This window comes from Rattus norvegicus, chromosome 8 (genome assembly GCF_021556685.1).
Source record: "Rattus norvegicus strain SHRSP/BbbUtx chromosome 8, alternate assembly SHRSP_T2T, whole genome shotgun sequence".
Classification (NCBI taxonomy): Eukaryota; Metazoa; Chordata; class Mammalia; order Rodentia; family Muridae; genus Rattus; species Rattus norvegicus.
Window position 1 is genome coordinate 87119877 of NC_141541.1, and position 71895 is coordinate 87191771.

Here is a 71895-nt window from a genome sequence, read left to right on the forward strand (position 1 = left end):
AACAAGTTCAGCACAGGTTGAAAAACATGGTTTGTAGGATACATTAGGCTTAGGAAACAAATTTATTCTTGTAAGGTGTGGAGACTTGATAACAATGCGGCTCTTTAACAACAACAATGTGGCTCTTGGTTTAGTTTTAAAGTCACCGCACCGGGCCGGAATTGCAGTTAGGAGCTATCATTGCCTTTTAGAATGGAAATGGAGACGCAAGGGTCAAGAAAGTCTTTGCCTCGTGACACTGCTGCCTCCAGCGGCCAGAGGCGGGAGCGCGGGCGGGTGAGGTCGGGGGCTCCCCAGACCGCAGTGACTTTCCACTGAGACGTGCGGCTGAGCCCTTTTTAAATGCCTTTCTTTGCACGTGGTCGCTGTGAGTCATCCCCTTTCTCTAGACAAAGAAATCTAGGTTTTGCTAATCAGGTTCCCGGGAGTCCGCTAAGGCGTGAGTCAAACTCGTGCTTCCGGAGCGCTGTAAGCGCTTGCTCCTCCCCCCAGGGGAAACGCCCGCTGCCCCGGTGCAAATCCGAGTTTCTGTGGGTCCGGGGCCAAAAGATTCACGCGGAAAGGGAGTGCGGCAGGGAAATTGTCGTAGGCTTCAGAAGAGAAGAGCGTTTGTGCGCTTTAAAAATCGTTCTCTAAAAATCATAGCATTGCTTCACTGGACAGGCGTGATGGCTCCATGGCTCCGAGGGTCAAGGAGTTTGTATCAAGCCTCGGTTCAGTCCCTTGGGAAGGCAGAAACCGAAAACCGGTTTCAATAAGCTGTCCTCTGACCTTTCACACACGGATTTAAAACAATAAATTAAATTAAAATAAATAAATAAGCAAACGAATGAGTGGATGAGTGAATGAATGTCTGGGCGTGGTGTGGCGCGCTTGTAATCCCAGCACTTGCCGGGTGGAGGCAGAAGGATCAAGGCCAGCCGTTATTACATAGCCAGTTTGAGGCCAGTTTGAATTTCATGAGACTGTCTCAAAATAGAAAACCGCGGTTATTTAAGAAAACATATTAAAGAATAATGGGTTTATACTGAGGTAAGGGAGTGCAGGAAGAGGCCGAGCTGAGAGACAAACTCCAGGGAAGTAAATGTGGGCCATTTGGCAAGGCCCGTGGCTGATGTGAATATCAACAAGTGCCACTTTGTCCCACAGTGCCACTTTACAGCCCAGCCAAACCGGTGATGCCTGAGGGTGCAGGCACTTGAAGCCCAGCGCCAGAGAGGCCTGCTTTGGCGTTCTTAGCTGTTAGTCAGTTCCAGATTGATGCCGATTTTTTCCCCCCTGATTGATTTTTCTTTTTAATTTCCAAACATTTTAGTTAAATAAAGGACTCCTGGTGGCACAGGCCTGAGGTCTTGGCACGTGAGGTGGAAGCAGGAAGGTCAGAGACTGAAGGGCAGCCTTGGATGTAGGAGTCTCTGTCTCAACAAGATTAAATGAGGGGTTGGGGATTTAGCTCAGTGGTAGAGCGCTTGCCTAGCAAGCGCAAGGCCCTGGGTTTGGTCCCCAGCTCCGAAAAAAAGAAAAAGAAAAAAAAAAAAAAAGATTAAATGAAAATCCAGAAGAGAAAAACAAACAAAAAACCTAATCCCTCCCTCCCTCTCCACAGATGCTGTTAACGTTTTGTTTGCTCTGTGTCCATAGTTTTTGTTTTGGTAATACAGAATGTCTACACTTGAGTGTTCATACTAGCATTATTAAAAAAAAAAAAACCTTTTAAATTACATTGTGTGTGTGTCTGCGCATGCACGCGCCTTCATACTCGGAAGCACACCTCGGAAAGAGTCTGGAGGTCAGAGAACAATTTGTGAGACTCCCTCCTCTCATGGTGCCTGGGACGGAACGCAGGTTTTACAGCAAATATCTTTACTGAATTATCTCTTATCCCCTCCCACCAGCTTTGTTAACAACTTTCTCAAACTAGAGTAACCTGAGTATGTCCGTCAAGGTATATGTGGATAAAATTGGCATGACAGGCTGGGGTACTGGGACAGGCTGTGCCATTAAGATCCTGTGAGAAAGATGCCAGCCATGATGGATCTGGTCCTAAAGGATTCCATCACACCAGCTGTCCACCACAGCAAATCCGCAGACAGGGAAGATGAGTAGGCACCCGAGAAAGGAAAGGGAAGCCAGGGAGTGCTGGACAGGGTGGGGCTTCTGTCTGTAGCACTGAAGTGTGCCAGAATTAGAAATCTGATAGCTGTGTACCCTGGGACTGTAAGAAAAGCCACTGAATTCTGCACTGTGTGTGTGGTGCTGGGCTTGTACCAGACAGTGCTATCCCCATGCCAGACAGGCATTCTGCCCCGAGCCACACCCCCGATTTTAGCTATACACCTTTTTCAAATTTATTTATTTATTTTATGTATACGAGTACACTGTAGCTGTCTTCAGACACCAGAAGAGGGCATCGGATCCCATTACAGATGGTTGTGAGCTACCATGTGGTTGCTGGGAATTGAACTCATGACCTCTGGAAGAGCCCTCAGCGCTCTTAACTGCTGAGCCGTCTCTCCAACCCAGCTCTGCACTTTCAAAAGTTGAGTTGGTGGTATGTGAATTAAATCTCAGTAGTCGTTATAAAAAGTATCACTGTAATAGATCATGGCTAGTCCTTCAATATCCCTAATAGCTGTTCTTCTGTAACATTTTTATGTCTTTAATTACCAAAAATAATTCATATGCCTTGTAAAATATTAAGCAGAGGAAAGAAAATTAGGAAGCTTTTTCTCCCTGCCCAGCTGGAAGAAACACTGAAAATCCCAGAGACACAGCTCTTCCAACAAAGCCACACCTCCTACTATATCCAACAGTCCACTGAGAACCAAACATTCAGATCCGTGAGCCTGTGGGGAACATTCCCATTGAAAGTAACGCAGGATACGGCCACTTAGTCACACCCCACTCTCATTATTTATTTAGTTTTGTTCTGATGTAGGGTCTCACCAAATAGCTCTGGCTAGCCTGGGACCTGCTATGTGAACCAGACTGACTGGAAACTTACTGCAGTCCTCTTGCCCCCTTCCTTCCTGAGTGGGTCTCCTGCAGTGCCAGGGTTAAAGGCCTGTGCCACCCTGTCCCCTCCCTGTCCCACCAGCTCCTCCCTCAGTCTTTTTATTTTCCATTCCTCCCCCCTCACTCCCCTTCTGCCCCTCTAAAACATTTATTACTTCCTCTCATTTATGTGGGTGCCTTGGAAAGCTATCACATTTGTACAGCTTTAGAAACACTCAGTTGGGGTTGTACGCGCCTCTGATCCCCCACCTGACTGAGGTGGACTCAGGAGCTCACTATCAGGCTCTGTTACAGAGTGAAGTGGAGACAGACTTGGGCTACAGGAGACAGACCCTGTCTCAAAAACAAAGCAAAGCAAACAATCCAAAACCCAACAAAGTAAAACAAAACAAAACAAAACAAAAAACCCCAACAATTGGGGTTGGGGATTTAGCTCAGTGGTAGAGCGCTTGCCTAGGAAGCTCAAGGCCCTGGGTTCGGTCCCCAGCTCCGAAAAAAAAGAACCAAAAAAAAAAAACCCCCAACAATTATGACACCACCAAAGAGCTGTGCAATGGTTCAGCAAGTGAGGGTGCTCTCTGCCCACCCCTAAACCTGACAGTTGTATGGTTGAAGATCATCCACCACTGTATACCTGCTCTCACCTCATAAGTAAATATGATTTAAAAAAAAAAACTGGAGAGAATGTTCAGCCATTAAAGGCTAAGCTGACAACCAAAACATCAAAAAAAAAAAAAAAAAAAAAAAAAAGACAAAACAAAAAACTTCGCAGCCCTCAAACAAATAAAACTTTCCCAGCACTTGGAAGGTAGAGCTGGAGGACTGCTGTAAGTACAAGGGCATCCTGGTCTACATAGCAACTTCCAGGCCAACCAGAGCTATATGGGGAAATATTGTCACAAACAGACAGACAGACAGACAGACAGACAGACAAATGCAAAGCTGTTGTTGGATGCTGGTAAGCCCCCGGGAGTACGAGACAGGAGAAATGCTGCAAGTCACTGAAAATGAGTCTAGCCAGGGCTATCAAGTGAGTTTTAGGTTGGCCTGGGCTACAGAGTAAGACCTGTCTCAAAACATTCTTTTGAAAGTGATAGTTTATCATAACACTTTTTACTCAATATTTTTGAGGTCTTTGCATTTTCTTAATTTATGTTGTTTCTTAGTAAACATGGCATTCAACTTTCGTTGCCACGATGCTGAACCCCTGTGGGCTGCCTTTACCTCTGTCACAGTAAGCACGAACCAACGCAAGAATCACTCGGGGCATACAGTCAGGTTTGGGGCATCTTCAAGACTCCTTTAAATAGTTTAGACTGGGACCTCTCGCACTGATAAGAAGTGGCAAGCTCTCTTCTACTCTGTTATCCATTAACTCAGCGGTACCTTTGGGTGACCAGGAGTGTTAATGACCTATTGAACTTCGTTTTCCCTTAGCTCTCTGACCCTTGTGATCTGTGTTGAAAGAAATCACATGTAATTTACATGGAGCACAGTGTAAAAGGCAGTGCTTATTAGAAGAAATGAGACACTAGACAAATAACTCTGGTATGTGGTCAAAGGGGAACACTTGAATGGGGTGTAAGTGACCAGTGGCCAGAGAGACCAGTATGCTTAGGTGGGTTAAATACTGTTGATCAGATTCTCTAGAACGGACAAACTTCCTAAGGGGTTGTTCCCCAAGGACTCCCCCACCCCTCCATTTCTCCCGACTCACTATATAGCTATCAATAGCCTCGGACTCCTTATTAGCCCAGGCTAACTTCAAAGTTGCAGACTTTGAGATTATGGACCAGGTCTTTTTATGGACCAACTCCTTTGCTCACCCTAGGTTTTAAAAAGTGGTCTAATGTAGCCCAGAATGGCCTTGAACTCACGAAGTGGTCGAGAACGTTGTTTTTGAATGCATGATCCAATCCTCCTGGCTCTGTCCTGGGGTGACAGACTTGCACCACCACTGCCTGCTCTCCTAGATTAACTATTAAGGAAGTAAACAATGATATACACCACCACCCCACCCCACCCTGCCACACACACATACACACACACACACACACACACACACACACACACACACACACAAAGATTCGGGTTAAATAGTCACATAATAAGTTGTTAGGAAGTTTAGAATGTTAAGCTTCCATCACAGCTGCTACACAAACGCATTCTTTTTTTTTTTTTTTTTTTTTTTCGGAGCTGGGGACCGAACCCAGGGCCTTGCGCTTGCTAGGCATGCGCTCTACCACTGAGCTAAATCCCCAACCCTCACAAACGCATTCTTGAGCACTAAAAGGCACTGCTATCAATCTCAACGAAACTCAGACTGCCGAGGGAAAGTACAAAACGCTGTAGAGCAGGGTTGTTCGCAGTGAACTGAGAGAAAACGCGACCAATACACATGCATGTTGGAAAAAGCTAGGATGTTTCAGCTATTCAGCCTAAAAATACAATCCTGTGTCTGTATGTGGGTATTGATTAACCTGTTAGCCCCTAGGGCCAGAGGGTAGTTAGTCTCTGTGGGCTCTGGGCCTATTGCGCAAGGTCTGCTGCACGCGGGCTGGCAGTGGGGTGGAACCTGTTTCCTCCTCTCCAGCCTCCGGTTAAACCCAGGGCTAACGGACACCTGGAAAATCACTAGTGTTCTTCCTCAAGGAGGGAAAGTCGCGGCTCTTCACATCTTTCCATCTTGCCCTCTATGGCCGAACATCTGGAAATATTTCCTGTGATTTCCTTTAGAGGGAAAACCTACAACTAGCTGCCTGTACAGTCCACAGCCGCTCTGAGACAGAGAGGCATCTACATTTACCTGTCTACGAGCAAGTTTAATTCTTCGGCGGAAGTGACGCATTTGTACGACTTCCTTATACGAGGCTGGGACAAGCTTCTGCTGAGAGGAAGCAGACTACTTCCCAGCATTTGTCCTGCATTCAGATTTATTTAGCTTTTATTTTCTGGAACAGGGTCTCATGTAGCCCAGGCTGGCCTCAAACTGAATGTGTAGCTAAGGATGCTATTGAACTGACCATCTTGCCCCCACCTCCTGATCGTTGGGCCTGGATTACAGGTTCAGGCCACCGCCAGTACTCACACCTGGCTCACTTAAATTTGTCATCAGTTTTGTTTTGTTTTGTTTTCTCTCTCTCTATTTGAGAGAGTTTTATTTGTAATAGTTTGATGTGGTCCTAAACAAGTCAGAAAGTCTGCTTTTGCAACAGGTGTTCAATTCAAGAGATGACCAAAGTCTGGAGAAAGAGAGACAAGGGCTAAAACAAACTACTGACTGTGGTGTTTGTCTAAGTTATTTTCATAGGCCTGGTTGTCAAGGTCATGTGGCAACTCGTTGCCATGCGGTTTCATTGCTGGGTGCATGACAAAGTTTTGTACGGAAGTTTTCAAAGGTTGGAATTTATGAAGAGTTTGGAAGCCAGGCATGGTGGTTCCTGCCTGTAAACACCAGCAACTGGGAGGCTGGAGTAGGAGGATTGCCTAGGGGTCAAGGCTAGCCTGGGCTACATAATGAGTTATAGGTCACTCTGAGACACAGACTAAGCTGCTGTAACAAAGAAATGAACATCCCTCCCCAAATGTTTAATAAATAAAAACATAAGCCCCATGGGGGGAAAAAGAAGTTGCATTTTTCCCCTCTTTTGGGTCCTTGTGCAAAGAACAACTGCTTGGTGCCTAATAAATGCTCAAAAAAATATAGCTAGGTCCTTTGTGAAACATTTTGACTATATAGAACTAAGCCATTCCGAAATATTTTCAAGCCCCTTTACCAATTGAACCCAATGGGAAAATTGGGTTCAGTATTTGGGGAAATCCCAGAACTTGGTAGGCAGGGGCAGGACGTCTGGAACTCAGTCATGCTTGACTACCCGGTGAGTTGGAAGCCAGCCTTAGCCATGTGAGCATCTCAAAAAACAAACCAAAGAAACATCCCTTCCCATGGGAAAAAACAAACAAAACAAACAACAAAACAGAAACCTAATATTTGTCACTTTCACGGGTTTCTGTTGCTTGAGACAAGGTCTCAGTCTCTTTTGTAGCTCGGCTGTCTTGCATCTTACGATGTTTCAGGCTAGCCTAAACCTCCCAGAGATAAACCTACCGAAGGCTGTGCTTCTCACACCGGGCTAGACCAATCCTTATCCATTCCAGTGGGAACCAAAGTCACAGCTTTTAGGCATTTATTTCTGTGTTGCTGGGGATGGAGGCAGGGTGTTGTACATGCGAGGCAAGTGATCCACCAGTGAGCTACGTCCAGCCCTGGCCACAGATTCGTAGGATTGGTGAAAAGGTAAAAACAAAACAAAACAAAACTTCAGACTTGCATTAGTGTTTTGCCTACATGTATGTCTGTGTGAGGGTGTCAGATCCTCTGGAAATGACGTTACAGATGGTTGTGAGCTGCCCTGTGGGTATGGGGAATTGAACATGGGCTCTCTGGAAGAGCAGCAAATGTTCTCAACTGCTAAGCCATCTCTCCAGTCCCACAGTTTGCTTTTTAAATGCAGTCTGTGAAGCCTAGTGGCCTATCCTCTCTCCACACAGGTAGCCATAATTTCTTCTTTCCTGTTATTTAGAGATATTCTGCAAATAGATTTCTTATGTTTCCAGGACATGTTATTTTTATTTCAAATCTAGAGAGGGCCTGTAATTATTTTTGAGGTAGAAAAGAGGAAGAATCAGTGATAGAGTCAGCAAATGAAAGAAGAATTATTAAAGTCGGTCCTTGGACAAGGTGGGGAAGGATCAGTTGGTGAGGAAGATATATATATATATATATATATATTTGGAGACAGGGCCTTAATATGTACTTAATATGTAGCATTGTCTGGCCTTGAACTCAAGATTCTTTTGCTTCAACCAACCTACAGAATACTGGGATCCCAGGTGTGTCACCCTGGTGCATGCTGTCTCCTCTCGCTCTCTCTCTCTCTTCCTTGAGACAGGGTTTCTGTCCTGCAACTCACTGCAACTCACTCTGTAGACCAGGCTGGTGTTGGGATTAAAACTGTGCACCACCAAGCCCGGTAGCTGGCAGGTTCTTCAGAGAGAAGGTTGGACTCATTTTTAGAACTAGGAAGGGAGGGCAGAAAGTTGGCAATAGAGACCCCCTCAACAGTTGTCTGGATAAACCTTGGTTCTCCGGAGCGTCCAGCTAGTGTCCCATGTGCTGCGTCTCCAGGGAGATTGGAGATTTCTGACGATGTCCCAGGTTGGAGCAGAGATGCGTTTGAAGCTGGAAGGATGGTTTCCAGAGGAAGCAGAAAAGATGTAAAACTGTCACTGTGGACAGAACAGTGGGATACAAAGATGACCGCAGAGGGATCTGATGGCTCAGACATTAGAGGCACTGGCTGGTCTAGTAGAGGGACTGGGTTTAATTCCCAGCACCCACATGGCAGCCCATACCTAACTATAACTGTGTTCTTGGGGAGCTGATGATCATTTCTGGCCTCCTTGGGAAGCAAAGAATGAAGATGTTGTACAAATGTACCTGTAGGCAAAACATCATACACATAAAATAAAATAAATTAGAAGCACAAAAATTTAATGCAAAAGGATTTATTTTGATGATTTATAAAAAAAAGTCACATGGCAACTTAATACTCTATTTACAAATTAAAAACAAATTTATATAAATGTATTTACATCATACATTAACATTCATTAGTTAAAATGCTACAGATAAGTGTTGAACACATACAACAAAACATCTGGCAGGTGTTCAATCCTTGGATTGTTTTTTTCTTTCTTCTTTTTTTTTTTTTGAGTAACAGCTCGGGCAGTCCTGGAACTCCCTTTATAGACCAGACTGGCCTTGAAGTTGCCCCTGCCTCCCAAGTTCTGGGATTAAAGGCATGAGCCACCACACAGACCAGGGACCTCTTACAGTATGCCTAACAACCAGGAAACTCTGGTCAGAGGAAGCTGCATGATTTACCAGCTTTGGGTGCCCAGTCATTTACCTCCATTTTGCTGTTGGACAGACCACAGTCCTATGTAAGTGTTCTACCACTGAGCCAATCCCCTGGCCCTGAAAGTCACTTTAAACTGTGACCAGAAGCATAAATCAAGACAGACTGAGGGAAAGACATTTAAATAAGTTCTTTTTTTTTTTTTTTGGTTCTTTTTTTCGGAGCTGGGGACCGAACCTAGGGCCTTGCGCTTCCTAGGCAAGCGCTCTACCACTGAGCTAAATCCCCAACCCCAATAAGTTCTAACGTAGCCAGAAAAACCTGCATGTGAACATTTATTCTGACTCACATAGCAGTCATTTTATCGAGGATGTTCTCTGTGATTGACTGGGTATCACGATTCTGCTTTGTAGATCACCTTCCAGTAGCAGGCCTGGGTGCTGCCAAGGCTGGCTGGCAGTGTCAAGACAGTAGCTGGGGATCCCACCGCTCCAGTCCACTTAGGGCTTTATCTACACATTAACAGCCACGGGGGAAGAGTGTCAGCCAAATGCTGTCACTGGCCCTGCACTTGGAAGCCACCCCATGAGTGCTGGGCATTCCAGCCCTGCGGTCAGGGAGGGGGTGCTTGGCAGCTGCCTGGGCACGGGGCCTTCAGTGCGGGTACCAGGCCAACTCTTACTGTGGCTGGCAGCTTTACGGAGATGTTATTGAGATCTATGTGTTAGGGAGAGTTGGCAACCATTTTTTATAAGGGAGGTAGACAAAAACAGGTATTTAGCAAGAGCTGAGACGATTTATCTAATTTAATTAAACAAGTGTGTGTGTGTGTGTGTGTGTGTGTGTGTGTGTGTGTGTTCCACTTCAGCTTCATTTCCTACGCCCTTACCTTTTTATTATGCTGCCTTACTTGCAGCCTGGTGTGTGAACCCAAGTGTAAGGTCTGGCAGATATATTAGTGATAATTAAAACCAGCTCATTTTAAATGATCTTGGAACCAGTAACATTTCATGATTACCTTACAAATATAAGTACTATTTTTTCCTCACATAGAATGCTTATTATGCAATCAAAGGCACTTTCAGTTTCCATGATAAATAAAAATATATTAATTATTGTCGTCTTCAGTTTCCGTGTCCGTGGTGGTCACTGAGAGCCCAGTTCTGCACCTCTCCTTTGGCAAACAGTGTGAAGAAAATGGCGCCGAACACGTTAATAGCAGCAGCGATACAGAAGACAGTCTGCCATTCCTTAATAGTGTTCTGGACAAGGAAAGAGGAGGCGAAGGGAAAAAATGTTTGTATAAAAAGGATGCAATTCCAAGGCTGTGAGAATAGAAATATTCACAAATGTCTGTGCTTGGAGCAAAGCAAAACCTGTCAGTGGAGGACTGGTGTGAAACGTTTCTTCAGTCCACTATCAACTGACCATGAGGGCGAGCCGGCTAATACAGACATGAGCAACAGAGTGCAGGCTGATGACGCTGTTTCTATAAAAAGCCCAGACAAAGCTAATGGCTGCTGCCCTCAGTGGTGAGGGATGGATGGACTCAGGCATTGGGGCAGGTGCCTCTACCCACTGAACCACCTTGATGAGCCAGCACTGTCTCCATAGCTGGCCTGGTCAATGTACTGAGCCCCAGGCTGAAGATTTTCATTTAATTCCACCCTTCTGCCTAACCCCCAAACAGTGTTCTCTGAAAGCAGTATGCTTTTTTTCTCTTGTGCTGAGATTACGGATATTATAACTGCTCCATTATGCCCAGTTTTATGCTGGGAATCAAACCCAGGGTTTCCTGCATTCCTCTAGGAACCTCCTCTAACGTGCACACAGTACACTTCTGTAGTCACTAAGGCACGTCCTTTTCCAATCACTGACTCACAGTCCCACCCAATAAAGCAGCAGCTTTCACCATCAACTTTATTTTACTTTATATTTTTGACACAAAAAATTTCATAAAAGTCAGGATGGTTGGCTCAGTGCTTAAGAACATTCACTCTTCCTGTGTAGCAAACCTGGGTTTGGTTTCTAGAACCTACACAATGGCTAACAAGCACTCACACGCTGCCTAACACCGATAGAGCCCGAGGCCCTCTTTAGGCTCTTTTGGGCACTGCAAACATTCAGTTTAGTCATAAACTGACATAACATTCAGACAAAACATCCAAATAAACATTAAAAAAAAAACTCATAATTTTATCATTACAGTAAACTCAATCTGACACAGATGTGAAACTTCCAAATATTTTTAGTTTAAAAGCCAAATTTCTACTTACATCAGGGGTCAGACTTTTAGCAATGATGGGCCCAATCATTCCGGGAATGGTGGCAAACGTGTTTGTGATGCCCAGGAGGATGCCGGCATACCTGGGGAGAGAGTTTCCCGGAGGGAGGCTTGTGTTAAAGGGTAGCTCCTTTTACAGACACTCCTCCATTCTCGGCCTGTGCTGAGACATTCTGTCTCTATGAAATGACTCACAGGATTTTATATTTGGAAAAACCTGGGGTTGGGGATTTAGCTCAGTGGTAGAGCGCTTGCCTAGGAAGCGCAAGGCCCTGGGTTCGGTCCCCAGTTCCGGAAAAAAAAAGAACCAAAAAAAAAAAAAAAAAAAAAAACCAAAAAACAAAACAAAACAAAAAAAAACAAAAACGAAAAACGAAAAACCTTGCATGTAGTTTTTCTTTTCTTTCCTTTCCTTCTTTCTTTCATGAGACAGGGTCTCTCTGTGTTCTGGGACTCATTACTGTAAACAAGGCTTGCCTAAGACTCACAGAGATCTGCCTGCCTCCGCCTTACGAGTGTTGGGATTAAAGGCAAGAACTACCAATGTCTGTCTGTAGTTAGATAAAGTCCAGGGGGACCTGTGCCTGAGCAAAGAAATCAACCTTAGAGGCAAGGTGGGTCAGTGGCAGAGCCTTTTGTAAGATTGGCTACACTGGGTTAGAAATAAAAATAAATGACCAGAAAGGCCCATAAAACAGCACTTGTGGTAACAGGTCTGCTAATATGATTCCTCTTATTAGAGAACTTTGTTAACCTCGTCTCTGGATCTATCAGGAGCTTAAAAGAGAAAACTTTGTATTGGGGCATGGTGGGGGCACAGTGGGACACAGTGTGGCATGGAGGGGCACACCTTTAACCCCAGCAATAGCGAGGTGAAGAGAGAGGAAGGTCGGGAGGATCAAGAGTGTAAGGCAAGCCTTGGCTACCTATCAAGTTTGAGGTTAGCCTGGGCTCCCTAATATCCTATTTTAAAGCAAGAAAGGAACAAATCATGTGTTGGGGGTGCGGCAGAGCCCTTGTGCAGTGTCCTGCATTCCAGTGTCCTGCATTCCTTCAGTCTCTAGCATCTAAAAAGCTACTTCCTGTGACAAAACTGAATTTAAAAAATTTAAAATTTATATTTGTGTGCGTGTGTGTGCGTGTGTGTGTGCATGCACATGTGTGTGTACGCCACATCATGCTAGCTTGGGTCAGAGGGCAACTTTTGGGACTTGGTTCTCTCTTTCTACCATGTGTGTTTCAGGGCTCAAATTCAGGTCACCATGCTTAGTGGCAAGCTTTTTACCCATGGAACCATTTCTTTTCTTCTTTCTCTCCTTCCTTCCTTCCTTCTTTATTTTCTTTCTTTTCTTTTTTTTTTTTTGAGACAGGGTTTCTCTGTAGCTCTGTAGCAAGCTGGCCTTATCCGCCCACTCTGCCTCTTGTGTGCTGGGATCAGAGACATGCGCCATCACCGCCCAGTGCTACAGAACAATTTCAACAGTTTTCTTAATTAAAAAATTTGAAAATTATATAGACAAGAAAAAAAATTAAGAAAGTAAAAGTCTATAATTCTTTCATTTAGAGATAACCATCTAATTAGCACCTTGGTAAATATACTCATTACTGGTGTGTGCTTATATTTCCAAGTATGTAATTAGACATGAGATCACATTAAATATACAATTTCGCAACTCACTTGTTTCACTAATTACATATTTGCTGACATGTAAATCTTCACACATTGTCCTAGTACTCATGTTAGGTCTACTCTATACATTGGCAGACAGACTTTTTAATAAGCTGGGGAAACTTTCTCAAATGCAGAGATTTATTTTAAGGGTAAATCTTAGGGAATCAGATATTCTTTTTGTTGTTGTTTTTCCTGTTTTAAAAATTTTCCATTTATTGATTATTGATTGATTCACTTTACACCCTGATTGTAGTCCTCCCTCTCACACAGCCCCTCCTCTGGAATCAGATATTTTCATCAATGCTTCGATACAAACCTTAATCCCAGCACTTGGAGGGCAGAGGCAGGAGGATCTCTGAGTTTAAGGCTAGCCTGGTCTACATAGAAAATCCCAGGATTCTGTCACAAAAAACCCCCCAAAACCTAAAACCCTAAACCAATTGTGTCCTGTTGTTCAATATGCTGTATTTAAGAAACGTAGACTAAAGAAGGCTGGACAAGGCCTTCCTGGATTTCTGTCCTATGAAGAACTAAGGATTCGTAGTGACTGAAGAGCCTACTATAAGTAGGAACACAAATACGCCTGCTAGCTCCACCATTCATGGTATGTGACCCTGGGCCAGTGGACAGCAGACTGTTTACTGTCTCATGTAGACAGCTGTTCCCATATATGGCACCAGATTTTTTTAAAAAAGGATTTATGGTTTTATGTATATAGTCTCTTTGTCCACATGTTTGTCTGCAGACCAGAAGGGGGCATCAGATTATGAACTGACATGTGGGTGCGGGAAATTTATTTAACTCAGAAGCTCTGGAAGAGTGGCCAGTGCTCTTTTTTTTTTTTTTAATTTTTAACGTGTTTTATGTATGTGAGTACATTGTACATTGTAGCTGTCAGACACACCAGAAGAGGGCATCGGATCCCATTACAGATGGCTGTGAGCCACCATGTGGTTGCTGGGAGTTGAACTCAGGACCTCTGGAAGAGCAGTCAGTGCTCTTAACCGCTGAGCCATCTCTCCAGCCCCCTGGCCAGTGCTCTTAACTGCTGAGCTCTCTACCTCTTACTCCACCAGATTTTACTTAAAAAAAAAAATTCCTTTCAAGTGACTCAGGGGACATAGCTTAGTTGGTACAAAGCTTAGCTAGCATGTCAAAGCACTGGGCTTGATTACTAGCACCTCATTAATCTGAGTTTGGGCTAACGAGATCAACCACCACCAGGACTAAGATGACCACCACATAATACACATATGAAAAACATAATCTATCAATATATAACTTGCTGAATTTTCCCAAAGTGAAACCATGTATCTAGTACTTCATCAATAAAGTTTACTGCTATAAACGTTTTCCTCTTATTATTTTGAGCAGAGCAAATGCATTTTATTATTTTAAAATATATATTTTAAATTTTGTGTGTGTGTGTGTGTGTGTGTGTGTGTGTGCTTGTATGAGTTTGTGTGTTCCACATGTGTACAGGTGCCTGATGTGGGACAGAATGTCTTGACTCCTCTGGAACTAATCTCAGCTGGTTGTGAACCTCCTGATGTGGGTGAAGGGAACTGATTCTGGGTCTGATGTAAGAGCAGTAAGTGTATATGAAAATGTGAGGGAGACTTCTGGATGGGAACAGTTCCAGGGATACCCTATTACTGTATTCTTTTTGAAAAGTTAATCTATATTTTATATGAATGTTTTGCCTGCATGTGTATCTACTATGTGTCCATGAGGTCAGAAGTGGGAGTCAGATCCCCAGGAACGGTAGTTATGGATGGTTCTTTGAACTGAATCCAGGTCCTTTGCAGAACAAGCATTCTTAACCACTGAGCCAGGCCTCAAGCCCTCTCATTATTAAATTCTGAGGCAGATGAGGCTGGCTGGGAACTCTCCATTTCTGTTTCTGCCTCCTGAGTGCTGGGGTTACAGGTGTATATCATCATACACAGCCATAAACATTTTTTTTGATTACATACCAGGGCTGCTGTCTTACTACCAACTGTTGTATGAAGCAGTTCATTCTATAAACGATTCTCTTTCTCTACTGAGGTTACATGTGTTTTTTTCTCTGGCTTTTACAGATTCCCCTGATGATGTATTATTTAATGTAATCCTGTGTCCCTCCCAGGTACATGATCTACAGTCTGGATTTTAGAGGGCTCCTTGAATTAAGTTCGATGCTTTGTTAAAGAAATAAAGGAAGGTGGAGGGTTTCAGCTAATTGTGGTTCCCCCAAGATGGCCTGTGAGCACATTTTCATGATGTTCACCTATACCGCTGCAAAGTCCTGCAGGAGCTCCAGTGATTTACATAGGTGACCACGAGGACTGGAGAGCAAATTCCTGGCCCAAATGAAAGAAATGTTTCAGTAGTTCATGCAGTCCTACTGTGAGAAGCTGCAACTTCTACTAGGACCCTTGGCATTTAGGCTGTCAGCTACTGATCTGAAATAGCTTTCTTATTTTAAATGGAAAGACTCCTTAATAGTAATAGTAATAGTAATAATAATAGCAATAATAATAAAAATTCTGCTGTGCCTTTTTTCAGACATCTACAAACATCCATATTTTTACACTTGCAGCCCATATACAAACCATATAATAACCAAGCCAAGATCTTTTTGGCTCGTTCCCCTCAGGGAGTACAGCTTAAATTAACCAAGCTTGGCAGGACCTCTCTCCTTCTCTTTTTTTAAACCATTAGCACCTTGGCAGGAGGAGGAACCAGCTGCAATGCTGCCAGGGCTTTCCACTGACAGATCGTAAGTACAGACGGACGCTGTGAAATCCTAAATGTCAGCACCAAGACGCCCATTCAAGTATTATACTCCCCTTGGCCAGGAAGTGCCATTGAAGACGGACGCCTACAGGTGAGAAAACACGCTGCACAGATTCAGTCAGTATTTTCTGGTACTAGAGTGTGAGATGCTTGTGGACATAGCAACTGAGAAATCTGTAAGTTCCCGGCACCATAACTAACCATAGGTAAATCGTGGTTTCATCCACAGCGGTGCATACCTGTCATCCCAGCAAGCAGGGTGTGGAGGTGGGGGACTGATACAAGTTTGAGGCTAGCCTGTTTTAAAATTGAAGGACTTGGAAAATACCATCATGCACACATTTCATGTTAACAGGAATACTGCCTGTCTATTGGGAAAACTATGAGTGGTTTATAAGCACTTTGCTGGGCTGCCGTGAGGATGAGAATTAGAATCTCAGTGTCCATGAGATAAGACACGCAAGGCATCCCTGAAAATGCCGATAACTCCAGCCTCACAGAGAATGGATAAAGCAAGACTGCTGGGGGTTTGCTGGCTTTGAGCCTAGCCAAGATCGGGGCTCAAGGCTCAAAAGATCCAGGGGAAGTGGAACAGTGTCCCCTGGTGCTCTCTGGCCTCTGGATGCCCTCGGGCTCACCCGTAGCACCTTTGTAGAGGAGGAGCACAGAAGAACTGGAGCCCATTACTTTCTTCTTCCTTCTCTATGGCTAAGGGATAGAGTGTGTGTAAAGTGCTAGGTTCAACTCTCTCTCTCTCTCTCTCTCTCTCTCTCTCTCTCTATATATATATATATATATATATATATATATATATATACATATATATATACATATATATATATAATTTCACTGGCTTTCTTTTGTGAGCATATCGACATGCTTGGGTTAGGTTTCTTTTATCTTAAAACAAAACAATACAATGTTTTTCTCATAATACATGTCCCAGAACTAGATGGAATATGAGGTTCATTTGCTTAAGCCTCTTTTGTTATATGACATTGACATAACAGGACACCTCTCCTATAAATTCCTGTTTAGAATACTAGCCCTTTGCGCTGTTTTGTGGCGCTGGGAACCAACAACCCTAGGATTCATTCTTTTTTTTTTTTTTTTTTTTTGGATCTTTTTTTCGGAGCTGGGGACCGAACCCAGGGCCTTGCGCTTCCTAGGTAAGCGCTCTACCACTGAGCTAAATCCCCAGCCCCCCTAGGATTCATTCTTAGTGAGGAAAATGTTCCACCACTTAATTATGTCCCCGACCTCTACATATACTCTTTCTTTTCTTCATTTCTTTTCCTTTTGCTTTTTCCCCCTTTGAGACAGGGCTTCTCTGTGTAGCGTTGGCTGTCCTGAAACTCATTCTGTAGAACAGGCTGACCTTGAACTCAAGGATCTACCTGCCTCTGCTTCTTGCCGGCTGTGACTAAAAGTGTGTGCCACCACACCCAGCTGATACACAATTCCTTTTGCTTGGCTAACTTCTTTGCACTGTTTCTTCAGACTTCTGTGTTATTTAAATGTCCCAGCCATGGTTTTTCTGCTTTTATGAAACAGGCTTACACTCTGTAGGCCAGGCTGGTTCCAACCTGTCATCCTTTTGAATACTAGGATTATGGACATGTTCCACTAAGCCCCGGAACATTGCAGGTGCAATGGCTGCAAACGGTAGTGTGTACACCGACCTGCACTTAACAACGGCTCAAGTGGCAAGTTTTACGTTATCTATGTCTTTTTTTTTTTTAAGATTTATTTATTTATTATATATGAGTACACTGTAGCTGTCTTCAGACATACCGGAAAAGGGCATCAGATCCCATTACAGATGGTTGTGAGCCACCATGTGGTTGCTGGGATTTGAACTCAGGACCTCTGGAAGAGCAGTCAGTGCTCTTAACCGCTGAGCCATCTCTCCAGCCCCGTTATCTATGTCTTACTATGACTATAAGAAAAGAGACTGTAGCCATTCCCAGCACACCTCTGGGCTTGTACTCACGAAGGGGCGATATCCAGATGGTTGATGCTAAATCCAGAAGAGGCGAAGCCTCCCAGCGTCGTGGATATGGTTAGGAATGCAACAGCCAAAGAATAGTCACAGCCTATAAATCCAGCCGCGACTAGGAAAACTGCAGGGCCAACCATTCCTGGAGTTATAGAGGTGTAAGAGAAAAAGAAGCGCCATTTATGGTAGTTGCTCAATTTAAAACCCCGAACTGGACAGTGCTGCCACCTACTGTACAAACACTGAACTGCCTGGAAGACTAAAGTGTCTTCTCACTAGAGAGCCTGGCAGGAAACGGGATATAACTCATGTAATCAGAAAAGGAAACCCTCCCAGTGCTGTGCTCTTCAATCTGCATGTGATAGGAACTCAGTCGGCATCTACAGAGCTCACCACCAAGGACACAAAGACTGAAATCAGAGTGGAAGGGAGAAGCAACAGATGATACAGACTGTGACTAAAGGGCCTATCATTAAAATAAATAAATTATACAATGAACTCGATTGGGGGCTGGAGATGCCTCAGTAGCTAAGAGTGCTTCCTGCTCTTCCAGAGGACTCATGGGTGGTTGGGTGGCTCACAACCATCTGTCATCCCAGCTCCAGGATGGTCCGTTGGCTTTTGCAATGGCCCTGCATGCATGCACGAGAGCACACAGACAGACAGACATACAAATCTTACAAAAATAATAAACTTTGTTGGATGTAGTTAGAAATCTGATCCATCTTGGTTCTAGGAGTTGATAACAAAATGCATATTATTACACACAGCAGGTCCATGGGAGAAAAAAGATCAGATTGAACCCAAAGGGAAATTATTTCCTTTACAGATGATCAAAGTCAGAGTAGTAGCAACTCCTGGTGTGGGCTCAGCAGGTGTCTGAAGAATTTCCCTAGAATGGGTCTTTTCACCATACAGTTTTAAAAAATGGGTGTCATGGTTTGCCCTGGAGTTATCTGTATTTTGATGCTAATTCCACTGCCCCAAGGACAGCTGCCTAGTCATGTACTCAGGACTCACCAGAACCTTCTCTCCATTGAATCTGTAAAATACAGGTGAAGGGCAGGTACAGAATAGAAGGAGGCCTGTCATTGGAGGAGAAGGAAGGATGGGCAGGAGAGAAGTTAGAAGGAAGAGGAGGAGACTGGAAAGGAAAGGAGGAAGAGACCGGAGGGAGAGAGAGAAGCCGTGGCAGGACAATATGGCGGGTGACATTAAGATTCTACGCTGTACCTTTACAGGTTGTCACGAATGTTCTTAAGGGATGGATATGTATTGGGCTTTGTATGTTTAGGTGGGCAAGTATATCTTACCAATTGGGTCAAAGGTTATTGTGTTGTGTGTTCTTTTATGTGTATATTTAAGTGTAAGGGAGTGTGGGGTGGCCGGTCTGGATCGCCACAGAATTGGAATGCATGCTTCTGGCAAGATAGCCAGCAGATATCTTGGGGCACTGGGCTGCTGGATCTAGAGCGCGATAAAAGACAGCATTTTATTTTTTATATTATTACAACAACACATGGGTGTTTTACTTGTGTGTGTATGTCTGTGCACCACATGTCTGTCCAGTGCCTGTGGAGCTAGAGGAGGGCCTCATATTCCATGGAACTGTAGTCACAGACAGTCGTAAACTGCTGTGTGGGTTCTGGGAACTGAAGCTGTGTTCTCTGTGAGAGCAGCCAGTTCTCTTAATGGCTGAGCCCCAAATTTACATTTATTTACTTAGACAGACTCTTACTATGTAGTTCTGGTGTACAACTTATTATATAGAGCAGGCTGGCCTGTCATAGAGGCCTGCCTGCCTCTGCCTCCCAAGAACTGGAATTAGGGGAATATACCGGCGTGCACTGATGAAATTTACTTAGAGCGTGTTTTTATCATGTCTGTTCGATGTACTCCCTGGCACCTGGAGAGGCCAGACAAAGGTGTCAGGCGCTCTGTAGGTGGGGTTCCAGGCAGTGGTGGTTGTGGGAAGCGAAGTCAGGGTCCATCTGTGAACAAGGTAAAGGTTTATTCTCTTTTGCTGCCTTCTTGCTCTCCACTCCGGTTTTTGGTACAGAGCCCTCATGCCTCTGGGATTTCTGGAGTGACTAGGATTGTCTTTTGTTTGCTAATAAGATGACTGGTGACACGGGGACCAGTGGCCTTAGAGAGTGCATTTGTCCCAGTATTTTGAGACATCATCTGAGGGGCCCAACCTGACCTCAAACTAGTTATGTACCAGAAGACCCTGAATCTCTGATGCTCCTGGCTCTACTCTCAAGTGCCGGGATCTTAGGGATGTGTCTGTCACCAGGCCTGGCTCTCAGTTTCTCTGTCTTTTTGAGATGGAGTCTCATTATGTTGCCCAGTCTGGCTGGAACTCCTGGCCTCAGGTTCCCCAGCATCGGGACTACAGTATGTGTGCACATTGTTAACTGGCTATCAAAAAGGTACCAGTCTCTGAGGGGGCGATGGTTGAATGGGCCTGAAGGTTGAGTGGACCGCAATGACCAATGATTTACTCAGTCCTGCTGGCATAATGAAGCCCCCTCAGAATCTCAAAAGGACAAGGTTTGGCTTGGGTGTGGTGGTCCAGGTCTGTAATCCCAGCTCTTGACAGTCGGAGTAGGGAGTGTGTGAGTTGAAGCCAAACCCAGGTAGCACAGCATGGAGAATCTGTCTTAGAAGCAAGCATCTATACTGCCAACTAACCAAGTAACCATGCTTGTACCTTCAGTACTCAGGGCAGTGATGAGATCTAGGTGAGCTTCCCAGCAGCAGAACTCCTGGTGGTGCCATTTTTCTATCTGGCTATTTATCCCCTTGTAACATCCTCTATAACAAGTGAGTAGTCAGAAATAAAGTGTGTGCCCTGACTTCTGTGAGTCAGTCTAGCAAATGAGTGGAGCTGGAGGACAGGCCATGGGAGCCTAATTAATAGTTAAGCCAGTTAAACGTGTAGGTCACAGCCTGGTTCATGTGACTAGACTCTAAGGTGGGAGAGGCTAGTCTTGTGAGACTTAGCTGTTTCACCCAGCTTGTGTGCTTCGAAACTGGTTGCGTGTGGGGAAAGCTCCCATTTTTGTGATCAGAGGCAAAGGATTTAGAGTGCTATGTGGATGACTGGGAAACAAAACAAAAGTTGGCTCATCTCACTTACCTATGAGGGAAAAAATTCTCCGAACGCTTATGGTTGAAAAATTCCACTTGACTCTTAAATAATCAGCGGCTTGACCACAGACAATCATGCATAACCAACAGCCAAAATAGGGCAATGCAGATAAAAACCCGTTCTGGAAGAGGGAAGGAGATTCGGGATTAAGTATGGTAGAACATATGGGCTGCAGCCAACCCTGACCACTTGAAAACAGCAGACATAGTGGAGCAACGTGCTGATGTCCATATGTCACACATATATGATTAGCATTTGCAGTGATCATGGGACAGCCTGACTCATCCCTGTAAGAGCCGGTCTCACGGGGAAACAGTGCAGCCTGCAGGTCTTCCTGAATGCTACCTTTTTTGTTTGTTTGTTTTGGCTTTTCAAGACAAGGTTTCTCTGTGTAGCCCTGACTGTCTTGGACCTCACTCTGCAGACCAGGCTGGCCTCAAACTCACAGAGATCCATGTATCCCCTGAGTGCTGGGATTAAAGGAATACGCCGCCACGCCTGCTACTTTAAAGGTTTTTTTGTTTGTTTTTACAAGTCAGTTTTACTTAATGCAGGACTATCCAACAAAAACATTGTTAGCCATCTGTGATCTGAATTTGGTGTATGAATTAAATTATGGTATACATTAAAAGCCATGAGACATTTGTTTTGTAATAAATAAGGCAGTAGAATTACTCATGAGTAGCCTTTTTTTTTTAAAAAAAAGATTTATTTATTTATTATATATAAGTTCACTGTAGCTGTATAGATGCCCACACACTAGAAGAGGGCATCCGATCTCTTTACAGATGGTTGTGAGCCACCAAGTGGTTGCTGGGAATTGAACTCAGGATCCCTGGAAGAGCAGTCGGGTGCTCTTAACCACTGAGCCATCTCTCCAGCCCCATGAGTAGCCTTTTTAAGATAAGCTATTAGGTCTGCCCTTTCTCCCTTCTTCTTAATTCCAGCGAAGATCATTTTTGTTCCAGGGATGTACTTTTTGGGATCCTCCAAATACTCCCTCAGGGTATTCTCTTCCCAGGTAATAACTTTGTTCTTGTTGGCGTCTGTATAACAGACTCCAGCAGCCTGACCTATTCTCTGCCCAAACGGACCATGGAGATTTGGTCCAGTCTCATGCTTGCCTCTCTTTTCACAGTGTGACACACTTCTGAACAAAAATCTTCTTGCCTTTCTCAACATCACCATTTTAAATTCGTTTCGGGCTGGTCAACACCACAAACATTCAGACTCTTAGATAGACGTCCTGCTCTCTAGTCCAAGGACACGCTGGCCAGCGCCTATGTACCCGTGTCAGTACTTTAAAGTTTTTTTTTTTTAAGATTTATTTATTTATTTAATGTATATGCACACTGTAGCTGTCTTCAGACACACCAGAAGAGGGCATCGGATTTCATTACAGATGGTTGTGAGCCACCATGTGGTTGCTGGGATTTGAATTCAGGACCTCTGGAAGAGTAGTCAGTGCTCTCAACTACTGAGCCATCACTCCAGCCCACTTTAAAGTTTTTTTGTTTTTTTTTTTAATTTTATTTATTTTTTTATTAACTTGAGTATTTCTTATATACATTTCGAGTGTTATTCCCTTTCCCGGTTTCCGGGCAAACATCCCCCTCCCCGCTTTAAAGTTTTAAAATACAATTTTGCACGTTTCTCAGCCCTATTCTCTAAGCCCTTCTCTAAGCCCTGTTGTGAGCAAAGGCCATCTCATGAGTTTCATGAATATGTTGATTTTAAGGAAAAGGTCGGTTTGAACTGTGTTTTTATGCAGCTACAGATTTATTTTCAAACCCTAGTCCCATAGAGTCTCAGGGTCTGTGTCTGTCTGTCTGTCTGTCTCTCTTTCTTGCACATGCGCGCGCGCACACACACACACACACACACACACACACACACACACACACACACACAACACATGTGTGGTAGGAGAAAACTTAGTATAGCAAGCTGGACCCTGCTGGGTCTCTGTGAGTTCAAGGCTAGCATGGTCTATGGAGTGAGTTCCTGGACAGCCAGAAAACCCAGTCTTAAAAAATAAACAATAAGGGGTTGGGGATTTAGCTCAGTGGTTTAGGCCCTGGGTTCGGTCCCCAGCTCCGAAAAAAAGAAAAGAAAAAAAAACAATAAACAACAACAACAAAACAAAGAGAAAAAACAAACAACAGAAAAACCGAAAAGATTAGCACAGCAGAACACGATCGACAGGTATCTCAGTGAGGGTCAGCATCGCTGTGACGCAGCACCATGACCAGAAGCAGCTTGGGGAGGAAAGGAGCTGATGCAGAGGCCATGGAGGGATGCTGTTCACTGGCTTCTTCCCATGGGTTGCTCAGCCTGCTTTCTTTCTTTCTTTCTTTTTTTTTTTTTATTAACTTGAGTATTTCTTATATACACTTCGAGTGTTATTCCCTTTCCCGGTTTCCGGGCAAACATCCCCCTCCCCCCTCCTCTTCCTCCCCCCATTGCCGCCCTCCCCCCAATAATCTAGTTCACTGGGGGTTCAGTCTTAGCAGGACCCAGGGCTTCCCCTTCCACTGGTGCTCTTACTAGGATATTCATTGCTACCTATGAGGTCAGAGTCCAGGGTCAGTCCATGTATAGTCTTTGGGTAGGGGCTTAGTCCCTGGAAGCTCTGGTTGCTTGGTATTGTTGTACATATGGGGTCTCGAGCCCCTTCAAGCTCTTCCAGTTCTTTCTCTGATTCCTTCAATGGGGGTCCCGTTCTCAGTTCAGTGGTTTGCTGCTGGCATTCGCCTCTGTATTTGCTGTATTCTGGCTGTGTCTCTCAGGAGCGATCTACACCCGGCTCCTGTCGGCCTGCACTTCTTTGCTTCATCTATCTTGTCTAATTGGGTGGCTGTATATGCATGGGTCACATGTGGGACAGGCTCTGAATGGGTGTTCGTTCTGCGTCTGTTTTAATCTTTGCCTCTCTATTCCCTGCCAAGGGTATTCTTGTTCCCCTTTTAAAGAATGAGTGAAACATTCACATTTTGATCATCTGTCTTGAGTTTCATGTGTTCTATGCATCTAGGGTAATTCAAGCATTTGGGCTAATAGCCACTTATCAATGAGTTCAGCCTGCTTTCTTATAGAACACAGGTCCACCATCCCCAGATGGCCCCAGTCATACTGGCTGGTCCCTGCCCGCATCAATCACTAAGAACACACACCACAGGCTCTCCTACCGCCTGCTCTTAGGGAGGCAGTTTCTCAGTGGAGGCTCTCGCCTCTCGAATGACTTAGCTTGTCACAAGCAGACCTAAAGCCAGCCAGCACAGAAGAAATGACAGAATTGATAAAGGAGAAAAGAAGTGTGTGTGTGTCTGAAATACAATCTATAGCAGACAGGTATTTTTCTCTTACCTCTTGAACATTGAACCTTAGGATTTCTTTCATATATGTAGGCAACAACGTCAGTAGAGTGTAAAAGGTCCAGTTGTAGGAAAAATGTGCTACTACAATTGCCCAAAGTGGCAGTGACTTCAAGATGGACACCCATGGCACTACCTTCTGTGAAGAAAGCTGAAGGAAACGGGCCAAATTAGGAGACACTACATATCTATCTGTTAACACTTAACCACACATCATCGGCTAAAACTCAGCCTAGCACACAACACCAAGTTTAGTTGTGCATTCTAGATCTGAAAACCAACTATGTGAAGTGTTAAGTAGCAAAACAATTAACTAGAGAATCTACAACTGATCAGAGGAGCATAAGTGTAGAAGAGACACGAATGTCACCAAGCTCCATGTGTCCCGGCCGCTTTAAACTTCAATGCCTCTGGAGAATGCTGTCATTATCACAGCTGGAGGCTGGCGTGAGGGGAAAGTGAAGAGACTGGAAGGTCTTACTAGGATCTGTTTCTCATGATCCAGTCTCCACTATATTAAAATGGTTTATAGGGGCTGGGCAAGCTGGGTGTGGTGCCACATCTGTAGCCTCAGCTGGAGGGTGATGTGAGCTCAGACTTTGAGGCTAGCCTGGGCAGTATCACGTCTCAGTGAAGGGAACAGGAACAGAGAGTGGAAACCCGGTGAGGGCTTTCTACGCAGCCACGTGACATGGCCTTCAGCGCAGGGGAACTGGAGAAGAACTGGGTCTAAGAAAGCCGTATGATGAGGTAGGAGAAAAGGTTTAGCCGATGAGAGCACACAATTCTCTTGCAGAGGACCAGAGTTTGGTCCCCAGAATGCACAATGGCTTATACCCTTCTGTAACTCCTGGGGACCTGACACCTATGGTCTTGGAGGGCAACTCCATTCTCATGCACATATTGACACACAAATATACATAATTTAGAAATATAAAAATAATTCTCAAACTAAAAAGACATGAGGATTTCTATTTATACTCATTTCAATTCTAAAACAGATGTTAAACTACTAATATTTACTATAGATGTGTTGGCCTGGAGTATGGTGGTTAGTCACATGCAGTAGATTTCCCCGATTCAAGGGGTTAATAGCAGCACCCTCCCTGCCTGTCTGTCCTCAGTTGCTATCTGACTACTCAGATGGACTCCTGGGTGCTCATGCTCTCACTGAACCACACCCCTAGCTCCTAGCATGACCTGGAGAAGAAATTAGTTTTAGTTCAGAAAGAACTGCACTTCCTCAGCCAGTATTTTAGATACTTCAATTGTTCATCCTAATTTGCTTAGACACAAACAACAGCAAGATCTATTTGGAAAACTGTTATGTCAACCTTTAATATGTGTCAAAGTCCATACCTGATTTTTTAATGATGAAACAATGTATTCCTTTTCATAGTGGGAGATTGTCTTGTGAGTTTCTGGTGTATCACTGACTATCCACATCCATAAAATAAACCAGACAATTCCAACTAAACCTTAAACCAGAAAGATAACAGTTAAGTACAGTTTGCATGTATCAGCAGCATTCTGTACACATCTTGAAAAGATTACGTATCTGTAAATGTGATATAAAATTAGACTTAATTTCAAGCTTCAGCCCTTCAGTGGAATAGTGACTAGTACTCTATGCATTTAGGGGAAGGATTTGAGACAGGGTTTGCTAGGTAGTTCTGGCTGACGAAGTATTCAGTATGAAGCGCAGGCTGAACCTGAGGCAATTCTGCTTCCCCTGCTGGGAATGTGGCATGTCTGTCCATGCATGGCCTCCAATACTCTCTAATGAAATGAACTGAAGACTTAGCCAGTCAGGGTCTGCAGACAGACAGACTTATCAGGGTCTATAGGTTTTTTATTGTTCTACGTCTTTCTGTCTTAGTATCTCAGTCTCCCAAGGGCCACCATGGCCATCTTGATCATCTTGGATCAGAACAAAATTTTTTTTTCTCCATCTTTATTAAATTGGGTATTTCTTATTCACATTTCAATTGTTATTCCCTTTCCTGGTTTCCAGGCCAACATCCCCCTAGCCCCTCCCCCTCCCTTTCTATCTGCATGTTCCCCTCCCCATCCTTCCCCCATTACCACTCTCCCCCCAACAATCCTGTTCACAGAACAAATTTTTAATACTCATTTCACTGTGCTAATATAATTAATTCCAGAACATATTTTATAACAACAAAAAAAGGAAATCTGTGACAATTAATAGCTAGTCCTAATTCCTATCTCTTCCCATGCTGTGAGATCCGAATTTTAAATTTACATTTTGTTCCCAATGGATTGTCTATTGTGGACAAGAAAGATCACTTAAGAACGAATTTATAGCTGGGAGGTGGTGGCATACTTCTTTAATCCTGGCACCCAGGGGACAGAGGTGGATCTCTGTTAGTCTGAGGCCAGCCTGGTCTACATAGCAAGTTTCAGAGCAGCCAGGGCTACAGAACAAAAACCCTGTCTCAAAACCAAACCAAACCACACCACGCCAAACCAAACCAACAAAACAAAGGAACCCATTTCTATAGCATCTATATTTATATATACATATTTCCAGATGTTTGTTTCTTTCATTTTGAAGGTCCATTTTCTGTAGAAAATACTTATGTAAAAATATAATTTATCAAGAATATGTATGATCCTGATAATCAACTTAAGAGATGAAATGCCTTCACACTAAAAGAACAGAAAAAGATTAATCTCCTCAGGGGAGAGAACATGGCCTATTTTGCTTAAGAGACAGTATTTTCAAAACCCACATTTTCATAACCCTCAGAGAGGAACTTGTCACAGTGTGACACTAAAGGCCAGGACTCAACAGCAATTTCTAGAGAAGCACGTTCCAGAGCTAACAGGTTAAACTACTGGGCTAGAGCCTGTCAGCTGTAAAAACCTGGGAAATGGGGTTGGGGATTTAGCTCAGTGGTAGAGCGCTTGCCTAGCAAGTGCAAGGCCCTGGGTTCGGTCCCCAGCTCTGAAAAAAAAAGAAGAAAAAAAAAAAAACCTGGGAAAGGAGTTTTCTGTGTTTTAGAACACTGTGGTTTAGCTATGATTCTTTCAGTGAGAGTAGGGTTTAGGGCTGTTTTTTTCCTGTTGTTTTTATTTAGTTTTTTTCTTAAAAAAGATTTATTCATTTAATGTATATGAGTACACTGTAGCTATCTTCAGACACACCGGAAGAGGGCATCAGATCTCATTACAGATGGTTGTGAGCCACCATGTGGCTGGCCTTCAGCGTCACACTGTGACAAGTTTCTCTCTGGAGGTTATGAAAATACTTTCTCTTAAGCAAAATAGGGCGTGCTCTCTCCCCTGAGGAGATTATATATATATATATGTATATATATATATATTTTAAATTATATATATATTTTATTTATTATATATATTTTAAATTTAGGACCATTTGGAAGAGCAGTCAGTTCAGTCCTAGTTTTTTCTTTTTTACCTTTGGTTGTCCTGCAACTTGATCTATAAACCAGGCTGGCCTTAGACTCACAGATCCATCTGCTTCTGCCTCCTGAGTTTAAAGGCATGGGCCACTGCTGCTCATTCTAGAGAAGCACTTCAGCACTTCTTTTTTTTTTTTTAAAGATTTATTTATTTATCATATTTATATATGTATACTGTTGCTGTCCTCAGACACACCAGAAGAGGGCATCAGATCTCATTACAGATGGTTGTGAGCCACCATGTGGATGCTGGGATTTGAAGCTTTATTTATTTTTTATGTGAGTACACGGTTGCTCTCTTCAGACACACCAGAGAGGGCATCAGATCCCACTGCTTTGGTTGTGAGTCACCATGTGGTTACTGAGAATTGAACTCAGGACCTCTGGAAGAGCAGTCTGTGCTCTTAACCACTGAGCCATCTCTCCAACCCCTACTATTACATCTTTAATTTATGGTATAATTTAGTTAAAGGTTAATACTTACCAAAAAGGTAGAAGACATAAGTCCAATTCATATAGTAGCAAATTATTCCGGAAAGAGGAAGTGAGATTACTGTCCCAAGCTGTGCTCCTAGATCAACACAGAAGACTCTGTAAGCTTGGGAAAAGGTGAACACAGAAAAGGGCTACCATTTAAAGAGGATGGGAACAGAGGACACAGACCAGAAGGAACTACGGAATCAGAAACAGCTACACATGAATAGACAGACCAGCACGCCCTGCAGGATCATGTTCTAGACAATGTACAGCATATACATACAGTTACAGTAGTTAGACTATGCAGACATCGAGGAATACAAGATACTTCTCTGTATGAGAGCCATGCACGCTGTAATCCCAGCACTAGAGAGGCTGATGTAGGAGGCTAGTGGGTATGGGCAGGCTTGTTGGAATAACAATGAGGCTTTCCCTTATTTTATATGTTATAAACAATTGTTTTATAAATAAAACAATACATTTCAACTATGCAAGACATTTTAGTTAAGTGCGATGGGAGCTAAGTGATCGTCTGTATATATGTTTCTCTCCCTTTTAGTTGGGACAGGATTATACTCTGTAGCCCGGTGGTCTCTCTCTTTTAGCTGGGACAGGATTGTACCCTGTGTTCCGGTGGCCTTGAACTCACTATGTAGCTCAGGCCTTCCTCAAATTTACCTGAGCTTTCCAGGTGCTGGGGTTACAGGCATGGACCACCCTGCTTGGCAAACTGATACTATTTATTTACTTTTAAGACTGGGTCTCCTGAAGCCTAAGGTATCCCTGATCTTCATACGTAGCTAAGGATGACCTTGAACCCCTAATCTTCCTGCCTCCAGTTCTGGAGTACTGGAACTGTAGAGACACATTACCGTAGCCTGGCTGAGACACTATTTCTGATCCCGTGTTTAGTCACAGGCAGGAGACAGATATAATCCAATGGCTAGTCCAAATTCAGAGGACCCACAGAGTAATGCAGAGCTCAAACATGAGAGCTATTTCTGACCTCCCCACCCAAAGGCAAGGTGTGTGGAGTAGCAACAGGACGCTGAAAAGATGGTTACAGTTCAGTCCCAGAGCAGCGGAGGAAGAAAGACAAGGAGGAAGTAGGGCAGGTAGCTGGGCGAGGTGATGCATATCATCAATCCCAGCACTCAGGAGGCTGGGGCAGCCATGTCTCAAACACAACCACCACCACCACCACCACCACCACCACCACCACCACCACCACCACCACCTCCACCATCACCACCACCACCACCACCACCACCACCACCACCACCTCCACCTCCACCATCACCACCACCACCACCACCACCACCACCACCACCACCACCTCCACCACCACCACCACCACCACCACCACCACCACCACCTCCACCTCCACCATCACCTCCACCATCACCACCACCACCACCATCACCACCGCCACTACCACCACCACCACCAACACCTCCACCACCACCACCACCACCACCACCACCACCACCTCCACCTCCACCATCACCTCCACCATCACCACCACCACCACCATCACCACCGCCACTACCACCACCACTACCTCCACCACCACCACTATCACCACCACCATCACCACTACCATCACCACCAACACCTCCACCATCACCACCACTACCACTACCACCACCAACACCACCACCTCCACCATCACCACCACCACCTCCACCAACACCACCACCACCACCACCACCACCTCCACCATCACCACCACCTCCACCATCACCACCACCACTACCTCCACCACCACCACTATCACCACCACCATCACCACCACCACCATCACCACCACCACCACCACCACCACCACTATCACCACCACCATCACCACCACCATCACCACCAACACATCCACCATCACCACCACTACCACCACCACCACCACCACCACCACCATCACCACCACCACCTCCACCATCACCACCACCACCACCACCACCATCACCACCACCACCACCATCACACCACCACCACCACCTCCACCATCACCACCACCACCACCACCACCACCTCCACCATCACCACTACCACCTCCATCACTACCACCACCACCTCCACCATCACCAACCAACCACGCAACCGAGCAACCAAACAAAAACAATCAAATCCAAAAGCAAAGCCAGACAAAACAGGAGCAGGAAGCAGCGATAGGGTGGACAGAGAGCTAAAAACAGGGAAGCAGCAATGGGTCTGGGAACTTCGCTGGGGTAACAGGAAGGAACAGAGATAAGGCATGAGAAGTAGATGGCAGGGTGGCTGGACTGAACTCTGGGGAAGGTGCTGTGGGCCAGCGCTGAGCTGGAGCACCTGACCCTGGGGGAGGCAGCCAGTGAGCAGCACTTAGTCTTGAGTTTACCGTCAGACTTCTCATGTCAATCTCACTACTGCCAGAAAAGAGAGGCCTTTAGATTATAAACTGAATGTCTCTCACTTGGTTCAGAACCTGTAACCTGGGCTGGAGAGACGGCTCAGCAGTTAGGCGCACTTGATGTCACTCTTGCAGAGAACCCGGATTTGTTTCCCAGCACCAGAAGGGACTTGAGCCGGCCCCCATCGAGTGCGGCAAACCTGGTTCTGTCAGGCCTTGCCCTTCCCCCATTCCCTCTGCCTTCTTAACACTGTGGATGCTACCCACCAAGGTCCGTTCCCTTCTTTAGCTGCTCCTGAGGCTGACTGCCAAGTTCTGGCTATCAGAGTATTGAAGTCCAGCAATCAAAAGCCCGCCTTGCCCACTTTAACCTCCCCAATCAAAACAAAACACCTCATCCTAACACAAGGTTCCTCCTTTACCTTCACAAACTGCCATTTGCCTATGTGCCACATCTGTCTCCTCTCTATCTAAGGACAGCCATTTGTTCTGTAGGACAAACATCCCTGTTCCTCTTCCTTTCTCCCTCAACCTCAATCTTTCTTTCTTATTCCCTGTCCTCTGTCCCTCTGGGGCAACTAAATCTCCTTTGTGCTGAGGACTTGAGGACTTGATCTTGGAGTTTTTTGTGCTGAACTCAGCCCCTTCGGCCTCCATGGCAGTGGCTTACATCCACTTGTAGGCCAGTCCCATGAGATCACACGCCCTCCATGAACTCCACAGCACACACACTGAGACAGAGACATACATACCACACACACACACACACACACACACACACACACACACACACACACACACACACACACAGCTGGGCATGGTGGTACATGCCTTTAGTCCCAGGCCTTGGGAGGCAGAATCAGGCAGATTTCTATGAGAACAAAGGTAGCTTGGACTACATAGCAAGTTCCACAACAGCCAAACAACAACAACAACAACTAAACCAACCAACTAAACAACAACAGATCACAGAAAGAACAAAACCAGTAATTTTTTCCAGCTGCTGAACTATTTTATGAATAGCGACATTTGAAAGGACAGCATATTGTAAGATAACTGACAGCAGGTAGAGAAAATCGCATTCACCCATCACGGCAAAGAGGAAAACTGATGGTAAAGGTGTACCCTAAAAGGTCATCTCCTAAAAGGGGCGTCTCCCTGGGTGACTCTGACATCAGGAACACTTCCTGAGGCTGGCACACATGTACCGCATATGGTAAGAGCTCTATGGGTCGTTTTCTTACCTGCATAAGAAATGGTGAGAAGCTTGCTTCTTTCCAGAGGGGGAGCCCAGGAGGACCACATGGCATGCATAGCCGGAAACGTGACACCCTGGGGGTGGATAGCTCTGATGAAATACAAGGCAGCTTCAAAATCAGACAGAAAAGATAAAAGCTGCTGACCTAGCTTTATGGACGAGGTGTGTGGTATGCAGAGAAAATGGTCAAAGATGAAACACAATTTAAATTCTACTAAAAAATACAGTGGGGCGGGAGAGATGGCTCAGAGGTTAAGAGCACTGACTGCTCTTCCAGAGGTCCTGAGCTCAATTCCCAGCAACCACATGGTGGCTCACAACCATCTGTAATGGGATCTGATGCCCTCTTCTGGTGTGTCTGAGGACAGCTACAGTGTACACACACATAAAAATAAACCAATAAATGAAAAAAAAAAAAAAAAGAGTGAGCAGTAAAATGAGAGCCAAAAGCTTTACCTCCCCGAGTCCTTCCAGTGCTCTCAGCACGATAAGCGCCACCACTCCCAGGTCGGCGGCCAGGGGTGTGAACAGGGTGAACACGGCGGTGCCTAAGATGCCCAGGCCCAGCAGCAGCTTCCCTCCGATTCTGCTGGCCATGTACCCCCCGGGGATCTGTGTGACGATGTAGCCGTAAAAAAAGGAGCCGAGAATCCACCCTTGAGTTTCTGCATCCCACTGGTACTTTTTACCCTGTTAAAAAAGAAAAGTAGAAAGGAAAACAATCCTTTAAGATGTGGAACTATTGATTCGGACTGCAAAGCACGCAAGTGGTGCTGGCTGCGGTTTTTTTCAACTTGACGTAGGCAAGGGTCATCGGGGAGGAGGAAACCTCAATGAACCACCATCAGACGGGCCCATTGGTCAGTCTGAATGGTATTTTCATGATTGACGATTGATGTGGGAGGGCCTAGGCTACTGTGGAAAGGTGGTCCTGGGCTATAAAAAGCAAGCCGAGCAGGTTATGGGACAGATTTCAGCAAGTAGTGTTTCTCCATGGTCCCTGCCTCAGTTCCTGCCTCAGTTCCTGCCTCCAGCTTCCTGCACTGACTTCCCTTCATGAGGAACTGTAAGCTGCAAGATAAAATAAATTCTTTCCTCCCCAAGTTGTTTTTGCTTCTGGTTCTTCATCCCAAAGACCCGGCACAGGCTTATTAGAGGGTAGGTAAGTTGCTACCACGCACGCTTCCAGAATCGAGGGGATAAAGAACACAAACGTCACAGGTGTGCCAGTCTATGATGCTGCCCTACAGGAGAACTTGGGAGGCTCTGGAACAACCTTGACTTAGCCATCGGCCTGGGCTGGGCTGTGGCAGTGCCTGCCTTTAATGTAAGCACTCAGGAGGCAGGGACAGACATTCCTCTGTGATATGTGGCTCTACACAGTGAGTTCTGGGATAGCCAAGGCTATGCAGACAGAGACTGTGTCTTACACAACAACGACAACAACAAAGTCCCATCCAATAAAATCCTGGAAAAACCACTTATTAAGAGATGACTCAGCAGCTAACAGCACTGGCTGCTCTTCCAGAGGTCCTGAGTTCAGTTCCCAGCAACCACATGGTGGCTCACAGCCATCTGTGATGGGATGTTCTCTTCTGGCACGCAGACAGAGCACTCCTACATAAAATACATAGATAAATAAAATAAAAATTAAAAAGGGTTTAAAGTAGCTGGGTGGTGGTGGCACACACCCGTAATCCCAGCACTCAAGAGGCAGAGGAAGGTAGGTCTCTGAGTTCAAGCCTAGCATGGTCTTCAGAGTGAGTTCCAAGACAGTAAGAGGAGTTGAAAAACAAAAATACTCTAAAACAATCAAATCTTCTGATGTACCAAAGAAATGTCTTCAGGTTCTCCTCGGGAGCCTGAAAAACTACTTTCCAAACAGATCAATGTATGTGGAAGCGTGAGCTATAATTTTAACTTAAATATTCAATTAACTCTCAAGACAGAGAAAGACCCGACCTGGAGAGTACAAAACCAACCCAAACCAAACTCCCCAGCATTTTGGTTTCTTTCTGACAGAGGCAGATACTTTTCATTAGTATTTTGGTTTTAGGTACATCCACTTCTTGTTTAGAAACAGCACTTACTGTGTGGTTGTGGTGGACTTTTACGGGGGCAGAGTGTTCCGCACACTCCTTGGAAGTTCTGTTATCAGTCAGAGTGCTGTTGGAATCTACCATGTCCACTAGCGCCACACTCAGGTTCACCCGTAAAGCATAGAGAACGAAGAAACCACAGAACGCCAACAGTGCTAAATTGTACCGAGCAGAGCAGCATGCTGGAGCTGAAATTAAGATGGGGAGAAAACTTAGAATCATATGATTTCTAAATCATGAGAGGAAGTTTTTTAAAAGAAGATTTGTTCGGTTTTTCAAGACAGTGTTTCTCTGTGTATCCCTGGCTGTCCTTGAACTCAGAGGTCCGCCTGCCTCTGCCTCCAGAGTGCTGCGATTAAAGGTGTGTGTCACTACTGCCTGACTCCTGTATCATTTTTCTCATCACAGTATTTTTTTTATAGTTCCCCTCTTTTGCTGCACGTTGTTCATTTCTCCTCGTGCCCTGGTTGATGTGGCTTTGTCACATGAGTGAGATCTGGGTCTGGAGGCTGAGGAAGGAGGGCGGAGGAAGAGCAGGCAACACAGCTCAGTGTAAGGTGATTGTCAGGTCAGGGAAAGCACCTCGATGAGGGGAACCGACCGACTTCCCAAAGTTGTCCTGACTCCCATCCCCGACACTAAATATACAGATAGTTTTTAAAAGGCGAGCAGGGGGGTGCAGAGGTGGCTCAGTGGTTAGGAGCACTGACTGCTCTTCACAGTCTGAAACCGAAAGGGGTTAGTTGAACAGCACCCATACAGCAAGGCTCATAACAGTCTGAGACTCCAGTTCTGGAGAACCCACTGCTCTCTTCTCCCATCCGTGGTCGCTGTACGCATACATGCAGGCAAAACTATATATGTATCAAATAATTAAAAAAAGTAGGGGTGAGCAAAATGTTTCAAAATATTAATGACAATCCTTAAAAATTATAGGTCAGGCAACTTACCTTTCTGAGGTACTGTCAGTAATCAGGAAATAAAATACAAGACCACCAGACAGTTTTAAAAGTTACACTATAAATAAATCGATACCAGATTTATGAAAATGGTTGCATCTGTAAACCCATTCAGTCAGGAATATTTTTAGGACGGGAAATGTGCTTATGAATTCATTGGAATACTCTTTGAAATTGATCCAAGGTAAAACAAGTTTGCCTGGCAGAGAGAGCTGGTCCACTGGACACCCAGCACACTGAGTTCAAAGCAAGAGCATGCTTGCATGACAAACAAAGCACTCATCAAAACCAACACCAGCCTGTAATACACACAGGTCTGTGGTGTGGGTGTGGCCGAGAACCAAGGCGAACAATGAAGGAGACGTGGGGTTGACTTAGCTCTGGCCACATGTACTTAGATGTTAGAGTTACTTAGATGAAATAAACAAGATAATGACCTTTTTGTCCTCAAGGTTTTCAGTTCTAAACTGAGAGCACTTTCTGCGTGTGTACAGTTCTGCTCTCTTTGTAAAGTACACGTGACATCTCCCACAAGCCCGGGGTTCTACCGACAGAGAAACAATGCCCGAGATAAAGGTCTGGAGAGGAAGAGTCTGGAATAAACAAAAGTCTCAGGGAGTCAGGTGCGGCCTGGCCCTACAGACAGTACAAGGTCACCCGGCTCTTAACCACATCCACTCCCAGCCTTCTGGGAGGAAAACAGGTATACACCCCTTCTGTTGAAGAGACAACCCAGCATGTTTGACATTCCTGGTTTCCCTCATGCTGATCTGTGAGCACAAGGACCTCGGACGTACCCTAAACATCTCCCCATTTCTAATTTTCTTTTTAAAGGAAAAAACAGTAGCTACAATAGAGACTGTGGCTGAATACACTGGCACTACGGCTAGTCTAAGTAATACAGGTAAGCATAAGAGAATTTTAAGACTAGACAACCTTCCTCACCATGATAACCATTCAAAAGTCACGTGAGAGATTTCATCTATGTATCTCCTTATGTAAGTCGCCAATCTGACCATCAATAGTGTGAGAAGAATCTGACACATTAAAGCAACACATACCAGGAAACCATTGATAACCAAGATTATGATTGAGCAACAGATAATCTATAGTAGCTCTATTCTGTAAAACTGCGGTCCTCAAACCACCCAACTCGCAATTCACACAGGCCATCTTTGAGACCTCTCTTTGTGTATCAGTAACTATTCCCAGGACTGGCAATAAAAAAGCCTAAAAACAGTTTTAAGTATGACCAAGTAATACCCCAGTATCTCAATTCGGGTGTGTGTTATCCCCAGACAAAAAGGCATTTGGATTCTGCATTAGCAAGGGAGAATTGGCATGTAGCGGTGTCATTTTGGGGTCAGTTGTACTGAATCCTTGTTGTTTCCCCAGTCTGGGAGTCATGAGTTAAAGTCTTGATGTTTTCCCAAGCTTTTGGCTTACTCTTCCTCTTGATGGGTTTGTCATCTATCTTTAGATGATTTATTTGTTCTGTGGTTTCTGGGATGCTATCTTGTTCATATGCATCGAAGTGGGGGCCAACTGGGACTTCGTTCATTTTCTGGAAAGACATAAACACAACCTGGACCCAATGTTAGACGAAAATAGGGCCCTTACTATTGATTGGTTTCTAGAAATTTTCACACACACACACACACACACACACACACACACACACACACACACACACACACACACTTTATGCAGTGTCTCCTTAAAGACATAATACTTTTGAGCACTAGAGAAAGCATTATTCTTTATGAAGTCAGCATAGTTAATTTTTTTTTAATTAAAAAAAATTTTTTTTAGTTAAATGTTAAATGTAGCATCGTGTGTCAGTATTTAATGGAGCCATTCCACAACAGCTTAACACTGTGGATTTTAAGGGTTTTAGTAACATGACTAATATTCCAGAAACTATAAAATTCTTTAAAGTGTTTGCTAATATAAGCATGACCATATTCGTTTCTTAGTTGTAATAAGTCCTAGAAAGAAAATGTATAGTTATTTGATGCTGGACAGTGGCATCACACACCTTTAATCCCATCACTCGGGAGGCATAGGCAGGGGGATCTCTGTGAGTTTGAGGCCAGCCTCAAACAGAATTATTTTTAGGTCAGCGAAGGCTGCACAGAGAAACCCTGTCTCAAAAAAATAAAAACAAACAAACAAATAAAAACCAAAAAAGATAACAATAAAAAACAAAAAATCAAAAGGGTTACTTGGCAAAGTAAAATCCCATATGTAGCATCATAGAATCTTTGTGGAGCTCCTAGCTCCCTGTGCCTCACCCGGGGCTGCATTCTGTGACTGATGAGTTCACAGGTTATGTTTATGTCTTTCCAGAAAATGAACGAAGGTCCAGATGGCACCTACTTTGATGCATATGAACAGTTCAGCATCCCAGAAAGCTTAGGACATGAGGAGCCCTATGCATGCCTGTAGTGTACTGTGTACACCCAAAGTACATTCCAGCATAGCTCTCTATATACCTGAGAGCAGAGAAAGCCCCAAACACAGACAGCCGTAATTTCAAACGTCAAGCTGATATACACTCACTACTAATTATGCGCCAGAAACTTGAAATACCATGCAAAACAATGCCTTCAGTAGAGGATAGGCTCTTGTAAGCCTCCGATAACTTCCTCCCTTGCCAGGGTCTGACCACTTATCAGACCAAGGGCAAGCATAAAACTAAAAGAAAGACAAAATCCACTTAATTAACAATGGGCTTTAAGTTTTAAAGATTTAAACCTAAACTTAAGATTTGGAATATTTCGGGGTTGGGGATTTAGCTCAGTGGTAGAGCGCTTGCCTAGGAAGCGCAAGGCCCTGGGTTTGGTCCCCAGCTCCGAAAAAAAGAACCAAAAAAAAAAAAAAAAGATTTGGAATATTTCTATTTATTTTTCTTTTCTTTGAGGCAGGGTTTCTCTGCATAGCCTTAGCTATCCTGGAACCCACTTTGCAGACCAGACTGGCCTCAAACTCAGAGATCTGTTTGAGTGCTGGATCAAAGGCATGTACTACAAATGTCCTGGCTATTGAGGAGCTTTAAAATTTAAGTCAATTTTAACTTTGAGCTTAAGACTCTCCTGCTAGGTAACAGGGTTTTCAGAAGCACCTGGGAACCAGTCACAGAAAATTCTGGAGAAGAAAGCAATTGGGTTTTCCCATGCAAAGAAAGTGCGGATCAGTACAACTGACACTGTAAAGGGAAAAACTGTGAGAGAGACCGAAGCACAACAGTCTCACGGAGGAAGAACTTGATGGGAGGCTTTAGTTTTCATTGTATTTTACAGACAGTCCGGTGCAATGGAATTCTCACGCTGTACCAACAATAATTTTAGGTGAAAACTTCAAAATAAGCTAACTTCTATTCATTGTACTTTTGCTTTAATTCCTTTTGGTTTCTATCAAGATTTGAGAAACATGCAATTCTGTTTGCATTTCTTGGACACTGTATTATACAGGATATATTTAAAAATTTTATTCCAATATACTATTTTCCTTCTTATAATCCATCTCAAGCCTATTTATAGAGTTATTTTTAATTTTTTTGTACCAAAAAAAGAAATTAAAAAAAAAAAAAAGCTGGGCAGTGGCAGTACAACCTTTAATCCCAGCACTTGGGAGACAGACAGGAGAATCTTTGAGCTCCAGGACAGCCATGGCTAGGTAGAGACCCTGTCTTAAAAAGAAAAGAACTGGGGGGCTGGTGAGATGGCTCAGCTGTTAAGAGCATTAGCTGCTCTTCCGGAGGACCCTGGGTCCCAGCACACACATGGCAGCTCACAGCTGACTGTCCAGTTCTAGGGAATCTGACATACATTCCAGGGAATCACAGACATACATATAGGCAAAACACCAGTGCACATTAAAATAAACAAATCTTAAGCAAAAAACAAGCAACCGACTAAACAAAACCAGGCCACAAAGTGTTGAATATTTTGAGCTGGGCATGGTGAATGCAAGCTTCTAGTTCTAGCACTGGAACGGCATGGGCAGACAACTCTCTGAGTTCAAAGCCAGCCTGCTTACAGAGCGAGTTGCAGGACAGCCAGGGCTACACAGAGAAAAAAGAAAGAAGGAGAAAGTCTCCATTTTGATGAAAAGGCTGAGATAGGATTCCTTATTTTGCTGGTGCTCCCTCTGGGAGTCACCACTGGATGGATGTGCGCTGGGTCTAGGCGTCAGCAGGGACTGCACCTGTATCAGCAGCAGCCATGGCTGTCCCTGGCTTCCCTCCTAGGCAGGCTCTTCCTGCTTCTTTTCTCTAGAGACAGAGGTGCCGGCAGAACAGGATCCCTGTCGTGTTTCAATAAGATTGATTTTCTTTTTTAATTTATCTTTTATTTTCAAAGCAAGGGAACTCGGCTGAAGGAGCACACGGAACCTTTTTCCATTTCTGTCCCCGAGCTGCTCTTGTCCCATCTGTTCCTACTTTCTGTTAGACTTCCAGGACCTCATCCCATATGTTTCCACCTTCCCGTTACATTCACAATTCTTCTGCAACATTTCTTTTCAAGTTAGGCCAGTTTCCATTCACAGCGAGTTTCTGTCCTTCATGTGCTAATTTATATACTAGGTCAGTTAAGATATTCAATGGCTGAGAAATGCCTACTAAAAGCTGGCTGATAACAAGGTCAGACCATTGAGCTGTACAACCAGCGGGGTAACAATCTTTTTTGTAGAGCATGTGCAATTTGTATATAAAACATATGCGCCTTGTCCTTTTGAAAAGCCATCTGGAAGCAGATGGTGGCGGCATAACATTATCGGGCGCCTGCTTTTAATCCCAGCACTCTGGAGGCAGAGGCAGGAAGAGCTCTGAGTTCAATGCCAGCCTGGTTTACAGAGTGAGTTCTCGAATAGCCAGGGTTTCATAGTGAGACCCTATCTTGAGAAAAACAAAACAAAATTCTAAACACCCTGAAGTCTGGGGGTGCCTAGCTCAGGCGGCAGCTGCGGGGCCCTGTCTACTTTTCCTTGGAACTCAGGTGTTGTATCAAGCAGCTCCAAGCTCTGCCAGAGCCAGGCAGAAGGAAGGGCCTGTGGACCAAGGGCTCTGAGTTCCAGTCACGTGGTTCAGGAGAACGAGCCCCAGGTGCACAGAGATGGGTGACCTGGGTATGCCTTGAGCGGTTGTGGCACTCCATCAGACCTGCCCTGCCAAGGGCTGTTTCAGCAGAAAATTGTCTTTTCTCCCATCTCTTTGTTTCTCTTTCTCGCTCTCAAATAATCCTTCTGAGCTAGTCCAAGCAATGCATTACTGTATTCTAGCTTGCAAAATAATTGACAGAAAATTTACCCACCTTTAGTTCCTATGTGCTTCCAATATTTTTTTTCTTTTTCTTTTTTTTTTTTTTTCGGAGCTGGGAACCGAACCCAGGGCCTTGTGCTTGCTAGACAAGTGCTCTACCACTGAGCTAAATCCCCATCCCCGCTTCCAATATTTAATATCAACAGTTACTTGGTTAGGAAGCCAAGGTTTACATTTTACAGTTACTTGTACAGAGCTGTAAAGCTCTTGCTTTTCATATATTTTCTTCTGGGTCTATTCACTAATTTATTTTTATTTCTCTGTGCATTGTTGTTTTGCCTGCATACAAACACACACACACACACACACACACACACACACACACACACACACACACACACACACAAGTGAAGGTGTTGGATCTCCTGGAACTGGCTGCCATATGGTTGTTGGGAATTGAACCCAGGTCCTCTGGAAGAGCAGCCAGTGCTCTTGACCGCTGACCCATTTCTCCAGCTGCCCCCTCTGGGTCTTAGCAAACATTTCAATAATTGTATAATGTTCTCTGTCACAGAAGACTGATTAGAACCCATGGTTCTTCCTACTTTTTCACTTAAGATCCTGACTCCCTGGTCAAGACGACCGAATTCCTGCCTTTTGCTTCTATGTAAAGAAAATTGTTCTTACCCTCTCTGATGGTCAAGCCCCTTGTGTTGACTGTGGGGTTCTTTGCCAACAACAGCGCTGGGAGTGTTGATACGCGTCAGGCAAGAAGGGAATCAGGCTCACCGCACTTCAGCAGCCGGTGGTGGTTCAAACCCCGGATGGACAGCTTGTTTAAGGCACATTTAAGTACAGCACAATTTTGGAAAAATGTTTCCTGGTGACAATTAAGTCAATCCCCTGTTTACAATGAGGCTTAAGGCATCACAAAGTACGAGTGACCTCTTCTGTAAAGATCAGTTCTATAGACTGAGAGACAATGTCCGAGATAAAGGTCTGGGGAAGAGGCTGGGATGAACATTCAAGTCTGGGGAGTTAGGCATGGCCTGGCCCTACACACAGCACAGGTCACCAAGCTCTTAACCCTATCCACTGCCAGCCTTCTGGGTGGAAAACGTGTTATACATCTCTTCCGTTGAAGAGACAACCCTGTGTGTTTAACATTCCTGGTTTCCCTGGTGTCCTCTCCAACTTTCCATCTCAACCGAGCTGTGAGGATTAAAGACCACAGGAAATCACAGTGCACATTCATGAAATCCCCATCGCCATACCTGAGAGAATGCTTTTTGCTTGTTTGTTTGGGGAGGGGGTTTAAGACAGGGCTTCTCTGTCTAGCCTTGTCTATCCTGGAACTCGTTCTCCTCTCTAAGCCAGGCTGGTCCTGAACTCAGCGATCCACCTGCCTCTGCTTTCCAAGTGCTGGGACGAAAGGCAGGCATGCAACATCACTGGCTGGCTCTGAGAAAGCTTTTCTAATAAAATAAAGTGCTACATACCTACGTAAGGAAGAAAAGAGGCCCGGCCGATCTTGGGAGATTAGCCAGGAAAGGCCTTTTTTTGGAAGAGGGATATTTAATGGAGGCTCCCTCCATGAGCAGAAATTGCCAGGTAGCTGCCGGGGTGGGGTGGGTGTGAGGACAGCCCTTCGAAGAAAAGCAGGAGGACATGCAGAGGCAGGGACTGAGGGAGGCACAGGGAGAACATAGGACCTTCCCTCGCCTCAGCCGGTTTACTAACCATAGCTAGTGTCACCAAGAGCTTACTGTACTGAGCTCGTGTTACAGAATGATGGGGACGAACTGCAAACACACAGAACACTACTCAGCACACAGTAGCTTCAGTAACTGAACTGCTATCACTGCTTCCTCTGGACCCTGGAGATTGAGCTCATATGTTAACAAGTGTGGTTATTTTTCATTTGTGTGAAATTAAGTTTTGTGGGGCATAAGGCTCCTAGTGGAACAGACAGGACTGCCAAGAAGGTAGATATCCTGACCAAACTGGTGGGAGCGAACTTCTTAATATGCAGCTTCAAGTGCGAGTGTCTGCAGCAGAGGCGGTTGGCAGCTGGCGGGGCCGCTGAGAAGGATATGATGACGAAGCACAGGTACAGGAATCTAGAACAGTGGCAGAGTGTCAAACTTCAATTCTAACCCAAGAGGAAAGTAGGGGCTAGAGGAGTAAATCAGTGTTCAGAGTGCTTGCTTATTATGCACTCAGGAAGTGGAGGCAGGAGGATCAGGAGTACAAAGTCACCCTCAGTTACATAATAGAAACCAAAGAAAACCATCCGTCCATCCATCTATCCAACTAACCAACCAACCAACCAACCAAAAAATGCAAGTCCTAGGTTCAAACCCACTGATGCCTTACAATTTTCAAAATAAAACATCCTATTTTAGATTAAAAAAAAATCTGTTATGTATATGAATGCTTTCCTGTATCTATGTCTGTGTACCGCATGTGTGCCTGAGTAGGGTGCTGGATCTCCTGACCTGGAGTTACAGATGGTTGTAAGCTTTCATGTGGATGCTGGGAACTGAACCCGCGTCCTCTGGAAGAGCAGCCAGTGCTCTAACTGCTGAGCCACCTTTCCAGTTCCCCAACAAACTATTCTAAAAATAAAACGAAACCTAAACAAATCACCAAGAAGCCAACAAAAGTGGTCAGAATAAAGTCAGAAAGTAGGGTAGTTACTCACACTAGGAAGGATGCCCTATTTGCATATGTATGGTTAAAACAGTTACGAAAGAATTCTTTGATAATGTCAACAAACGAGACAGCCACAGAAGACTGTTCTAGGCCAACAAATGCAAATTTCCAGTTCAAGACTTTCTCACACCTATGTGTGTGCAAGTCGATTTGTCCTTTAGTTTTCTGTAGCTTCAGGAAGCTACATTACAAAAATGTAGCGAAATCCAGTGAAGACACATACTTGTGTTTTGGGGGACGGTGGGTATGGATACTAGAACCTTGTCAGGCAAGTACTATACCGCCCCCCAGCAGGGAAGATGCTTTTCCAAGTATCACCCGCAAGACCTTTGGCACAGCATATTATCTTAGATTAATACAGATATCTTATCTTGAGAATAACCTGTTTCCTAACTTAAACTGTAGTCTGATAGACAAGGAAAAAATAGAAATGTCTGCATTATTTCGGTCTCTTACAGTACAAAGTCAAGATATTCGCGGGATTATGCAACTGTTCTCCGCACACACAACAGCTGTTAACTCTTTTGTTGTTGTTTTTGTCTCTCTTCCCTGAACAAGGCGCTACCAGATCACATGCTTGCAGACCGGCATAGGCGGAAACCTGGCGGCCTCTGGAGGAGAACGAGAGGCTCTTTGGCCCTTTGCTCATTGACTGGGTTTGGCTACTCATCCGATCCCGAATTGCTTCGGCCGGGCCAGCGCCACAGGCAGCTCTGTCCGGTCCTACAGGCTTACACCTGCTACCTGTCCCCCGACCCTACCGTCACTCGGGGAGCCCACGGCCGGGAACCACCCGCCTGCCCGGAACGCTGTCACTAGCAACCTCCCGGTGGTCCCGCGGCTCACCCGCTTCGATCTGCCGGGCGCTAGGCAGGAGCGGGGTGCTGTCCGAGCTTTCCTCATCATCGTTTCCCGCCGGACCCCGAAGCAGGGGCCTCATGACGCCTGGAGAGCAGATGTGCCACTATCGTTGCTTGGCTGACAGAGATCTCGGCAGGACAGCCCCTTGCCGCGCTGGCTGGGTGAGACAGGATATTGCTCCACCCCCTGCACCACCTAGGCCCCGCCCAGCTCTGGTTACGTGTTCCTAAGGCGCCATCTTAGTTTCGGGCAACCCCTGTGTGGGCTGGGCTGGGTTGGGCGTGGCGCGAGGTGTGTTGCGGGAGGTGAGGAGTACACGTCTCTTTTTCCTTAGTAAGAGCCGGGGCACTGGGCAGCCAGCAGGCGGCGATGTGGGCTTGCATCTCGTAGTGATAGGGAGCTAGAGAAATGGACAGGGAGTATTTGCCTTCCAGATGTCTGTAGTAGAGTTGCCAATCTTTATCTGTTTTATGACAGCATATGGATTTTGAAGTGGAAAAGTAGCAAAGGAAAGCATGTTTTGTCTGACCAAATTGCCCTTTTCAGAGGTGAACCCCTATGTAGGCAGCTGCTTTTTCTTTTTAGGAAGGTATTGCAGATTGAACCAGGGCCTCACACATATTAGACTAACGCTCATACCATAGACCTACATCCCCAGCAGGCAGGCCACGTGATGTATGAGCGTGGGGGAGTTTTCTCTGTAAATCTAATTTGGGCAGATTTTTTTCCTACTGCTGACTCTAGGAAAGAGGAAGTAGGAAAACGCTTCAGTCAGCCTTGGTGAGGCCATTGGGCCTCTGAGTAATAAAGGCCATATCTGCAGACTGGTGGAAAAGATATGATGTGGTAGATGCCCTTGGAGAATTCCAGACAGACAAAGGAAGGGCAGAGGCTCAGTAAGCCAGGTGAGGCCCCTGTCTAGAAGAAGATCTGAGACTTACTAAAGACATCCCTAACTCTTGGGCCAGGAAATGCTGCTGTGCAAGTTTTCAAGTTGAAACAACCACACCTTGTAGATTTCAAACCGACTGTCGTAAAGATAGGCCCTTGAGTTTGTGCATACCCACCTGGCAGGCTCTTATAAAATGTATGTTCAGACAGCAGTTCTGGTGCGGTTAATTTGATGTATCAGTTTGCTTGTCCACCACGTGGGTGGACTTCAATCTATTGAAGGTTTGATTTGAACAAAAAGACCAGCTTCCCTAACTCATCCCCTTATACTTCTGCTCCCACCCCTGAGTTTGGAGGGGAAGGCAGACCGGCTTCAGATTTCATTAGTCTCCGGGTTCTCAGCTTTCTGCACCTCTGCTGTTCTGTATGAGCCAATAGGTTTGTTCAATACTGTATCTCCTCTCCCTTATTGGTTTGTTTCTCTGAGAAAAGATTGCTAAAATTGTCCTTGGCTGTTCCCAGCCAAGGGAATCTTCCAACATAGGGAGTCAGATTCCAACAGCCTTGGAACATTTGAAATTAGAAGCACCGTGTTTAAGTATACTTATTACTTGAGAAGATTCAGGTTACAGAAAAGTTGCAAAGTAAATGCCCAGAAGAGAGGATAGGATAGGAAGGCCAGCCTTGCTTTTTTTTTTTGAGACTGGGTTTCTCTGTGCAGCCTTAGCTGTCCTGGAACTCACTCTGTAGGCCAGGCTGGCTCTGCCACTCCAGTGCTGGGATTTAAGGCAAGCACCACCCCTGCCCTGCATATGTGTGTGTGTGGGCAGTTCTTAGCAACACTTTAAAGTGTAACTTAAGGGCCACCAAAATCATATATATATATATATGCTGTCGAGACACTTAGGTGCAAGTCTCACTTAGCTTTGAGAAAGCCACACCTACACTTCTTCGGGGAGTATTATCCTTTTTTCCAAACATCAGTCATTCTCCCTAACAGCAATGCATAAATCTTTGTTTAAGTCTTTTCAAAATAAATGTCACCCGTGCTCATACGGGCTACGCTGAAATTCTTTTCTGCAGTGAAGTCAAGATCCTGAGTTTATCTGAGTAGAAGACTAAGAACTCAGGTTGCTATAGGTGACAATGTGGATTGCGGATCTGCCCTGGCCCATAAGCAACTGCTCCTGACAAACTCTCCATACATTGGGCCACATTTGACCCCCTTTTAAGATCTATTAGAGTATGACACATTTGTTTCAACTATGGAAGCAGTGTTGGTATTTATTGACCATCATACTTTATTTGGAATTTTTTACTTTTTACCTCTTCCCTCCTGCCCTGCCCTTCCAGGGTTTACTTAAGATGCCATATTAAGTTTCATTATTGTATCTCCTTAGGTTCCCCCAGACTGTGACAGTCTCCCAGACTTTCCCTTTTTGCTGACCTTGTCACTTTTATAGAATACTGATGCTTTTCTAGAAAGTCTCTCAATCTGAGTTTGTCTAATGTTTTCCTTACAATTAAACCAGTACTTTGTAGTTTCAATTTCATTTTGTTTGTTTTAGAATGTTTCCAAGAGCCAAAAAACCCAAGACCAACCAAACAAACACTCTCCCCTCAAACAACAACAACAACAACAACAACAACAGACAATCGACTAAACAAACAAACAAAGATATGGATTGTCTTGGAGACAGGCCAGAGCAAGGCGCCGTTCTTGTCATACAGTCTCAGGGAATGTGCTGGATAGGATGCAATTGGTGATTGGTGGTTGGCGCTTGGCGATATTAGGCTTCATTGGATGCCTGGCTCAGAGTTTGTCATTTTTTTTAAATGACTATTTTAAACCTCTTTTTATACCTTTCTTTTTGGAAGAGAGCCAGCGTGTTCACCCTGCTCTTATGGGCCCAGAGCACAGTTCTTTCATACGGCAGATTTGCCTCACCTTCCCTTTTTCCCTGTTCCGACTACTCTGGACCCCTGGCTATTGTATACTTTATTTCATAATCTAACACATTCCTTATTCTGTTGGTTAGATTTTCAACTGTGTTATTTATTTTGATGATCAGATTGCTACAGTTTTGGTAATGGGGAGCTCTGTTAGTTGGCCGTGAGTCTCTCACCTGTTCTGCTTGCTGATTGAGGCAGAGTCTCTGGCTGGCGTACCACTCATAAGGCAGCACAGGACGCCCTTGAACTTGAGCAATATGCCTGCCTCGGCCTCCCACGTGCTGGGATTATAGGCATGCACCATGGCTGACTTATGGTTATGGTTTGTGAGCAAAACTTTTCCTTTCTGGTACAGTAAGATGTTCAGTTTTCTTTTTCCAAGCTCATGATAAGTCTGAATTCATTTTCAGAACATGGATTGTACATGGATGGCATCTGTGGAAGCAGATTATTTTTCAAAAGATTTATTTATTTATTATACATAAGTACACTGTAGCTGTCTTCAGACACACCAGAAGAGGGCATCAGATCCCATTACAGATGGTTGTGAGCCACCATATGGTTTCTGGGAATTGAACTCAGGACCTCTGGAAGAGCAGTCAGTGCTCTTAGCTGCTGAGACATCTCTCCAGTCCTCAGATCTTTTTTAATAGGTCATAGTGTAAAAAGATCATAGATACTGTGAGTTTTGTATAAGCCAGTGGGTAGCCACTTAGTTTCTTGTTTGTTTTACAAGTCTTAGTGTCACCACAGAATGTAGGAAAACAAGCATACTTGGTTAGGTTCCTTTTATACGTTCTCTGATTCTCCCATTTATCTCCAAGGAGAATAATCTAGGAAGTCTGCTGTGGCTTATTCTGGCCTAAAGGAAGTGCTTTGTAGTTTCATTTTTACTTATTTGTTTTAGAATGTTTTCAAGAGGCAACCCCCAAACAAACAAAACCCCCCAAAGAAACCCCAGAAAACAAAAAACAAAACAAAACAAAACAAACAAACAAGCCAAAATAAAAAAAATAACAAACAAAAAACCAAGGTCTCATGTAATCCCAGCTGACCTAACTTTGTATGTAGTCAATGATGGCTTGACAAATCTTCTCTCCTCCACCAATAGAATGGGCTTACAGATGTGCACTACCACACTCCAAGCACCCATCACTACACCCTATGGTCCAGAACCACCATATAGGATGTAATACCATACCCAGCATTTGATTTATTTTTATTTTAATATAAGATGGCTGTCTCTCCCTTTTTCTGTGGTTTTTGATTTTTTGAGACAGTGTCTTATGTAGCACAGTGTGCGCCTCAAACTCATGATCCTCCTGCTTCTGCCTCCCAAGTGCTAAGGTTACAGGCATCAGCCAACACAAACAGTATGTGCGTACACACACACACACACACACACACACACACACACACACACACACACACACGTGTAGCTCCTGTGTAGGTAGTCACAGCCCTGTGAGTCCAGGAGCACACAGGATTTTACCTGGAGATCAGGATTCCACACAGTTCCCCACCTTCTTTTAGCTTTTCTGTCACTAGGCGCACTCAAGGTGCACAGAAAGATATACACACAGGAAAAGCACCCATACGTATTAAAAAAGTTAAGTAGATGAAAGATTTCAGAATGCATATAATTTTATCTAATTTAGAGAAATTGAAATAAATCAAAATCTGCAAATCTTGTAAATATCAGTGGAGCACACAGTGCAACTGTTGGAGACTCACCAAGGAAACAGGAGAAACAGAATGAGTTTGAAAAGTGACCTAAAAGTGCTCACACAACAACCCAACCTTGAGTGACTCTGGCAGATGAGACAGTTAAAGGTAAACTGTGTTCTTGGTAGGTGTCAAACCACAGTCCTGCTGTATCAGCCTTTCCTCTTGGGTCAGAATTCTCTCTACATTTGCGTTCTGTAGAGAGAATCCGTTATGTGCTATGTGGAAGCATCACCTGTCAATCAAAAACCTATGGCCAATTAGCGTAGGCAGAAAATTGGTGGGAGGTGGGAGGAGAAAATACTGGGAGTAAGGCAAAGGAGATTTGCCCTGAACTCTAGAGGAGATGGATAAATGAAACTGAGGAGAACTAATTAACCATGTGGAAGACATAGGATAGTTTAAACTGGTTATATAAATTATGAGCTAGTTGGGGGAACAAGCCAAAGTTTATGGCCTCCACATTTATTTTCTTAAGAGTCATTATTCTGGGAACAAAAAGGCTGGGTAGAAAAACTCACAACTGCAACATTCCTATTTTCCTCTCAAAGAAAGGTGTAGTGGTTCATAAATTAATTGTCATTACTTATATAACAGAAAGGAAAGCCATCATATAATCTGAAAAAACATTGCTGTTTAACATAATCCACATATAAAAATGTTTCTTCTGTCTGTTCCTCTGTCCCTCTGTGTCTCCCTCCCTTTTTCCTTTTTGTGCCTGGGCTGGAAGCCATGACCTTTGGCCTGCTAGGCAGACAGTCCACCAGATTGCTCAGTCTACCACTCAGTATACCCCAAACTTCACATTTTTAGTGTTACAGTTTGATGGGGTTCGATAGATGAATGCCCATAGCCAGGAAACCATTCAGAGTCAAAGTAACATCCATTCTCTTCTCAGTGCCTCTTGTTGTGACCAGAACACTTAAGATGGGATCTGCCCCCCATTTTTTAAGATTTATTTATTTATTATGTATAGAGTATTCTGCCTACACGTTTGCCTGCAAGCCATAAGAAGGCACCAGATCTCATTATAGATGGTGGTGAGGCACCGTATGGTTGCTGGGAATTGAACTCAGGACCTCTGAAGAGCAGCCATTGCTCTTGACCTCTGAACCATTCTGAAGCTCGTGGATCTGCATTTTTAAACTGAACAGATAGTTCTGCATTCCTAACCATGCTGTACAGTATGCTCGAGAACTTAACTCATATTGTTTAACTGAAATTTTTTTTAAAGATTTATTTGTTATATATTAATTACATTGTCTCTGTCTTCAGACACACCAGAAGAGGGCATCGGATCCCATTACAGATGGTTGTGAGCCACCATGTGGTTGCTGGGATTTGAACTCAGGACCTCTGGAAGAGCAGTCAGTGCTCTTAACCACTGAGCCATCTCTCCAGCCCGTTTAACTGAAAATTTATGCATCTATCTAATTATCTATCTATCTATCTATCTATCTATCTATCTATCTATCTCTATCTATCTATCTATCTATCTATCTATCTATCTACCTACCTACCTACTTACCTACCTATCGATTTTTTGAGACAGGGCTTCTCTGTGCAGCCCTGGCTGTCCTAGAACTAACTCTGTAGTCCAGACTGGTCTTGAACTCGCAGAGATCCTCCTGCCTCTGCCTCCTGAGTGCTGGCATTAAAGGTTAAATACCAAGCTATTATTACATTTTTAATTGCATTTCTCAGGAATAAAAATTGCAATCCTATAAATCTAGTGTCAATTAATAATGTTATTCTGCTACTAAACCAGGATATTAAAATTCACTTCTTTTGCTAGGTGATGGTGGCACACACCTTTACACCCAGCCAGTACTCAGGAGACAGAGGCAGGTGGATCTCTGAGTTTGAGGCTAGCCTGGTCTACAGTGTTCCAGGACAGCCAAGGGTATACAGAAACCCTGTCTTGAATCTCCCCTCCCCCCACGCCAATTCACTTCCTCCTATTTTAAAAAGTTCTGTCAGACTCAAATATCTATCACTATGGATAATAAAATATATATAAAAAGAACTTGACAACAAAACCCAAAATGGAGTTTAGAGAGCATGCTTAGTTGACCTGCTCTCCCCAGCCTTAACTACTGGGTGACATGCATGTGGATAAGTAGTGATGGTATGTGTGGGGGATACCATTTCACATAAAGGAAAGCACGTTAAGTAGTTTCTGTTTTTACTTACAATAGGTGGGCATAAGACAATAAGAACTATCCAAGTTTAGCACAGTTTTAGGGGGAAAGTTCCAAAAATACTTTGAAGGATAGAGCAATCAAAGTTATTTAATCTGTTAGATTTTGCACCTCCCTCTACATCGATTTGTGTTTGTTTGGAAAAACAGCCCAGCAGCTCTATTGCTTCATTGTGACGTCAGCAGAGACACTCCCAATCCATCTTTCTAAAGCCCCTCAGCGAGATAAGGAAAAATAGCTCCTTTTTGTTTGCTACAGATTTTCCCCTAGCAAAAACACCATCTAGGGCGATTTCTACTTGATGGAGAGAGACAACTGTAGTATGGCTAAAACTCGATGTTACTATTTCTTAAAGCGGCTGAGCCAACAGCTTGCAAGCTGTAACTCACGGTAAAATCATGCATTCATTCCATGTAATATATGTGTCGGACATGGCGGTACACATACTATTCACATCTCCAAATATTCATTGGCTTAGAAATAATTTTTTTATTTTAAAAAGAATTTTATTATTATTTTAAAATGTGTGCGCATGCGCATAAGAATGTGGTACACATACAGCGAGGTCAGAAGAGGGCGTTGGATCGCCTGAAGCTGGAGTTATAGGCGGTTGTGAGCCGTCTGACATGGTTGTGGGGATTGAACCTGTCCTTTACAAGAGCTGCCTGGACGCTTAACTGCTGAGTCCTTTCTTTAGCCCCTCATTCTTTTTTTTTTTTTTTTTTTGGTTCTTTTTTTTTTTTTCGGAGCTGGGGACCGAACCCAGGGCCTTGCGCTTCCTAGGTAAGCGCTCTACCACTGAGCTAAATCCCCAGCCCCTAGCCCCTCATTCTTATTTTATAGCTGAGGAAACCCGATGTCATTGAGGGTAAATTGTGTAAGCACCAAAGCCAAATCTGTGTCTCTCTGGCTTCTAATCCCCTGTTCTTTCCATGTTGTGTTCCAGTCGGCGAATCTCCATGTGCAAGGAGCTAAGGAGTTTGCTGGTCCATCACTTAAACCCACCGTCAGTGGGAAGAGTTTCGGGATGAAGGCTCTGTGATGTGCTACAGAGTACGTTAGGCTAGGACCGGGGGCGGAGGGCAGCTTCTACTGTTAAGTCCTACGGGCTGGCACAGAGTCAATGGGAACCCCAAGAAAAGTAGAAGCCAGGAGGACTGGAGAGATAGCTCCGTGGTTATGACTGTTTGCTGTGCAGTCACAAAGACTGGCGTTTGGATCATAGCATCCACGTATATAACAAGCCTGGTGCAGACCTGCAGACCTGGAACTCCAGCTCTTCGAAATCTCATGCCCTCTTTTGGCCCCTGTAAGCACACTAGCATGCAGGTGCGTGCGCTCTCGGGCACACACACACACACACACACACACACACACACACACGTACACGTACTATACGTTTTTTATAAAGGTCTTTTGGTAACATAGCTTTTTAAAAAAATACCAAACGCTCAGGAAGTACAATCCCAGTCCAAAATTAGAGGGCTGTTGGTATCTACCTTTCCGTTATTATAACAAATTACTGAGAGAATAAACTTAGAGAATTTTTTTCTCCTTCTAAGGAGGGACCCAGAACCTCACACATCCTTGACCTTGGATTTCCCAATCTCCAGACCTGTGTGATAAATTTCCAGGTTTGTACGTTAAGAAGTCTGGAATGGCTCCAGGCACATGGTAACAGAATGCCTTCTCCTTGATTTTTTCCCAGTAAGCTCGACTCAGGTGTAGAAAAGGACGATGATCCATTGCAGTTTGTATGTTGATGACGATAATGTGGTGCACTAACTCCTCTGAGCACTAGGTGGCGGGCTGGTGCAGAATGATCACAGCAGGAGAAAATTTGGCCTCTGTCTTCCAAGGCATTGACTGGCGGAAAACCATCTGCTTTACTTTCACCAGATTCGAAATGTAAAGTTTGGGTGAATTCACGGGTTTGTTATTTCATGGGCTTATATTCGAAATTTCTTCTAGTTTCTGCTTTTAGACATTCAAATACACACGACAGGTCTAACTGTAGACCAAAGAACTGTTTCCTTCTTTAACGTTATTGCTCAAGCTCCTGGACTGACATCTAGAACTGAAAGACCACAATAGAAAGATGCAAATATTCTCTGAAATCTAACTTTGATCACCTAATGAAAGTAAAAACCTCACCCAACCGAACAAAACATCCAGAGATTCTAGAAGTGGTGATGATTACAATTATAGTGTGATATTGACTGGAGATTCTAGACGTGGTCACTAAAATTATGTGATATAGGAATGCGATATTGACGACTCCTGGAGAATACAAAAGTATCCCCTTCCTTACTGTTGTGGGAAGTCAAATGGGCTCAGCCTAAATTGGGTTCCATCCCTGCAAGAACTCGGACCTGGTTGCCTCTTTATCTTACTCCTTTCTGCTTTGGAATGGCATTGCCCCCACTACTGAGGCTCAACGTCTCAAGCCCAAACAAAACAACTTTGGATTGGCCAGAAGTACATTTTTGGAACAAATTGCTTTGCCCCAAATGATTGACTTAGGACTGATGTATCCTGTTACTGTCTCTGACGCTTCCTGAGTGTCTGTTCAGTTCTAGCCCATGTGCCCTCCATCCTTCCCCACCCTGTGCTAGGTTGTATCCTTGTAAAAATGAGAGCTCTGCTTTTTTTTCTTTTTTTCGGAGCTGGGGACCGAACCCAGGGCCTTGTGGTTGCTAGGCAAGTGCTCTACCACTGAGCCAAATCCCCAACCCCGAGAGCTCTGCTTTGTTAGTGTTGTCGCAATGTTACACATAGGCTCCAACACTAGCACCCAAGGTCCAAACTGCTTACTTAAAAAAAAAAAATAAAGACTTGGCAAAAAACAGAAACAAACTTTTGTGTCAAACTTTTCCAAGAAAAATTTAACTCGATACTTAATTCTAAATATTTTCATTCTCAAAAATCTTTTTTCTTTCCTGGAGCTTAGTCAAAATAGGAAGTGTCTCGTTCCTAGGCAAACTTGTGCACAGATTTTACAACAAGACAACTAACTAAAAGAATCGTCCTGAAAGGTGTGGCTGCTGCTGGGTAAACTTCGGTCTACCTCTAAAAGGTTTTGAAACTGTTTTCAGAAAGGCTATGGAGGAGTTTGGAACTAGCGACTAGAAAGCCCGAGGATTCTGTAAATAGAGTTTAATGGGTGTTGTACTTAGGGCTTTACTGCTGTGAAGAGACACCATGACCAAGGCAACTCTTAATAAAGACAACATTTATTTGGGGCCGGCTTACGGGGTCAGTGGGTCAGTCCATTATCATCAAGGTGAGAACATGGCAGCATACAGGCAGGCATGGCGCAGGAGGAGCTGAGAGTTCTACATCTTCGTTAAAGGAAGTCAAGAGCAGACCGTTTTCAGGCAGCTAGAAGGAGGGTCTCAAAGCCCACCTCTACACTTCCTCCAATGAAGCCACGACTACTCCAACAAGGTCACATTCCCTACCCTAATAGTGCCACTCCCTGGGCCACGCATATTTAAACTACCACAATGGTCCATTCTATTGTGAGTTCAGAAGACCAGAATGCTGAAACAAATATAGACAGTGGAAACTTCTCTTGTGAGGTTTTAGAGGGGAACATAACTGTATTAGGAACTAGGCTAGAGGTCATCTGTATGATATTCTGGCAAAGAATCTGTTGTATTTCTGCCTGCTGTGGGTTATCCACTAGAGAAGCCATTCTGATATGGGTGTTTAAACCAATAAAAGGTCTTTATTAACCTTCCAGTGACTGCACTGGGTACTTGGGATCCCTCTGTAACCCAGAACCTTTCTCATGGTGAACTTTTAAGCACAAAAACTATATCAAAATTATCTATCACAAAATATATCACAAAAATTGACATACTTTAGTTAACGAGAACAGTTAGCCAGAAGCAGCACTATAGAAGCCAAAAAGCTTCTATATAGGTTAGTATGTTTAGAGACTTTCCCAGAACTGTGGACTTCTATAGGATTAGGTTTTTGTTTTCCTCTTGGCAGGTGTTTGTTGTCTACATGCTGAGTTTTATGGCCTGAGTGGTACTTCTATCATGGAGACAGATGTGCTAAAGTGTGGGGACCTCTGAGATTTCGTTCATGTCCATGTCTTGAGAATTTAAGTAAAGTTGGATACAGGCATAATGGACTTGCTTGTTTGGCAGAGAAACTTGCAAGACAAGGTAGAATGAAGGCTGTGGCATGGGGACTGGTTGCTGCTCTCAGTCAGGTCTGTTGTGCAAGAGCCAAAAGTGAGTGGAGAGACATGAAAGCCTGTGCAGTTTGGAAAGGAAAAGCATGTGAAGGCGTTTAGCCTCACACCAGGCAGGTCTGAGAGCAGCGGCAATTATTAGATTACACCGAATTTCTTTTTTCTTTTCTTTCTTTCTTTCTTTCTTTCTTTCTTTCTTTCTTTCTTTCTTTCTTTCTTTCTTTCTTTCTTTTCTTTTTTTTTTTTTTCGGAGCTGAGGACCGAACCCAGGGCCTTGAGCTTGCTAGGCAAGCGCTCTACCACTGAGCTAAGTCCCCAACCCCTTCCCCGAATTTCTTTAAGAGAAGTTTGGCGCTTTACACTAGGACGACAGGAAAGGTTGTTCTGGGGGAAAGACTCCATTCGCCAGAGGCTCCATCTTGTGACAGTGCAAATTCAGGAGCCTGAAATAAGAACACCGCGGGAAGTTTCCCTGCTCAAAAAACCACCACCTCAGAAAGTGTTTTCCAAGGGTCAGTATGCACAGGCTGCCGCAACTGTGGTCTGTGGCAGTGGCTCTCAACCTTCCTAATGCTGTGACCCTTTAACGCAGTTCCTCATGTTGTGGTTCTCCCCTCACCCCACCCCAAGATTATTTTGTTGCTGCTTCATAACTGTAATTTTGCTACCGTTAGGAATCATAATGTAAATATCTGTCATCTGATGGCCTCAGGCAACTCCTGTAAAAGGAGCGGGGACCCACAGGTTAAGAACCACTGGGTTATGGGATCAGTTCCACCGAGTGGCCTGGGGAGGGCACTGTGAAGGAGAGGCCTGAGGAGAATCTAGGATGTTGGACCATGGGAAATCTGTTGGGGGAAAGCGAATGTGAGTAGTAGACCAGCCCAGGAAAGAAGCTGTAACTGTAGACAATAGAGCGGGGGCGAGGGGCTACCCAGGCACTTTTGGAATTCGGATGATTCCATCAGGGGTCCTGGATGCTAGACATGCAGATGTAGGGTTTGGTGTTCTCCCTCCTAGAGTTCAGCTTGCTCTTATCTAATCGTTCCTGATGGGCTCCTGTTCTTCACTTTGGAACGGAACTGCTCGTTTGGTGCCATGGTATATTGGAGAAATAAACTTATTTTTGGCTTTATAGGAGCTCCCAGTTAAGAGCTGCTGGCATCTCAGAAGAGACTCTGCTCTTATACTTTTGAACTGTGTTCTGGGATTGCTAAAAACTATGAGAACCTTTGAAGTTGAACCAAACGCATTTTGCATTCTGAGACGGCCATGAGCCTCTTTGGAGGAAGATTCAGCTTAGAAGTGATGTGCTGGTTGTCAAGTTAATGAAGAGTGGGTGAGCCTGTGAGATGAATATCGATTGTCAGCTTGGTCTAGAGTCACCTGGAGACAAATCTCTACACGTCTGTGAGGAATTTTCTAGGTAGGTTAGTGGTAGGCTGGACTTTCTAGACATGTTAATTAGTGACAGATGTTGGAAGATGCACTCTAAAGGTGAGTGGACCGGGATCCTTGACTGACTACAAAGGAGAAAGTGAGCGGAGTACAAGGATACTGCAGTCTTCCCTTCTGGGTCCTAGGTCAGCTGCATTCCTTCCGTATTGCCCTGCCTTCATTGACACGAGGAACTATATCCTTCAAACCATAAGTCAAAGCAAGCCCCCCACAACAGAACTGACTACCTGAATACAGGGAAAGGCAGAGTTTTCTATTTTAGTGTAGCAGTAACCCTGGAAAGGAGCAATAAGAACATTGTAGATACTGTTTCTTTTTGAAGCTCTCTCCTGATGCTTTTTTATTTTAAAGATTTACTTATTATATATGAGTACACTGTAGTTGTCTTCAGACACACAGAAGAGGGCACTGCATGCCATTACAGATGGTTGTGAGCCACCATGTGGTTGCTGGGATCTGAACTCAGAACCTCTGGAAAAGCAGTCAGTGCTCTTAATGGCTGAGCCATCTCTCCAGCCTGTAGATACTGTTAATTGTGCCCTTAATGCACCGTGCTGTACACGGTTAGTTTAAGATAGTGTTCTTTTAGGATAAAATAAAGCTACCTGTGGTTGTAAATTAATAGAGCATAAGTTCTGTACTCAGATAATAACAAGAGTGAAGCTGGGACCATCAATTCAAGGAACAGAGTGGATTCATGACCGATTTCTTCTTTGTTCCCTCTCTTATTCTGGTTCTTTTTTTTTTTTTTTTCCCGGAGCTGGGGACCGAACCCAGGGCCTTGCGTTTCCTAGGCAAGCACTCTACCACTGAGCTAAATCCCCAACCCCCCTCTCTTATTCTGCATGGGTGCACACACTCTTTTATGTGTATGGGTGCACTGAGTGCATATGTGTGGAGGTCAGGCAACTCTGGGTGTCATCTTCAGGAATGCCTGCCATTCACCTCTTTTGAGAAAAAGCTCTTCATTGTTGGGCCAGAACTCACCAATTAGGCTAGATTCACTGGGCGGTGAGCCCCCAAAGTACACATCACTAGGCAGTCCAGGAGGGGAAAGGGGATCCAGTGGCAGGCAATTGCTCCAATCATTAGGGGACGCACATGAAAATCAAGCTGCACCTCTGCCACACACGTGTAGGGATCCTATTCCAGCCCATGCGTGCTCTTTGGGTGATGGTTTGGTCTCAGTGGGTCTGGATGTCCCAGGGTTGGGTGGTACCTGGGGGTTCCGGGGGCTTCCTCTTCTCTGAGAAGGGGATGTCATAGGTGGAGGTATTTGTAAGGGTGTGCCTGGGAGGAGGGGAGGAGGGGAGGAGGGGAGGAGGGGAGGAGGGGAGGAGGGGAGGAGGGGAGGAGGGGAGGAGGGGAGGAGGGGAGGAGGGGAGGAGGGGAGGAAGGGAGGAGGAAGAAGTTACTGCCATCTGGATGTAAAGTGAAGAAAAAAATAAATGATTGATTACCAGGTCTGGTGAAATGGCTCAGAGGGTAGAGGCATTTGTTGCCAAACCTGAGAACCTGAGTTCAATCCCCAGGACTTGCACGGTAGAAGGATGTGAGTTTTTGTGATCTATGTACTTACGTCAGGCACACATTCCTAACCACAAAAAAACAAACATATTTAAGACAAAAGGGTGCATATTATCATACCTGACATTTGTATGTGGATTTTTTCTTCTTTTTTTCAGAGCTAGGGACTGAACCCAGGGCCTTGCACTTGCTAGGCAAGCGCTCTACCACTGAGCTAAATCCCCAACCCTGTATGTGGATTCTTAGGATCAAACTCAGGTCCTTGAGCGTGCAACGCAAGCACTTTATTGATTGAGCCATTTCTCCAATGGCCAATTTTATTTTAATACATCGGTCACCTGCTTTATACACATACTAGCTATAGGTTGTAATTAAACGTATATAATCTTATTATTCTTTTCTTGATGCAACTCCCCTTTGAGAAACAAATGTGTTTTTCTAGAAGTACAGCAGGCAAACACATTTTAGTAGAAGAAAATAAATATAATTTTGTTCCAGCCACTGCAGTATAATTGGGTGACTAAAATACGTCTGTGGAAGGGTGAGCCATGCTTAAAATAAAACATGCTTAGCATGGGTGGGGAAATTGCTTCTGTGCCAAGAAGACTGGCTCAACGTGGGAGAAATCACTGACCTCAAGGATATATGATGTTTTGTGGACAGTGATTGAGTAGGAGAGACTACCTTTCCCTCTCTAGGCAAGTGGGTTTTGACACAGGAGGCTCTCAGCTTAATCATAAAAGAGTCTTGGGTGGCCAAGGTCCACTTCTGATAGTCTGGCTCTGACCTACGAGTTCCTTTGAATAGAAGTGGACAGAGGGGGAAGTGGGCATTTGGAACAGGGCAGAACCGTAGGAGGAGACGCTCGGTAGTCTAAGCATCCAGTAAGTGTTCTCCGTCTTCCTTCTTTTCCTTCCTTGTGAGGTGGCTTTTGGTTTCTGAGTTGCTTAGTGTGACATCCGTGCTGTGACCGAGAGAGCCAAAGGTTAAGGCTGCCTTGAGGCGTCTCCTCTACTTAACAGGCATTCCTCGTCCTGGAGTCTTCTTTCACGAGTCACCCAGAATTTATGCCAAGATATTGTCTATTCTAGTTTCCAGCCCTGTTGGAAAAGAAACAGACAAGAAACGGGGGGAAATGGGTAGTTTTCCAGTAACCAATCTACTCATTTCTAAGGCAAGTTGATAGTCTTACAGAATTGTGTCCGTAAATCAGAAGTGGACAATGCGGTTAAAGGTAAGGGACACCAAGAGTCTAGAATGTAGATGTAGCACATGTCTGGAATCTCTGCACTTAGGGTGATGATTTTAAGGTGACACTGAGTCATCCTGTCTCAAATCACAAAAACAACAGGCTGTTGTAGCACATCCCTTTAACCCCAGAACTTGGGAGAGAGAGGCGGGCGGATCTCTGTGAATTTGAGACCTCAAATATATGGTGAGTTGAAGCCACTCAGGGTTATACAGTGAGACCCTGTTACAAACAAACAAACAAACAAACAAACAAACACCATAAAACTCCCCAAACCAGCCTGCTCACAAAAACCAAATGTAAGATTAAAAACTATAAAAAACAAAAACAAAAACCACCTAAATCAATTCAAAACAAAACAACAATACAGCTAGAATGTGTGCAAGAGAGCAAAGAAGAACATTGGGTCAATGTGACAAGTGCTTTCTTTTGCTAAAATATATTGAGGATGGGCATGATGGTACATACCTTGAATCCCAGCACTCAGGAGGCAGAGGCTTGAGGGCTCATGGATCTCTGTGAGTTCAAGGCCAGCCTGGTCTACACAGTGAGTTCTGGGACAGTCAGAGCTACATGGAGTACCCTGTCTTATCCCCTTCCATTGGTGGTGGGGGTGCACAGAGAGATGTCTCAGCGAGTTAAAGGTGTCTACAACAGTCTTCGTGATCTGAGTTCAATCCCTGGGACCCACATGATGGAAGGAGAGAACTGACCCCTGAAAGTTACCCTCTGACTTCCACACACGCATGCCATGCATGCACATGTATTTTTAAAAGCTAACATATGAAATGATAGCTCTCATGCGACATTTCCATACATGTATGGCACTGTCCCTTGCTCATATTCTTCCCCTCATATCTTCTTCTGTCCTTCTTCTCACTGACTTCCCTCCTTCCTCTAAAAAAGGTTCCCATCCACACGACTCTCTTTCGTGTCAATATGACAATTCTGACGCTTAGGTGATGTTGGCCAGGTTTAAAAATGTTGACAGAGTCTTGGCTCTGCTTCCTTTGACAAATACACACCTTACAAATTAAATTCTGTTTTTTTCAAAACATGAAATTACATATGCAGAAAGCCTAACTCACACAGTAAAGACAAGGAATTCTGTAAGGCAGTTCAAAGACTAAACACAGCTCAAAGTCAGTAGTCCTCTCCTGCAGTATTCTAATCCTGGAAGGAGCCATTTAAACTCAGATGTTTCTTTCTTGGCATTTCTAGATCGTTCAATTTCTTTTTTTTTTTTTAACCACATGGTCCTCTCTTCAATGAAACCTTAATCTTGTTTAAGACGTGGCCATCTGGGTTACAATTTTGAAATTTGTGGTTAATAGTTTTGCTGTTGTTGAGTATTGATCGCTTTTTAGGTTGGACTTTTTATTTTTTATTGGATATATTTCTTTATTTACATTTTCAAATGTTATTCCCTTTCCCAGTTTCCTGTCCACAAGTAGGTTGGACTTATTAATATCCTTATATTTTGTTTTGGTATAAAAATCAATATTGAAAAATGCAGACATACAGGAAATAGAGACTGAAGTGAACCCCCCCCCCCCGTACCTATAGTCAGCTTTAGACATTAACATTAATATCCTTATATTTTGTTTTGGTACAAAAATCAATATTGAAAAATGCAGACATACAGGAAATAGAGACTGAAGTGAACCCCCCCCCCGTACCTATAGTCAGCTTTAGACATTAACACGGGGCTGCACAGTCCCCCATCTCTGCCCTTGCTCTCAGGGTACTGTGCACTTATTTTCTATGGTGGTAAGGGATACTAAATATAGCAGTTAGCATGTAAGTCTTCTAAGCATGTTCACATCGCTGTGCTGACAACCTGTTACCATCCAGCAGCCCCAGCAGCACTCTCCCACCTTCCCTATCCATTAAGCTCTCAATCCCTACTCTCCATAGCCCAGTCCACCAGATACTTTCTATCTGTGAACTCGACTCTAGGAAGCTCATGTTCTCAGAAACATTGACACTTTATGACTTGCTTATTTAGTAATATTAGCCCATGTTGTAGCGTGCATCAGAGTTTCCCTCCCTTTGGAAGTTACATGCTGTCCCATTGTATTTAATATATTTTATTTATCCATGAATTGATCCTTGGGCTGCTTCCAACTTTTGTTGATTCTGAGCAATACTGTTAAGAACACGAGTGTGCAAACAGGCGAGTGAGTTTGTTTTCTCAGTTGTGGGTGTAAATTCAGTGGAATCGTGGATATGCTGACGCTCTGCACAGCTTCCCACAGCAGCTCTATGGATGTTCCTGCTAGTGACATATACCCACATCTATCTATACATATATGTATATGTACAGCCTGGTTTGCTCTGTATCGCCCCTAATAATTTGCTAATTTAAAATTTGTTTTAGAGACAGGGTTTCTTTCTGTATATGATCTTGGCTGTCCCAGAACTTGTTCTGTAGACCAGGCTGGCCTCTAACTCACAGAGATCCTCCTGCCTCTGCCTCCTCAGTGTTGAGATAAAAGGTGTGCACTACAACTGCTCTGCTATTTTAAATCTTTTAATAGCCAATAAGCCTAGAGTTATTTTCCTTGTGCATTTATGAAAGTTAAAAGACCTTTAAAATTAATCATATCCGAGACAATTAAAACATCATTTAACACCCTGTCGGTAGACACACATTTAATTGCTTCACAAATTAAAGGCTCTCCTCCTTTACGTTTGTATATAGAGCCAAATAAGGTTTGCACATTGCTCCTAGGTTCCATCCCCCACACACCTCCGTCCTGGGATCTGACTATGTAGCAACCGCTGGCCTGGAACTCCCTCTGTAGACCAGGCTGGCCACAAAGTCAGAGAGAAGATGTCTGCCTCTGCCCTTCTGAGATCAAAGCATGCACCATAGACTCCAGACAAAGCAGTTATTTTCAAAAGTCTGTTAGAGCCATGGTTTCTGTTGGGTGTGTGCTGCCTGCCTGCAGTCCCGGCGCTCTGGGGGAAGAATGGCCAGGCTGGAGGCAGCTTGCAGTATAGCAAGATGGCTTTCTTTCGCCTATCTCATCTTCCTCATCCTGCAGGGCCCCTTCCACCCACATGGTCCCTTGTTTACTTTCTGTTTTTCGTATAGTTACTCCAGGTTATTTCTCAATGTGATTTGAACATGTGCTTGACTGGTATCCAAGGAGGTCAGAAAAGGGCATCGGATCACCTGGAGCTGGAATTAAGACAGTCGTGAGCTGCCATGTGGTGTGTGTGTGTGTGTGTGTGTGGGTGTGTGCGCACGCGCGCGTGTGTGCTGGAAAGTGATTTCAGGTCCTCTGCAAGAACAGCTGATACTCTAACCACCGAGTTGTCCCCAGGCCCTGATTCCTGATATGATGGGAGTGCTTTGAGCTATGATCATTGATGTGCGCTGAGGTGGGGCAAACATGTGGAAAGAGTGGCATTGGCTATGGCTCACTTAGTATCCACGGTGAGAAAGAAGAGAATGTTGGTGCTCGAGTGGCTAGAGAAGTTACTTTTCTTTTTCTTTTTTTTTTTTTTAAAGATTTATTTATTTATTTTATGCATATGAGTACACTGTAGCTGTCTTCAGACACACCAGAAGAGGGCATCAGATCTCATTACAGATGGTTGTGAGCCACCATGTGGTTGCTGGGAATTGAACTCAGGACCTCTGGAAGAGCAGTCGGTGCTCTTAACCGCTGAGCCATCTCTCCAGCCCGAGAAGTTACTTTTCTTATTTCTGTGATAAAAGTTGATCAAAAACCAGTTGTGTGTGTGGGAGGAGGGCTTATCTTATCCCATAGTTTAAGAAGGGATAAAGTCCACCTCACTGGAGGGTGCATGAAGGCAGGGAGGAGGTAGCTGACTCCGTCACTCATCATCACCTGGATTTCTCCTTTATCTAGCAGACCCCAGCCCATGGGATGAGACTGCCCAGACCTAGGATGGGTCCCCCCCCCCCCCTCCGTTAAAGATTTCTGGGAACACCCTCACAGATACATCTAGAGGTGTGTTACCATGGCGATTCTGATGAAGATTAATCTTTGTTTTCCTTCTTTGTCCTCTTTCATTCACTCTAGGACCTCAGACTGTGAGATGGAGCCACGATCACCTAGGTGTCTTCCCTTTTTAGGTAAACCTCTCCAGAGCACTGCACGGACACGGCCAGAAGTGTGTCTCCTAGGTGACTTCAGACTCCGTGTCCTCGTCCTGAAGAGTAACCAGAGTAACCATGCTTTCCCAGTGTTTGAACTAGATTCATTCAGTGCGTCACTTCTGCCATTTTAACTTGTTAGGACTTCATTTTCCCTGCCGAGTGTTCCTCATCTGTGGTTGACTTTGTCACCAGAGCTGAATTTCTTACCCATTTTACGTTTTCTTCTGCGCTGCTGCCTACTTTCGTTTCTTTGCCTCGACTCATTTGCTTGTTTATATCCTCTTTGAAGTCATTTTTTTTGAAAAGTTTTACAAAATTCTATTTATGATGGGTGTCTGCACATACATGCATGGGTCTCATGGTGTGTGTATAGAGGTTGGAGGTCAACTTGAGGGAGTCAGTTTTCTTCCACCAAGTCCTGTGAGTTGAACTCAGGTCAGTAGGCTACAAGTGCCGTTACCTGCTGAGCCACCGCCATGACCCCGCGTGTCAATTACTTCTCTGTTGCTGTGATCAAACACTGCAGCCAAAGTGGCTGAGTTTATTTTGACTTATGGTTTCATACAGACAAGAGGACATGGCAGGGGGCACGGTAACAAGTGGCAGGCATGATGGTAGGAGCAAGAAACTGAGAAATAACCTCTTCAACCACAGACATGAAGCAGAGGATGAAATGGAAGTGGTTGAGGTTATGAACTCTCAAAGTCCTAGAGGTATCCTTCATCCTGCAGGTCTGCACCATTTTCCCCCAAACCACTAATGACCTGTTTAAATAGCTGAGACTATGAGGGCATTTTTCATCCAAAGCATTATACCCTAAGTTACCTATTTTCATACTTGTCACCTTTTGCATTTTCCGTTATCCCCCTATTTAGTACCTTTGAGGTCAGTTGGAGGAGCCATGTTGCTGTGTTCTATGTTCCTTGTATTTCTGCACTACAATTTGAGCATCTGTTGGTCTAGAGCTCTCTTCTGGATTTATAACTATATTCTTATTGAACAGCATTATTTTGGACAGCTCCATCATCAGTTCAACTCAGAAAGGAGAAAACAAATCAAACTGTTTAAGATATAAATGTACAGAAGTCTACTTAAAACTGGATGTCTTAGCTAGGGTTTCATTGCTGTGAAGAGGCGCCATGAACAAGGCAACTCTTATAAGGACAACATATAATTGGAGCTGACTTACAGGTTCAGAGGCTCAGTCCATTATCATCAAGGAGGGGGCATGACAGCATCCAGGCAGGCATGATGTTGGAAGAGCTGAGTTCTACATCATCATCTGAAGGCTGCCAGTGGAAGACTAGCTCCCAGGATGAAGATCTTAAAGCCTACACCCACAGTGGCACACTTCTTCCAACAAGGCCACACCTCTAAAAAGTGTCATTCCCTGGGCCAAGCATATTCAAACCACTACATTGGTTAAAACCAATGTTCATGAAATAAAACATTGCAAAATTAACACCGAATATGCCACAAAGTTAAAAAATTATGTAGGGAAAATGTGGAAACTGTTAATGAATGACGTATAGGAAAGATGCAGGGAAAGGGGAAAAATAGAGGAGAAGTGAAATAAAGGAGAGGCCAAAGAAAAGGAGGGATGTAGAAGAATATTATGATACAGGAGAGAAAAGAACAAAGAAAACAAAAGGAAAAAAACAGTTTTCTAGGAGTTTGAAAGAAAAATTAAATAAATATGAGAAATAAAAAACTAGAAGTGAAAGGTAATTTTTTTTTTTTTGAGACAGAGTTTCCTCTGTGTAGCTCTTGCTAACCTGAAAATCGCTCTGTAGACCAGGGTGGCCTTGAACTCAGAGATCTGCCTGCTTCTGCCTCCTGAGTACTGGGGTTACAGGTATGAGATGGGAGGGAAAACAATAGGAGAAAGTAAAAATGTGACTAAAAGTACAGCGGAAAGGGAGAGAACTGACAAAGAAGAAACAGAGGAAGAATAAAAAGGAAAGAAGATTGCCCAGCAGTGAAAAAATGCACACACCCATCATATGTAAATGTATGATGGGGAATAAACAACACATCGTTTCTAAAATGTAGCAAAGTGAGAGCACTGCCAGAGGGCAGAAAGGACAGAAAGTGGGGGAAGTGCAGGACTGGATAGCTTGGATCTGGTCCTCAGAACAGGGACTGGGTTATACGCATCCAATGACTCTGTGCTCTCTGGTCTTTCCTGTGGTTGATGCTGCTGTTGAGCCCGTATGGGGAAGTGCCCAGTGTGTGCAGGAGCTGTCTTCACTTTAACAGTTCCCCTCTTACGAATCAGGGGTCTCTTTAGCTTTGAGTCTGGGAAGTGGACGGCTCCTCTCATCCTCCAGTCACACTCCCTGAGTGGTTAGTGGGAGCTGTCTTCCAAGTGTGTTGGTGCTGTGGCAGGAGACCGCAGTTCTGAGCGTGGTACAGGGGCAGGGCCTGTTTCCATGCTTTCAGGAATGTCTGAGTGTTAATCACCGTGCTGGAGGGATGCTCTTCAGAGTTCTGGGTCCACAGCAATGCATGGCGATTTCCTCTGTCCTCTCAACTCAACTTGGGGAATCATGTCTTACTCAAACCACAACTGGCTCAGAGGCTTCTCAGGGTTGTGGTTTTTTCTTGAGTTAGGAAGGAAAGTTTCACCGGGGTGTGTGAAACTAATAAATTATCCCACTAATAAATTCATGAGTATAGAAGAATTTAGGAAGTAAACACATGTGTCTGCTGTCTTTTTTTATTGGATATTTTTAATTTACATTTCAAATGTTATTCCCTTTCCCGGTTTCCCAGACTTAAGTCCCCTATCCCATACCTCTTTCCTTCTATAAGGGTGTTCCACTCCCCAACACCCCCCACATTCCCCTACACTGGGGGTCCAACCTTGGCAGGACCAAGGTCTTCTTCTTCCATTGGTGCCCAACAAGGCCATCCTCTGCTACATATGCAGCTGGAGCCTTGGGTCAGTCCATGTATAGTCTTTGGGTAGTGGTTTAGTCCCTGGGAGCTCTGGGGGCGGTGGGGGTCTGGTTGATTGATATTGTTGTTTTTCCTATGGAGTTGCAAACCCCTGCAGCTCTTTCAATCCTTCCTCTAATTCCTCCAACAGGGATTCTGTTCTCAGTTCAGTGGTTTGCTGCTAGCATTTGCCTCTGTATTTGACCTGCTCTGGCTGTGTCTCTCAGGAGACATCTATATCTAGTTCCTGTCAGCATGCACTTCTTAGCTTCATAAATCTTATCTAGTTTATATATATATATATATATATATATATATATATATATATATATATCTCAAATCACATGTAGGGCAGGCTCTGAATGTCCGTTCCTTCAGTCTCTGCTCCAAACTTTGCCTCCATATCCCCTCCTATGAATATTTTTGTTACCCCTTCTAAGAAGGTCTGAAGCATCCATACTTTGGTCATCCTTCTTGAGCTTCATGTGGTCTGTGGATTGTATCTTCGGTAATTCAAGCTTTTGGGCTAATATCCACTTATCAGTGAGTGCACACCTTAAATGTTTCTCTGTGATTGGGTTACCTCACTCAGGATGATTTTTTTTTTTTTTGGTTCTTTTTTTCGGAGCTGGGGACCAAACCCAGGACCTTGCGCTTCCTAGGTAAGCGCTCTACCACTGAGCTAAATCTCCAGCCCCAGGATGATATTTTCTAGTTCAATCCATTTGCCTATGAATTTCATGAAGTCATTGTTTTTAGTAGCTGACTATTGCTCCACTGTGTAGATGTATCACATTTTCTGTATCCATTCTTCTATTGAAGGGCATCTGAGTTCTTTCCAGCTTCTGGCTATTATAAATAAGCCTGCCTGAAACTTTTCATTTTTCTATCACCAAGGTTTTGAATTTCTGAAGCTTTTTCTAAAATTATTTATTTATTTATTTTCCTCAAGACAGGGTTTCTCTGTGTGCAACCTTGATTGTCCTGGAACTGAATATGTAGACCAAGCTGGCCTCGAACTCAAAGCCTCCAGAGTGCTGGGATCAAAGGTGTGCGCCTAATCTCTTTTCTTTTTTCTCCTTTCTTTCTTTCTTTCTTTCTTTCTTTCTTTCTTTCTTTCTTTCTTTCTTTCTTTCTTTCTTCCTCCCTCCCTCTCTCTCTCTCTCTCTCTCTCTCTCTCTCTCTCTCTCTCTCTCTCTCTGTCTATTCTTCCTTGTAATAGGACTAATGTCTCCATATCTGTGAGGCTAAGTCTGTTACCAAAAGTGTCTTGTGATGAGAAAGACATAAACCTGGAGGTCATAGCAAACTAAAGGCCGCACAGCTGAAATAACCCCGTTGGTTCTAACCCTTTCTATTAATCTTGGGATGCAATGTTATATTTTGGAGTCCCTGACTGCATTTCTTGTCCATTCCTATGAAATCAAATTTTGGGAAGTAAGCCAGTTATTCCAAAGGGCTTTTTCTTTTTCTTTCTTTTTTCTCATTAGAGTGCCCCTAATTGCCCCTACCTGGAGACTCGATGGACTACTTACTGTCTGTGGGTGGAAAGAAGAGTTGCGGTTTCCACCCACGACCGGTTGAATCAACGTCCACATCTTGATGTGACTCTCGCACACACTGGAGTGTGACGAGCACAGATTTAGAACTTGGCTCGTTCCCACACTCAAACCTGCTCCTCCTCCCTGAGACCAGGAGTCTAGCATAACAGCTGTGCCAAGAGCCAGCCGCACCCCAGGGCACATTCAGACGCTTCTCACCAGACCCAAGTCCCGTTTGCACAGGAGATGACCACTAACAATAGGCTGCCCTTAGGACAGGACATCTTCAGACGTTCAGCAGGGTGAACCAGGCCGAGACAGGAAGGGAGGAAAGCCATTCTATGCTCCCAAACTCACAGAGTCCAGGTGCCACTTCCCCCTATTTTAGCAGACAGCTAAAACATTCAATCTTTCTCCAGTTGCGTTTTGGTTCCAAACTAGACCGTTGTTATCTAAAATACCTTTTGGGAACGAGAAAGTTAAAGTCGTCAGGGACTGAATGTGCCTATTTTCCTAGTCTTTGGCAGTTCCTTGCTTTTATGGGGGTAGCCATGGTGAAACTGAGTCATCTGAAGACAAGGGTGGTGCCAAGTAGGGTGTGAGGGAGGCAGCCTCAGAAAACCTGGGTTCAGAAAGGCAGTGACCAGTAAGTGATGGGCACCAACAGATGCTGGCCACCTTCATTCCCAGTGCCACACTTCTCTCAGGACCTTAACTAGGTTCTGACAAATTGCTACAAACTCAGGTTTCTAATGAGTACTTTCGGCAGAAAATGTGTTTAGCGATAATTACAAGGAAACAGTCATTTTCCCAAGCAGTCACTTCTGAGGTTCAAGTGGCATCACCTAACTTTTAACTTGTGCCAGAACCTCCCCTCCCCCACCATGTTCCCCCTTCCTACTTTCCCTCCCCTCCCTCTGCTCTCTTTAAATAAAAACTAGGTGCTGGGATCACATTCAGGGGTAGGCACCCTTTTTAAAATTAGAGAAACCATAACATTTTCTTAGGAAGTTAAGTATACACCAACTTTTATCCTAAGAAAAGTTTCCCCTCCCCCGTTTACATACATATACAGTAAATAACTACCAATATATACCCACCCGTGTGTGTGTGTGTGTGTGTGTGTGTGTGTGTGTGTGTGTGTGTAGGCACACGGCACGCGAACGCTTGCCATTTTCCTAAACTTCTGACTCATCGTCTGGAGGACAACGATTGACTTTTTTCCACTTCACATAGCTGCTATGGGATGCCGCTCACAAGGATGGGCCTGTTTATTCTCTCGGGGCATCGCTGGTAGAGCGCTAGAGTAAACAAACCCCAGGTTCCCGGTGGCCGAGGAAGTGGGCGCTCTCTGTTCTCCCTTGGGAGCAGGGAAGGTGGGGCCAGGTTGTGGCCACCGCGTGTAGAGACCGCTTTTCTCAGCCACGGGACGCGCGACGTTAGCTAGGGAGAAGCCAGAAGCGCCATTGTGATGCAGCGGGATGGGTGGAGCCATCAAGTCTCAATTTAGATTCCTCTGCTTTTAGGCGCGCCCATTTCAGATTGCTAAACCCTGGTGTGAAGCGGGACAGGCCAGGGCAAGAGGTGGCCAGCCACACCCCGCAGGGCGCGCACTTGGCGGGCTGCAGACCCCACAGGCAGACGCCGAGATGCGCAATCCGAGGCTCCTGAGCGCTGCCCACCTTCTCAGCGTGTGCGTGGTCGCGGTGGCCGCCCACGGGTAGGAGCGCGGGCTGGATGGCGCCGGAGCAGGGGATGCGCGGCGTGCCGGACCCACCAGGGGGGCTTTCTTTAGGGTCCTTCTGCTGTGACAACTTGCCAAAGAACGTCGTTCTAGCTGTAGTCTACGCTGCTCTGCCTTTTGCCTCACAACTTGTTGCTTCTCAATATTGTGCCTCTTTTTTCAGAGACTTTTTCTAAACTGGATGTTTCTTGTGTGACACTGTCAGTATGACTGAGGTGACCGGAGTCTGATGAGAATGCTGTAACAGAGACTGTAGGAAGATTAACAAGAATTAGACTGTATAAAGTGCTCCATTTCTTAAGTGTTTTTTTTTCCAGCAAAGAAATCATTTTTACGTGTGCGTGTGCGTGTGCGTGTGCGTGTGTGTGTGTGTGTGTGTGTGTGTGTGTGTGTGTGTGTTCATTTGTAGCTTAGACCGAGGGACCCTGGGCAGCCCTACTTCACTTTTGAGGGGTAGGAGTCTAGGCGTGCATTACCACATCCGGCCTTTCTTGCTTCCTAACCTGGAAATTTCACTACTGGTATTTTATTTTCAGGTGGTGATTTCAATCAATCGGGTCAGTTAGATGATTTTTTTTTTCTCTGCTCTTCCTTGGGTGTATAGCTAAGTACGAAGATTTGAGCAGGATGAATCATAAATCTAGGTGTGTGTGTGTGTGTGTGTGTGTGTGTGTGTGTGTGTGTGCATGTGTGCACACACACGCGCTCGTGCACGTGCTTCCTAAGAAAATAACGTGGAGATGAAGTCACCACTAATGAGGCTTGGAGACTTGCATTTTGCACTGACTTCTGCATGCCTTATTTTTTCCTTTTGGCTCCTGTGCATATGAACTGTTTGAGGAATTATGGTTTTTGTAGCATTTTACCGGTTTACTAGACAGCAGAGGCACCACGTTCACTGTAATTACTGAGTGGAGCAGTGTGGAGACCCTCTCTCTTTCAGAGAGTGATGACAGTGGGGTGTGTGCAAGTAAGAAGACTTTGTTTTTCTTTTGTTGGCAACTCTTTAGGTCCCGCTTTCTGGTGACAGTCCCAGGAATCATCAGACCCGGAGCAAATATGACTATTGGGGTGGAACTCCTGCAAAATAGCCCCCCACAGGTCCTTGTAAAGGCTCGGGTGCTCAAGATAGCTTCCAACCGATCGACCACTGTCCTGGAAGCAGAAGGAGTCTTTAACAGAGGTAAGATACGCTGCACTGTCTAACCGCCATACTTGGACTATGGTGACAGAGCCCTGGCCTAAGCAACACAACAAAGGGACACGCACACATTTGCAGTGACTTCCACAAGGTCTGACTGATTCTAACGCCTGTGAAGTCTGAAATTGTCCCTGAGTGTTCCACCAAGTGGACAAAGAGCCAGGTTCCTCCCGTGTCTGGCTGCATCACATCAGACCGCAGGGGAAGAACATCCGGAGTTTCCTCCGTGGGAGGTGTTTGCGGGCTTGACCTGGATGCAGTGCCTGCCACCATTGCTCATATATAGACAGTAGGGAGGCTGGGAAACACAGGCGAGGGTTTGCCCAGAGAATGGGCAGACATAGATGCTCGTCTCACAGAACACCACGGTGATTGGGTGCAGTGGATTTTATTAAGTAAGCCAGTGGAAAGCAAAGAAGGTGGACGTAGTTCAGGTTTATTGAACAACAACAAAAAACCCCAAACAAACAAACAAACAAACAAACACTCCAATCGCTTAGAAGTGGTGTGAGTGTGGAAGGAGGAAGTCATGTGAAAAAGTGTCAGACAATTATAGAGACCCAACATCTTTTGTTTCAAGTTTGAGTTCTAATCTGGCCCAAGGTTATATTAGGCCTAGCAGTATCATATATATATATATATATATATATATATATATATATATATATATATATATATATATTTCTACTATTAAGGGAAAATTAAACCTAGGGACTATTAATACACAAAACATCTTTTTTCCACTAAAATGGGTACATATATTCTGCCTTTTTTTCTGATTACAAGAACACTTATATATCCAGTGAGTGCAACTTGTTAAGCATTGTCAATAAAAGCAAAAAAAAAAAAAAAAAAAGGCCAAGTGCAAACACTGTTAACTAATGTGTACTTACACCAGAAACTGAGTTGTAAATGCCCCTACTGTTGAGCTGTTTGTTTGTTTGTTTGTTTATTTATTTATTTATTTATTTATGGATTTCACAATGATTCCTTACATAAAAATTTATTCTTTACCAGCATAGAAAAAAAAAAAAAGAAAGATATCACGGAGTGAGGTAGAAGTGTATGCATATCTGTCGCTCTTTCTCTACAGGAAGTTGACTGGACGGGTAGGGAAATTTAAGCTGGGAAAGGGTTATATGTGTTCTGGCTGGCTGATCCCCACTATGGGAGCAAAGTGAGGGAGGTTATTTCCCTGGGGAGGAAATACAGATCGGTTCTTAACGTCTGGACTGTTTGGTGTGTGTGTGTGTGTGTGTGCATGAATATGTACAGGCAAGAGGACAAGCCATGGATCATTTACTTGGGAGCCATCCACCTTATTTTTGAGATAGGATCTCTCCTAGACCTGTAGCTTGCAGACGACGTTGGCTTTTAGAACTACTGTGATTCTAAGGAGGTCCCCTGACTGTTCTGTGCGTCAGATTCCTCAGCAGCACAATGGAGGTAATGCAGCTGTCCA

At 44.4% G+C, this 71895-nt stretch overlaps 2 protein-coding genes, 1 long non-coding RNA gene and 1 pseudogene across 8 annotated transcripts in view; 1 reads left to right on the plus strand and 3 right to left on the minus strand.

The window, feature by feature from the left end:
* Window positions 1-8567: 8567 nt before the first annotated feature.
* Window positions 8568-43800, minus strand: Slc17a5 (solute carrier family 17 member 5). Of its 5 annotated transcripts, NM_001009713.2 has the most exon segments (12): window positions 8777-9129; window positions 9241-10198; window positions 11213-11303; window positions 17664-17811; window positions 20812-20944; window positions 24190-24348; window positions 25557-25675; window positions 28128-28214; window positions 31751-31838; window positions 32221-32454; window positions 33855-34051; window positions 43647-43785. In NM_001009713.2, coding segments are annotated over 11 exon segments (1488 nt in total). In that variant the 5' UTR covers window positions 43741-43785; the 3' UTR covers window positions 8777-9129; window positions 9241-10060.
* On the minus strand, window positions 21494-22012 carry LOC134480122 (cytochrome c, somatic-like; annotated as a pseudogene).
* A 14429-nt stretch (window positions 43801-58229) lies between the features above and the next one.
* The window catches only part of LOC148004264 (uncharacterized), a 25238-nt gene continuing 11572 nt past the window's right edge, over window positions 58230-71895 (minus strand). Inside the window, exon 3 of one of the 2 annotated variants that reach the window (XR_015627915.1) lies at window positions 58230-58723. This is a non-coding gene — a long non-coding RNA (uncharacterized LOC148004264). Of the gene's footprint in view, window positions 58724-71421 lie in introns of those variants that run through there. The other variant, XR_015627916.1, reaches the window with a different exon arrangement.
* Window positions 68803-71895, plus strand: part of Cd109 (CD109 molecule) — a 108135-nt gene continuing 105042 nt past the window's right edge. Inside the window, 2 exon segments of the mRNA NM_001108771.2 lie at window positions 68803-69208; window positions 70243-70415. Coding sequence (NP_001102241.2) covers window positions 69138-69208; window positions 70243-70415 — 244 coding nt within the window. The 5' untranslated portion in view covers window positions 68803-69137.

Excerpts from the sequence above, each read along its gene's own strand:
- Slc17a5 (XM_087562843.1), bottom strand. The coding sequence starts at position 43,740 with ATGAGGCCCCTGCTTCGGGGTCCGGCGGGAAACGATGATGAGGAAAGC. Across the intron at positions 31,839-32,220 it reads CACTGGAAGGACTCGGGGAG|GGTGTCACGTTTCCGGCTAT; the intron begins GTAAAGCTTTTG and ends ATCCACCCCCAG. Across the intron at positions 24,349-25,556 it reads TTTCATCATTAAAAAATCAG|CTTTCTTCACAGAAGGTAGT; the intron begins GTATGGACTTTG and ends CGTTTCCTTCAG.